Raw genomic sequence first — 72089 nt, forward strand, 5'->3', positions numbered from 1 at the left:
GGCATAAGTGCATTTATGTGGCACCAACATGAGTGCATTTTACATGGCACCAGCACAAATGCATTGCACATAGCAATGGCCTGAGTGCATTTTATGCAACACCAGTATAAGTGCATTTACATGGTATCAGCACAAGAAGATTCCATGTGGCACCAGCACAAGTGCATTTTACATGGCACTGGCACAAGTGTATATTATATGGCACTGGTGCCTGCAATACAAAAACCTCTGGGCCGGTAGAGGGAATAGGGACATGGCCTTAAAGGACATGCCTGTATGTATGGATGACTGTGATTTTACTAAGCTTGACATGTCTTCTAAAGTACAGCAAATCAACAGAAGTCCCTTGTCATCTCAGTAAGGCCCAACATCCAAATATATATATATATATATATATATATACAGAGAGAGAGAGAGAGAGAGAGAGAGAGAGGCAGAAACACATAGTCATAACTGTTTTCTATTTTCCAGATAATCAGTGTCTTTTCATTAATAAGGATGTTAGTTTTGAAGGAATCTTGATTCATGAGATTATTTCTTCTTCCCAATTTGTCATTGTTGTACATGTCTCCCCCTTCCCTCTCCCTCTCTTTCTCTCTCTCTCTCTCTCTCTCTCTCTCTATTTATATATATATATATATATATTTCTCTTTATATTGGTTAAATCCACTGTTGTGCTATATATATATATTTCTTAAACGTAAGGACTGGCAGTGGGAGTATAGTTAATAAGCTGAACTAAATCTTTAAATTCAGTGCTTCAGCATGGCCACACCCTAATGAACTGCAAACCAGAAATATCTAGTCACAGTGAAGCATTTCCATATCTGCATATCCATCCGTAAGGACGTTGTGAGTGATATTTTAATAATTATTTAAAAACTGTATGTATCTAAAGTTATTTATTAGATTTTTGGAATTTATTAGCAAGGTATATTTAAAGTCAATACAGATGGTATTTTTAAAGCTGATATAATTTAATGAATGTTCAGTAAAAGGCATTCTACAGTACACACGCTCTCTTATTTAACTATTGCTTCTATTAGGGCTATTTTTCTTTTTTACTGTGTGTGTGTGTGTGTGTGTGTGTGTTTGTTTGTTATTTTGATTTCCTTAGTTTATACACACATTTGTTAATATAATATTTAGAGAGAATGTAATAAAGATCATTAATTATATAGCCAGCCACACACACACACATTGTATATGGGGTGGTGAATGTGTGTGTTCATATTTGTTTACACAGGTTGTATATAAATAAATATGTATGTGTATATTCATGTGCATAATCTATCTATATATAAAAATGAGAATGTCTGTCTGTCTGTCTGTCTGTCTGTCTGTCTGTGTGAATCCCTAAAACTCGAGAACTACGCAACCAATTTCATTCAAATTTTACACATGCCTTACTTAGGGTTCCAGTTGTGTTTTAGTCAACTTCTTGCAGAGTTCGAGCACACGGCAACATAATATCTCCTCCACTATTTAAGTATTACGTGTCAAAAGTGAAACAAAAACACTCATGTCAAATACTTTCACTTTAAAAATGAAACTATTCCACTAACTGAAACAATCACATTTCGATACTGTAATGACAGATACTTTCAGAGAGAGAGAGAGAAAGAAAGTGATAGACAGAGAGATGAATATGTATACATATAGATGTATATGTACACCATTTCGATACTGTAATGACAGATACTTTCAGAGAGAGAGAGAGAGAGAGAGAGAGAGAGAGAGAGAAAGAGAGAGAGAGAGAGAGAAAGAGAGAGAGAGAGAGAGATGTATATGTATACATATAGATGTATATGTACACGTATATGTATAGAGAGAGAGAGAAAGAAAGAGAGAGAGAGAGAGAGAGAGAGAGAGAGATGTATATGTATACATAGATGTATATGTACACGTATATGTATAGATATATATATAGAGAGAGATCTATATGCATACATGTATATGTATACATATGTGTAGATGTATATATATATAGATGTACATGTAATATGTACACATATATACATATATATATGCATACAGATATCTATACATATATACACCCATCACACACATACACATGCACACAAACACACACATTAGTCATTTGTTTTCTTATCCAAAACTACGTCAAAAGTACGGAATGGATCTTTATGAAATTTGGAAATTATATTCTTTGCATAACGGCCATAACTCCCATGAAAATTCATATATTTTTGATGTTGATGAAATTTTAACCCGAACATAACAGATGAGCATTATTTGTAATTCAACGGTACAACAGTGTAAGACTACCCTTTCAGATATACTTACATTGTGATTTCTGCAATGTGGTGCATAAATTGTCAAGTAAATGAGACGCATCTTTGCCTCCACTGATTCACTTGCAAAGTGTTGAGTAAAATTATTTCGTTGCAGACCTCCTTTCAGTCTTTCTATTATCACTGCGACACACATAGTCCCTAGTTGGTAACATTGAGTTCAAGGCCTTCCCAGATGAGTGACTGGTTGTTCTAAGACATTTATCGATTGTAAATTTTGTTTGCACAGTTACCTATCAGTATAGTGGTCATTTGCAAACTCCAGAGGCGACACTTTCATTTCCCTTTACTCCAAACGTCACACGTTGTTATTTCAATTGGGTCATGTTCTTCCAATTGCTATAGATCCGTAATGCATCTTACAGCTGTGCCTGTTACCTGTATGGTGAGGAATCCTACATGTATTGAGAATGTGTGTGTGTGTGTGTGTGTGTGTGTGTGTGTGTGTGTGTGTGTGTGTGTCTGTCTGTCTGTCTGTGTGAATCCCTAAAACTCGAGAACTACACAACCAATTTCATTCAAATTTTACACATGCCTTACTTAGCGTCCCGGTTGTGTTTTAATCAAAAACAATTTCTAACTTATGGCAAACTTCCAGTCCACAGAAACATTATATCTCTTCCACTATTTAAGTATTACGTGTCAAAAATGAAACAAAAACACTGATGTCAATTCGAACCGGAATCTCCAAAACATTGTCCCCTTACATCTCATTCTCATTTAAGTACCACGGCAGGTAAATACAAATTAATTCTCACGAGGATATAATGGAAGATGGTAAAAGACATTAACCACATGCTACCCTGTCAAGTCAAATATATTGTAATCCAATTCAACTCTAACCTTCCTACCCTAACGACAGTTCTAAGGACCCCACACGACTATGGCACCACTTCACTACTATCTCTAAAATTTTGTCCACTTACATCTCATTCTCATTTCTCTAGCACCACAGTGAAATACAACTTACTTATCAATACGGGGCAATGGAACATGGTAACAGATATTAAACAGATAATAACATTCTCAAGCGAAATCTATTGTCAGCCTCTTCACCTCTGACCTTCCCAGAGAGAGATGTATATGTATACATATAGATGTACATGTACACGTATATGTATAGATATATATATAGAGAGAGATCTATATGCATACATGTATATGTATACATATGTGTAGATGTATATATAGATGTACATGTAATATGTACACATATATACATATATATATGCATACAGATATCTATACATATATACACCCATCAGACACACATACACATGCACACAAACACACACATTAGTCATTTGTTTTCTTATCCAAAACTACGTCAAAAGTACGGAATGGATCTTTATGAAATTTGGAAATTATATTCTTTGCATAACGGCCATAACTCCCATGAAAATTCATATATTTTTGATGTTGATGAAATTTTAACCCGAACATAACAGATGAGCATTATTTGTAATTCAACGGTACAACAGTGTAAGACTACCCTTTCAGATATACTTACATTGTGATTTCTGCAATGTGGTGCATAAATTGTCAAGTAAATGAGACGCATCTTTGCCTCCACTGATTCACTTGCAAAGTGTTGAGTAAAATTATTTCGTTGCAGACCTCCTTTCAGTCTTTCTATTATCACTGCGACACACATAGTCCCTAGTTGGTAACATTGAGTTCAAGGCCTTCCCAGATGAGTGACTGGTTGTTCTAAGACATTTATCGATTGTAAATTTTGTTTGCACAGTTACCTATCAGCATAGTGGTCATTTTCAAACTCCAGAGGCGACACTTTCATTTCCCTTTACTCCAAACGTCACACGTTGTTATTTCAATTCGGTCATGTTCTTCCAATTGCTATAGATCCATAATGCATCTTACAGCTGTGCCTGTTACCTGTATGGTGAGGAATCCTACCTGTATTGAGAATGTGTGTGTGTGTGTGTGTGTGTGTGTGTCTGTCTGTCTGTCTGTGTGAATCCCTAAAACTCGAGAACTACACAACCAATTTCATTCAAATTTTACACATGCCTTACTTAGCGTCCCGGTTGTGTTTTAATCAAAAACAATTTCTAACTTATGGCATACTTCCAGTCCACAGAAACATTATATCTCTTCCACTATTTAAGTATTACGTGTCAAAAAATGAAACAAAAACACTGATGTCAATTCGAACCGGAATCTCCAAAACATTGTCCCCTTACATCTCATTCTCATTTAAGTACCACGGCAGGTAAATACAAATTAATTCTCACGAGGATATAATGGAAGATGGTAACAGACATTAACCACATGCTACCCTGTCAAGTCAAATATATTGTTATCCAATTCAACTCTAACCTTCCTACCCTAACGACAGTTCTAAGGACCCCACACGACTATGGCACCACTTCACTGCTATCTCTAAAATTTTGTCCACTTACATCTCATTCTCATTTCTCTAGCACCACAGTGAAATACAACTTACTTATCAATACGGGGCAATGGAGCATGGTAACAGATATTAAACAGATAATAACATTCTCAAGCGAAATCTATTGTCAACCTCTTCACCTCCGACCTTCCCAGAGAGAGATGTATATGTATACATATAGATGTATATGTACACGTATATGTATAGATATATATATAGAGAGAGATCTATATGCATACATGTATATGTATACATATGTGTAGATGTATATATAGATGTACATGTAATACGTACACATATATACATGCATACAGATATCTATACATACATACACCCATCACACACACATACACATGCACACAAACACACACATTAGTCATTTGTTTTCTTATCCAAAACTACGTCAAAAGTACGGAATGGATCCTTATGAAATTTGGAAATTATATTCTTTGCATAACGGCCATAACTCCCATGAAAATTCATATATTTTTGATGTTGATGAAATTTTAACCCGAACATAACAGATGAGCATTATTTGTAATTCAACGGTACAACAGTGTAAGACTACCCTTTCAGATATACTTACATTGTGATTTCTGCAATGTGGTGCATAAATTGTCAAGTAAATGAGACGCATCTTTGCCTCCACTGATTCACTTGCAAAGTGTTGAGTAAAATTATTTCGTTGCAGACCTCCTTTCAGTCTTTCTATTATCACTGCGACACACATAGTCCCTAGTTGGTAACATTGAGTTCAAGGCCTTCCCAGATGAGTGACTGGTTGTTCTAAGACATTTATCGATTGTAAATTTTGTTTGCACTGTTACCTATCAGTATAGTGGTCATTTGCAAACTCCAGAGGCGACACTTTCATTTCCCTTTACTCCAAACGTCACACGTTGTTATTTCAATTGGGTCATGTTCTTCCAATTGCTATAGATCCGTAATGCATCTTACAGCTGTGCCTGTTACCTGTATGGTGAGGAATCCTACATGTATTGAGAATGTGTGTGTGTGTGTGTGTGTCTGTGTCTGTGTGTGTGTGTGTGTGTGTGTGTGTGTGTGTGTGTGTGTGTGTGTGTGTCTGTCTGTCTGTCTGTGAATCCCTAAAACTCGAGAACTACAAAACCAATATCATTCAAATTTTACACATGCCTTACTTAAGCTGTTAAAGTCACTCTACGATGGCACAAATACAGAGTCGAAACATTTCCTAAATAACATCCGCAAGTACAACTGTGCATTCCAAATGACATCTTTCGGCGCTAATGTTGTTCAAGAAGGTGGGTTTATGCCAACTTTCAAAGTGCAGGGACAGGTTTACCATAGGATAGGATCGCTCGAACCTGCTGAAAATCAACATCCTCAATTCCTTCAACTGTACTTTGTAGGTAATTTACATGAACAAGCCACCCGATGAAACTCCATTTCCAATGGCACTAAATTTCAATTGATAATGCAACTTCAAGACCTGCTGCACCAGACAAACAGCTACGTACGCAGCTTCAAGTATGCCTTAGAAACAGAAGCTTCTTCTAATTTCAATGTTGTCATAGATGCTCAGAAAAGACCATCTACAGAACATGCAGGCCGTTACAATGCACCCACATGCAATGAAATAGCTGTACTCCTTCACGGTGAACAGCACAATCCCAGAGACATTGTCCTTAGGCGACGTGACACCACCGTCCAACGAATTACCGAAACACACAGATCATACGACACACTTCAGTATCCACTTCTGTTTGTTTACGGTGAGGATGGCTACCACATCGGTATACAACAGCAACATCCACAAGATCGTCATGAATATCTGAATAAGCAAGTATCCTGCATGGACTTCTACGCATACCGATTTATGACACGAAACGACTCCTGTAATCACCTCCACCAGTCTCGAGATCTGTTTCATCAAATTGCAGTTGATATGTGTGCAAAAATGGAATCAGAGAGATTGTGTTTCATCAGATCACATCAACAAAAATTGCGCTCTGACAGCTACATCCATCTCCGAGATGCTATCAACAATGATGCTGCTCCAACAAGCATAGGAAAACTTTGCATCTTGCCTTCCACATTCACTGGAAGTCCCCGATATATGCATGAAAGAACACAGGATGCAATGACCTTTGTCCGCCATTACGGCAGGCCTGACTTATTCATCACTTTCACATGCAATCCCAAGTGGAAGGAGATTCAGGCCGAACTCTTCTTCGGTCAAAAGCCTAAAGACAGGCATGACATCCTCGCCCGAGTTTTCCATCTGAAATTAATTACTCTCATGGACCTCATCAAAAAAGGGCAAATCTTCGGACCCACACAGTGTGACATGTACACAATCGAATGGCAAAAAAGGGGCCTTCCACATGCTCATATCCTGCTTTGGTTCTCAACGAAGATCAAATCAACTGACATCGACAAGATAATCTCTGCAGAACTTCCTGATCCAGCTTTAGACAAGGTACTATACGACATAGTTAAAGCAAACATGATACATGGTCCATGTGGGCGTGGATTCAACATTAACTCACCATGTTTGAAAGATGGCGTATGTTCAAAAAAGTTTCCAAGGAAGTTCCTACAAGCAACTCAGACAGGTGCTAATGGGTATCCCTCATACAGACGGAGAAAACCACAAAACGGCGGTTTCACAGCAAATATAGGACAGCACGAGGTTGATAACAGATGGATTGTTCCCTACTGCCCACTCCTGTCAAAGATTTTCAATGCCCACATCAACGTTGAGTTTTGCAACTCCGTTAAGTCCATCGAGTATGTTTGCAAGTATATCAACAAGGGTTCTGACGCTGCAATGTTTGGACTTCAACAACAATACTGCCATGATGAGGTAACACACTATCAGGTGGGACGCTACATAAGTAGCAACGAGGCTTTCTGGCGCATCTTTGGCTTTCCACTTCACCAACGACACCCCGCCATTCAACAGCTTGCAGTGCACCTAGTAAACGGTCAAAGAGTCTACTTCACCGATGCTAATGCTTCTCTGTTGGCAGAGCAACCAAGGGATAGCACACTCACTGCATTCTTCAAGCTCTGTCAACTGGATCCATTCGCTCAAACCTTACTGTATCCACAGATTCCATCATACTACACTTGGAATGAAAAAAAATGGAGACCAAGGAAAGCAGGTCAAAATGTTTGTGGATACCCTGGCATTAAGTTTGATACTTGCCTTGGACGAGTATACACAGTGCATCCCACTCAACAAGAGTGCTTCTACCTCCGCCTACTGCTGCATGAGGTCTGAGGCCCCAAGTCTTTCCAGGACCAAAAAACCGTTCATGGACATGTCTGCACAACATACAGAGAAGCCTGCTATCGACAAGGACTGTTGGAAGATGGTGCACAATGGGATGCAACTTTGGGAGAGGCTGCTTTATCAGAATCACCTAAAAGTCTCAGGGCACTGTTTGCAGTATTACTTCAGACATGCGAACTGTGTGACCCTGCAAATCTATGGCTCAAGTACAGGGACAACCTGGCTGAAGACTTTCACCGGCAAGCTCAACGGCTCTATCCTGACATGGAGGGTATCAGCAATGAAGTTTACAATAAAACTCTCATTGACATTGAAGACAGAATTGCTGCACTGGGTGGTAATGAATTGTCCACATATGGCCTGCCACAGACATTCAGGTCAGGGCCAAATAGCCTTCCCACTGCTGTCATTCGTGAAACATCTTACGACACTCAAGCGCTTTCAAACTACATTGCTGAAAACAAGCATAAATTACTTCCGGACCAGCTGCAGGCCTACACAACTATTATTAACAGTGTACGCCAACGTGATGGACGAATCTTCTTCCTCTGTGTTCCTGGAGGGACAGGGAAAACATTTATAACAAAGCTTCTCCTTGCAGAAGTTAGGCAGCATCAGGACATCGCAGTAGCTGTGGCTTCCTCTGGGATTGCAGCTACTTTGTTACCCGGTGGCAGGACAGCACACTCGACTTTTAAACTCCCTTTAAATTTAGCAGCATCCGAGATGCCTTCATGCAACATCACCAAAAGCTCAGATCAAGGGCAGGTACTTAAAAGGTGTCATCTAATTGTCTGGGATGAATGCACCATGGCTCACAAGAGAGCTTTGGAAGCATTAGATAGAGCCCTGAAAGACATCCGAGACTGTCACGCTCCAATGGGAGGTGTTACGCTTCTGTTGTCAGGTGATTTCAGGCAAACTCTTCCTGTCATTCCAAAAGGCACTAGAGCAGATGAGGTCCAAGCATGCCTAAAGTCCTCTACCCTGTGGCATCATGTTACTATCCTCACTCTTAACACTAACATGAGAGCTCAGCTACACGGCGACCAAATGTCAAAAAAATTTGCACAGGACATTTTGACAATTGGTGATGGCAAGGTGCCTCTCGATGCTGCAGAAGAAATAGAAGTATGGCCATTTTGTTCTGTTGTTAATTCTGTAGATGACCTCAAACACAAAGTCTTTCCCAACTTTAAACAAAACTACCAAAATCACAATTGGCTATGTGAAAGAGCAATATTAGCTCCAAAAAACGTAGCTGTTACAAAAATTAATCAACACCTGATGCATTCTCTTCCCGGCAATCTTCAAACTTACAAGTTTGTTGATACAGTTCCAGATACAAATGAAGTGGTGAACTATCCTCCTGAATTTCTCAATTCGTTGGAGCCTCCAGGACTACCTCCCCACATATCACTTAAAGTTGGAACGCCTGTTATGCTGCTCCGCAATCTGGAACCACCAAGACTTTGCAATGGAACACGACTCGTGATAAAGAAAATGATGTCACACGTTATCGAGGCTACCATTCTTTCTGGATGTGCAAAAGGGGATGACGTCTTTATTCCAAGAATTCCTCTTACTCCATCAGGAGCAGACATTCCTTTTACATTCAGAAGACTACAATTCCCCCTTCGTGTGACTTTTGCCATGTCCATAAACAAATCTCAGGGTCAAACACTGTCTGTAGCTGGTCTTCTCTTGGAAGAGCCCTGCTTCTCACATGGACAACTGTATGTTGGCTGCTCAAGAGTGGGCAGCAAAAAAGACCTATTTGTATATTTGTATATTTTAACTCCTTCCAGAGTTCGAGCCCACAGCAACATAATATCTCCTCCACTATTTAAGTATTACGTGTCAAAAGTGAAACAAAAACACTCATGTCAAATACTTTCACTTTAAAAATGAAACTATTCTACTAACTGAAACAATCACATTTCGATACTGTAATGACAGGTACTTTCAGAGAGAGAGAGAAAGAGAGAAAGAGAGAGAGAGAGAGAGAGAGAGAGAGAGAGAGAGAGAGAGAGAGAGAGATGTATATGTATACATATAGATGTATATGTACACGTTATTCCACTAACTGAAACAATCACATTTCGATACTTTCAGAGAGAGAGAAAGAGAGAGAAAGAGAGAAAGAGAGAGAAAGAGATGGATATGTATACATATACATGTATGTGTACGTATATGCATAGATATATATATATATAGATATAGATATAGATCTATATGCATACATGTATATGTATACACATGTGTAGATGTATATATATATAGATGTACATGTAATATGTACACATATATACATATATATACATGCATACAGATATCTATACATATATACACCCATCACACACAAACACATGCACACAAACACACACATTAGTCATTTGTTTTCTTATCCAAAACTACGTCAAAAGTACTGAACGGATCTTTATGAAATTTGGAAATTATATTCTATGCATAACGGCCATAACTCCCATGAAAATTCATATATTTTTGATGTTGATGAAATTTTAACCCGAACATAACAGATGAGCATTATTTGTAATTCAACGGTACAACAGTGTAAGACTACCCTTTCAGATATACTTTCATTGTGATTTCTGCAATGTGGTGCATAAATTGTCAAGTAAATGAGACGCATCTTTGCCTCCACTGATTCACTTGCAAAGTGTTGAGTAAAATTATTTCGTTGCAGACCTCCTTTGGGTCTTTTTATTATCACTACGACACACATAGTCCCCAGTTGGTAACATTGATTTCAAGGCCCTCCTAGATGAGAGACTGGCATTCCACTTAATGTCTATGTTCCATGCTGGCATGGATTGGAGAGTTATTAATGTAGAAATATGGTATCATAGCTACTAACAGTTGAGGGTTGCGTAGTCTAGACGGCGTTTTTAGATTTCATTATTCTCTTTAACCCGGGCAAAGCCGGGTATTTCTGCTAGTATGTTATAAAGTTTCAATTATCAGATTGCTCTTCATATTGCATTTAAGGTAATGCTCACATTACTTAAATAAATTGAAGTAGCATGAAACGTGCGTACTGCAACCACTTTTGAAATCCGTGTTGCTTATTGTTTGATTTTAATCACCCATCCTTTTGGGATGCGATATTCGGGTGCCTTCGCATAAGTACCATATTCAAGCCTTGAATCTATATCTAAACCGTCTACGAAACTTACCTCTCAAATCTGAGTGGGTTTTTCTGGTACTTAATTTTGTTCAACAGGATGGAAAAGGTTAATGTAGAATTTTCATTGAAAGACATTCCCTTACATAGTAAGGATACTTATATGTGGCTGTTAATCCACAGAACTAATGATTTTATTAGGAGGATGAAGTGGATTGCCTTCCACCATGATAGAAAAATGAAATACCCATCAACTGAAACACAAGATAGGACCTATTTTAAGAAGATTTTTAAGAGTAGAAAAAATCCACCTCCTAACCCACTACTAGAAAACTTTGAAAAAGATCTTTTTGATCTTATAGCTAATGTAAAATATAAGGAACATCCACTTAGAAAAAACTTTCATCTAAGAAAGCTTAAGGAATTCATCAAGTCAATACAGAACAAACCGGGCATTCTAGTCCCTGCTGACAAAACTGGAAACTTGTACCGACTGGATTATACTACTTATAAAAAACTGATCATGAAGGAGCTTAACTCCAAATACAAAATAACCTCTAAAAGAAATCTATCTGAGATCAACTTAAAAATCAAGAAAATTATGCAGGACTACGACCTAACAGATAGGACTGAACCACTGGTTCCATCTGAACCCAGGATTAATTTAAAAGATCACAAAAAGAATTTCAAAGATAACCCATCAGTGAGACTCATTTGCACATCTAAGTCTGACATTGGCAGACTCAGTAAGCTTATACTTGACAGGATTCTACCTCAAATAGTTCCTAATTTATCCTTAAAGTTATGGATCAATACAGAAGAAGCACTAGACTGGTTTAAATCTATTGACAATACTAAAAACTTCTCGTTTATTCAGTTTGATATAAATAATTATTACTCTAGCATATCCCCTATTCTCCTAAATAAAGCCCTCATTTTTACTATGAATCGCTCCCTCATTACTAGGGATAAGATAGACATTATTTTATTAGCTAGAAAAACCATTATAGAATTTGATAACAAGCTCTGGACGAGAGCCGATGCCCCAGAAAATTTTGATATACCAATGGGATCGAGCGATTCGGCTGAGGTTACAAACCTAGTAGGGACTTACCTCTTATATTGCTTAAACAAAGAAATCCCTGAACTATTCATCATCCCTAGTAATAGCAAATCATTCATTGAGAGAATAAGAAAGAAAATCAGAAAATTTTTTAAAAGTTTTAACTTAGACATTACTTATGAATATGGTAATAAAATTGTAAATTTCTTAGATACCACTCTCAACATAGAAACTAGATTATACCACCCATATAGAAAAGAAAATGAAACTACTAGATATGTAAGTAGATTATCCAATCATCCACCTAATGTATTAAATTCTTTAGTTAATAATATTTCTGAAAGAATTACTAAATTATCTTCCAACATTGATATATTTAATTCTAATTCTAGCTACTATAATATAGCCTTGTCTAAAGCTGGATATGCTAAAAAAATTGCTTTCCTTAACCCTGGTAGAACATCTCTTCTTGATACAGATAATAATAATAATAATAATAATAATAATAATAATAATAATAATAATAATAATAATAATAATAATAATAATAATAGTGATAGTAGTGCACATGGCAACAATAACAACAATAATAATGATAATAATAATAATAATAATCATAGGTGTTATAACAGACCTAATAACTTAAATAGTAACAACAATGGACCAAATAAAAAACAACCCTATTTACCTAAAAATCTAATTAATAAGAAAAGTAATAAAGTGCATTTTAATAGTAAACTTAATAGTAAACTATATACTAACACTAATAATAAACCTATGTTAGTAGACAGTAATGTTGAATCAAATAACAAAAATAGTAAACATCCCACAACTAAAAGAACTACTAATCACAATAATAATATTGTACTGGAAAATAATAGTAATCATAGCACACCCCATACCCACCCACGCAATAAATTTAAGAGAAAAAATAAAAACTCTCTCTGGTTAAATATACCCTTCAACTGCGCTATATCCACAAATATTTATAAAAAATTCATGAATATTTTACAAAAAAATTTCCCTTCTTCCCACAGATATAGTAAAATCTTCTCTTGTCATAAAATCAGAATTTCTTACTCTACCCTTCCTAATGTAGGTACAATCATAGCTAGGTTAAACAAAAAAAACATCAAGTCAGCTAGAATTAATGAAATTACAAATAGTGGCCATATGAATGCAAATAATAATCCATCTAATACCAATAATGATGCTACCAATAATTATACAAATAGAAGTGAAAATAACAATAGCGAAAGAAATTATGAAGATAGTAGCAATATACTTATTCCTATAAACCATAATTTCAACCAACAATTAGAATATATCAGTAATGACGTTACAGTTTTAACTGAAGTTGATGATAGGCCCAACTCCAACAGAAGTAATAGTGATCAAAGACATAATTCATATAATATCAATATGCCAAATGTGGAAAGAATAAGTCCAACTAATAGCACATCAAGATATGAATTAAATAATGATGGTAATAGCCAATATATACCTAATAGTAGAACTGAAGAATTGATAAATGATATTAGTGTAAATAATTGTAGTAATAATAATAATAGAGATATTAGGAATAATATAAGTGGAGTTGATAACCCCACCATGTGCAACTGTAGAAAAAAGTCCCATTGTCCTTTATTTGGATTTTGTTGTACCCGCAACGTAGTGTACAGATGCATCATTAGTACTAGAACAGAGAATTATATTTATATAGGATGTAGTATTAACCTGAAACAGAGAATATATAACCATAAATCTTCATTTAGACTTAGACATAAGGCAAATAGTACGACTTTGGCAAGTAAAATTTGGGAGTTAAAAGATAATAGTATTAATTTTAGCCTTAAATGGGAAATTATAAGAAAAGCTCAACCTTATAGAAATAATAGATATGGATGTGAATTGTGTTCTATGGAAATATATGAAATTTTTAAACTTAGGAACAATCCTAATCATCATCATCATCATCATCATCGTTTAACGTCCGCTTTCCATGCTAGCATGGGTTGGACGATTTGACTGAGGACTGGTGAAACCGGATGGCAACACCAGGCTCCAGTCTGATTTGGCAGAGTTTCTACAGCTGGATGCCCTTCCTAACGCCAACCACTCAGAGAGTGTAGTGGGTGCTTTTACGTGTCACCCGCACGAAAACGGCCACGCTCGAAATGGTGTCTTTTATGTGCCACCCGCACAAGCCAGTCCAGGGGCACTGGCAACGATCTCGCTCGAAAATCCTACAGGAGCCAGTCAGGCGGTACTGGCAACGGCCACGCTCAAAATGGTGCATCTCATGTGCCACCCGCACAAGAACCAGTCCAGGGGCACTGGCAATGATCTTACTTGGCTTGCCGGGTCTTCTCACGCACAGCACATTTCCAAAGGTCTCGGTCCGTAGTCATCGCTAATTTAATTAATAATAGATTAGACCTTAGGGTATCATGTGTGCATTGCTCTACTCGCACTTTTAAATTTTTTAAAAAATAGGACTTTTATTTAAATAACTAAAGTTATCAAAATTTATAGTACTTTACTTCTATTATGGTCATCTAGAACTATCAATTAACACATATTTATATTGATAATTGAAACTTTATAACATATATTCCTGATCTCTATCCTTAACATCTAATCTACTTAAATCAATCAACAGATTCCTGTATTGATTATCCTTGTTATTTCCTAACATCCTTTCTTTTCTCAGTCCCTTAAACATTAGTAAACACATTATTATAAACTAATATAAATCCGATAATAATTTTTATCTTTTATTCACATTATATAAATAAAGCTTACCTATGTGTCTCCTAAATAGTATCATTATTTTATCGTCAGCTAATAAGTTTTTTTAAAGATAATTCAAAATAGTGTTCATGATAACTATATACTTAATATCCTTAAATTTTACACCCTACCCAGAGCCCCTGAATTCAATATTGACATTATTTCATGATTTTTGTGGAAGATAATTACATCTCATTTTATTTTATTAACATACCTCTTATTGTGTAAACATTAGTTAAAGTGCTGTTGTTGTCTGTACCACTATACTGTTACCCTATTCAGACTAAAAGTAAAAAACCTATTTGACCCATATACCTAGGGCTATAATTCCTCAACATTAATTCCTCAACATTTTGATAGTAATAAAATGACCTGATACTACTATAACCAGTGAAACCTCTAGATTCTAATACTTTTATAGCCTTGTCCATGCATACTGCTTACACCTTCCCTCTCTTTAGAAGTAATTGTCCCTTTGCTATCACCACTAGATAAGAAACAATAGAATTCTGAGACAGTTAAAACTTTTGTCTAGAATCAATTACTAGCCTGATAGGCCCCCCTCCACCCGCTATGTCAAGATGGACTTATATATTCTTCCTCACATTTGGATTTTATGTATGCTCTCTCCCACTTGGATTTAATATGTTGCCACATTTATAATGTCTTTTTTCTACATTTTCGTGCAGCTGAAGATTGCTCTTCATATTGCATTTAAGGTAATGCTCACATTACTTAAATAAATTGAAGTAGCATGAAACGTGCGTACTGCAATCACTTTTGAAATCCGTGTTGCTTATTGTTTGATATATATATATATATATATGGTTTATTTCACATATTTTCCATCTATCAAGAGAGGCAGATAGCTTAGTGGTTGGGTGATCAGCTCACAATCCTAAGGTTGTAATTTTAATTCCCAGCAGCATATTGTGTCCTTGAGCAAGACACTTTATTTCATGCAGGTCCAATCAACTCAGCTGGCAAAAATGAGGAGTACCTGTATTTCGAAGGTCACAAGTGTCTATGGAGTGCTCAGTTATTTGCATGTTAATTTCAGGAGCAGGCTGTTCTATTGATTGGATCAACTGGAATGCTTGTCGTCCTAACTGACAGAGTGCCAGTTTTGTTGTGGTTTTTCTCTCTCTGTCAAATTCCACTTGCAAATTATTGGTCAACATGAGGTAGAGTAGATGACATTGCTTAAAGTGTCAAGCAGTTGGACCAATCTTAAAACCATGCATTTGAGATGTGACTTTATTAAACAGAAAACACTAGCACTATTTTGTTGTGTCTAAGGAGAGTCATTATGCCAATATTAACACATGCACTGATTCAATTCTACTTCTTTATTATCAATTAATTAAATATCCAATTAACTAATCGATTGTTTATTTAATTTGGTTAAGCAGTAAGTTATTTGCATTGTTTTTGTTTGTCATCATAAAGATTACAAGTAGCAACAAAAGAGCTTTGATTGTGTGGTAAGAAGCTTGCTTCCTAACCACATGGTTCTGGGTTCAGTCCCACTGCGTGGCACCTTGGGTAAGTGTCTTCTACTATAACCTCAGACCAACCAAAGCCTAGTGAGTGGATTTTGTAGACAGAAACTGATAGAAGCCTATTGTGCGTGTGTGTGTGTGTGTGTGTGTGTGTGTGTGTGTTTGCTCCCTGCTATCACTTAACAACCAATGCTGGTGTGTTTATGACCCCATAACTTTAGTGGTTTGCCAAAAGAGACCAATAGAATAAGACCTGTAGTCGATTTCTTCAACTGAAACCCTTTAAAGCAGTATTCCAGTATTGCTGCAGTCAAATGACTGAAACAAGTGAAAGAATAAAAAAATAAACCATTGATTAGTTAGTTGGATATTCAACCAATTGGTGAATAATAAAAAAAGTGGAATTCAATCAGTGCATATGTTAATAATATTGGCATAATGACTCTCCCTAGACACAACAAAATTTGTTACAACACACAAATTCACATAAAGAATCTTGCAAACCAGATACAAAAACACTGTAGCATTAGTTAAACTAATAAGATACAAGGATGGAAAGAAGAAAGACAAAAATCTAGTAAATATTCTTTGACGTGATTAATTTCTACATCATGTTGACACAATCAAAACAGCTTAAGTATGGCTAATCTCATTTATCCTTGCATGGGACAGTTCCACCTTTTCTAATTTTCTAATTATAAAATAGATACCAGTGATATACAAACACTGATTAAATTGAGGGCAGCATTCCCACGGCCAATCAAACCCTCACCAAAAATATCACATTTTTTTCATCTTTAATACACTTTTGCTTGTTTTTTTTTTCAATCAATACTTACCTGCATTGATTGAAGAAAAAAAAACATACTTGCAGTGAAGGCACATAGCTCAGTGGTTAGTGCATCAGCCTCACAATCATGAAGTAGTGAGTTCAATTCCCAGATAGGGATGTGTGTTGTGTTTATGAGCAAAACACTTTATTTCACATTACTCCAGTTCACTCAGCTGTAGAAATGAGTTACAACATCACTGGTGCCAAGTTGTATCAGCCTTTGTCTTTCTCTTGGACAACATCAGTGGAATGGAGAGTGGGGTGGCTGGTATGCAAGAGCAACTGCTAGTCTTCCAGCCTTGCTCAGACTTGTGCCGCAGAGGGGATCTTTCTAGGTGCATCCCATGGTCATTCATGACTGAAGGGGGTCTTTACCCTTTTTACTTACTTGCACTAAGTTAAGATGGTGAGCTGGTAGAATCATTAGCATGCTGGTCAAAATGCTTAGTGGCATTTCATCTGACTTGACATTCTGAGTTCAAATTCCACCAGGGTCAACTTTGCCTCTCCTCCTTTCAGGGTCAATAAAATTAATACCAGTTTAGACCCTCCCCACAAAACTTTGCTGACCTTGTGCCAAAACTTGAAATCAATAATTACTTGCAGTAAGCACAATATGGTAAGAAATAAACTTACTGACAACATTTCTTTTACTCTATTGTATACAGGGAAAAATGTTTGGATGGAAAAGGAATTGGAAAAGGAAATGAAAACTTATGCAGAAGAACTGGGTTGAAATTTCAATGCAAGTATTTTCTTGTGTAATTCTTTTATTCTTTTATCCTTTTACTTGTTTCAGTCTTTGACTGCAGCCATACTGGAGCAGTGCCTTAAAGGGTATTTTAGTCGAAGAAATTGACTTCAGGACTTATTCCTTGTAAGGCTAATACTTATTCTATCAGTCTCTTTTGCCAAACGGCTATGTTACAGGTGTGTAAACATACTGATATCAGTTGTCAAGTGATAGTGGGGACAAACACAGATACAAAAACACACATACATAAATATATATATACATATATATATATAAATATATTTATATGACAGGCTTCTTTCAGCTTCTCTCTACCAAATCCACTCACAGGGCTTTGGTCAGCCCAAGGCTATAAGAGAAGACACTTGCCCAAGGTGTCATACAATGAGACTGAACCTGAAACCATATGGTTGGGAATCAAGCTTTTCACCACACAACTACGCTTGCACCTGGGGAAAAAAATCCTGAATTCTTTAATGTCCCAGTTCAATTAGCTGTTAGGAATTAGAACCAGATCCTCTGGTGGTGTTATTTTTGGATGAAGTGTTGTCTTAACCAGGAGAGTCTATTTTTTCCCTATCCATTTAATATAACAAAGCAGTTTATTGGCAGAAACAATAGAACTATGAATAAAATGCCTTCTGATATTTAGTTAAATATATTCTATGTTCAAATCCTGTCATGGGCAGCAAGAATAGTGAAGTTTATGTTTTACTGATGAGATATGAAACATGTCCAGTATTATCTCCCATGCTTCCTAACAAAAATGTGCAGATGTGGTTGTGTGGTAAGAAGCTTGATTCCCATCCACATGGTTTCAGATTCAGTTTCACTGCATAGCACCTTGGGCAAAAGTTCTCTACTATAGCCTTGGGCTAACCAAAGCCTTGTAAATGGATTAGGCAGATGGAAACTGAAAGAAGTCCATTGTATACATGTGTGTGTGTGTGTGTGTGTGTGTGTGGGTTTGTCCCCCCACCCACCAATGCTTGACAGCTGGTGCTGGTGTGTTTATGTCCCTGTAACTTAGCAATTCAGCAAAAGTAACCAATAGAATAAGTACCAGGCTTGTAAAAATAACTTCTGGGGTCAATACATTCGACTAAAAATTCTTCAAGGCAGTGCCCCAGCATGGCCGCAGTCTAATGACTGAAACAAGAAAAGATTAAAAAATTTGAGTAGGGAAAAGGCTGAGAGGTTGCGTTGTTAAAAAGTTTGTTTCCCAACCAGGGGATCTCCAGTTGTGTTCTACCACTCAGCATCTAGAAAAGTGGTTTTAAACTGTGGTCCATGAAAGTAAAACAGTAAACTGGGGATCCATAATAGTATATTAAGGGTCCATGAAAAAAATTTTCAATTAGGTTTATTCATTGCAAGAAACAGCTAGGTTTCTTTCTCTAATGTTCTACATGGTTCAAGCTACACATGTGAATGTGTGAAAAAACAAAATGGGAATTTTGAAAGAAGTATCTAATAAAACTAGCTTTTGAAAATCGAACGGCTACAGGGATCCACCAGAGTAAAATGGTAATCAAACATAGATTTTTTTAAATGTTTCAGAACCACTGATCTAGAATGAGTAGCTTCTACAACAGCGCCAGTTCAACCAAAGCCTTGTGATGGAATTTGTTAGAAGGCAAAAGAAGCCTATTTTATTTGTGTGTGAAAAAGAGTATGTTGATGAGTTTCATTATATCTGCATTCTTTGTTAAGTTGCTCCAAGGGGTACATTGTCTCTACTTCTTCAACAAATCGTTTGTTCATTTTATACCTTGAAAGTCAAGTAAAACAAGAGATCCTTTACTTGAAAAATAGAAAAGGGTAAACGACAGAAAGAGCTTCTATCCATAAAACAAGACCTCAATAATATATTTGTCAAACCCATGATAGCAAGTAAATTGAATGAACATATATGTGTATTATGTATGTGTGTGTTTGTGCATGTTTGAGTTTGCATATATGTATATGAGTATGTGAAGAGACACGTACATGTAAATTTATAATGTATACAGATACACACATATATAAATACACACATATACACAGACATACAACACACACAAATACATAAACACATACACACAACACACATACATGTACATATATAAGCACATACAACACACACAAGTACATATATAAACACATACACACAACACACATACATGTACATATATAAGCATATACACACAACAGACACAAGTACATATATAAACACATATACACAACATACACACACACATGTACATATATAAACATATACACACATACATATATAAATACATACAACACACACACATGTACAAATATAAATACACACAAAACACACATCTACATATCCTCAAGTGCTTCTAACTAAACACATGATCAAAGACGAAACATAGACTTCCCTCCTGTACATTCTACACGATCTCTTTAGTCTTTTGTTTCTAATCCAAAGTAAAACCAAACATTTCCTTGCACCCAGTAAACGAAGAAGACATACATGAGTAAAGAAACAAAAGAGTAAAAGAATAAGAATCATAAAAACAACTGCTAACACACTTTATTTGGATCTCATGACAAAATACACAAAATGCTGAAGCAAACTTGAAATGTCCCTTTGACAGAAATAAGCTGTAGATATTTACCCCACGCTCAAAAATTATCATTCTTGGTATTTATCCTTGACAAATGCCATCACACACTTAACACAAAGTTTACTTTACTTACCAAAAATGCCATTTTTTCTTGTCTTTTATTTTAAATATATTCTTGCTTGTATTTTTGTTTTTTTTTTCTTTCAATCAATATCTACTTGTAGCAAGCACCAAAGAGCAAGAGATAAGTTTACTGACAACATTCCTCTCACTCTAAGACTCCTTCTTGTACACAGGAGAGGGGAAAAAAAAGAAAAAAAAAGAAAAGAGAAAAAAAAATGGCTGAGCGGATAAGGTTCTGAACTGCTTATTTAGAGAAAATGAGTTGAAATTTTACAGGGAAAAATGTTCTCATGTGATATGAAGTTAGAAGTAAACTGATTTCTGCAGTACTGTTAGGAACTAGGAATTGGAATAAAATTTATTTGTAATAAACTGATGACATAAAGAAGAGGTAATTCTTTTTCGAAATGCTGGATCTCAAAGCAGCAAAGATATAAATAATCCTTTCTACTATAGACACAAGGTTTTAAATTTTGGAGGGAGGGGGCTAGTCAGTTATATCAAGCCCAGTGTATAACTGGTACTTATTTCATCAACCCTGAAAGGATGAAAGGTAAAGTCAAGCTCGGCAGAATTTGAACTCAGGCCATAAGGACGGACAAAATGCCGCTAAGCATTTTACATGGTGTGCTAATGATTCTGCCAGCTTGCAGCCTTTCAAAGATATAAATAATGGTTTTAAATTCTAGCACAAAGCCAGCAATTTCAGGGGAAGAAGTAAGTTGACTACATTGACTCCAGTATGTAACTGGTACTTATTTTATCAATTCCAAAAGGACAAAAGGAAAAAAATCGACTTTGTGGGCTTCTTTTAGTTTCTGTCAACCAAATACACTCACAAGGCTTTGGTCATCCCAAGGTAATAGTAGAAGACACTTGCCCAAGGTTCCACACAGTGGGACAGAACCCAAGACCATGTGGTTGGGAAGCAAGCTTCTTACTACAAAACCATGCCTGTGCCTATATATATATCTTTTACCTGTTTCAGTTATTAAACTGCAACCAGGCTGAGGCACAGTCAGGAAGTGTTTAGACTTCATTGTTGAATGACAGAGATTCAATAGATGTCATCATCATTTAATTTACTCTACAACTGGATGCTCTTCCTGTCTCCACCCCTCAACATGAAAGATAATATTTCCTCTACTTCTTCAAGCAGACATAGCACAATGGCTACACATGATATCACAGCAGACTGCAAATAAGTGATACTGTTTGTATGACAGTGGCATTAATTTATGATCAGTTTATAATGACACAAGCACACATACACACTTTCTCTCTCTGTCTTACACACATGCATATTTGCTGAGTTTCTTTTTGTTTCTGTCTACTGAATCCATACACAAGGCTTTCATTGACCCGAGATGCATACATATATTATATATAGAACATGTGTTTGTGGCTGTACATCTGTGTGAGTTTTTCAAGTGCATGCACATGTGTATATATACATATATATTTTCTCCTTTTTCTACTAGAAATTCTAATTGCCTTTTGGACAGACACTTTTGTATATGCATCATTAATGATTTTCTCACAGGAAATGCCTTCCCTGTATATTGCACAAATGTATGAGGTAGTATCAAAACATTCCTGGACTAGTTCTGTAGTGCATCAACAGATGGTAGCACATTGTTGTGTGCAGAGTGAGAGCTAGCAGTGATCTTCATGAGGCAACGTGCCAAGTGACATTGCAGCTGTGTTTACTTCACAAGTTATGTAATTTGTGTTTTTGTGATCACATGTATGTTATAGTCTGCGATTTTGTCATGGACAGGAACAAAAGCCATGAAATTGTGCATTAAACTTGGGAAGTCTGCTATAAGGACATTGAGCATGCTTTGGCAAGCTTATGGTGACAAGGTAATGGGTTGTATGCAATGTTTCAAGTGGCATGGGCACTTCAAAAGTGGAAGAATGTCCTTGGAAGATGATGAGCAATCTGGAAGACCTGCTGTGAGCATCACCACCAGAAATGTGGTATTATGCATCGAGAATTTGTCCCCCCAGGGCCAAGCAATCAATCAAGTGTTCTACTGTGATATTTTGAAACATTTGAGGGAGGACATCTGGCAAAAGCGACTGGATCTGTGGAGCACGAAAAATTGGATTCTTCACGACAATGCACTGTCACCGATCTCTCCTCACTCATGTGTTTCTTGCCAAAAACATGGTATCACCTCCACAACCACCCTATTTGCCAGATTTAGCACCTGTGGACTTCCATCACTTCTCCAAGGTGAAAATGAAGTCCTAAGGTTGCTGTTTAAAGACTATTGTTCTGATCCAGAGTGAACCGCCGAAGGTCCTCGACTTGCTTACAGAAAACAACTTCCAGGTCATAGTCCAAAAGTGGCAGGAATGCTGGAACCAGTGTATTGCTACACAAGGTTACTATTTCGAAGGAGATGATGTTAAAAATTAGGCGAATAAGATTTGTTTTTTATTACACATTACTTTTCATACTCCCTTGAGAACCTTTTGATACCACCTCATAATTCTTTTTTCCCACATAAATTGCACTTCATATTCAAGACTGCGATGCAGCTACAGCGTGTTATTCAGGCACTCAACTATGAGTCTACTGCACCTTATCGTAGAAACAGCTGTAAGCAAATGAAACTCATAACATCACTATTGTTTTTCCAGTGTCATCTCTTTCTTTTATTGTATATAGACATTCACATATACATTACACACATACATATCAATGTGTGACTCTGTGTGTAAAGTGTCAACAACTGAATGGCATTGTATGAAAGAAGTGTAGCATTGGTTCCAAAATAATTATAATATTATTTTTAGTGGTAGTAGTATTGTTGTTTACTATTATTATTATTATTATTATTATTATTATTATTATTATTATTATTATTATTATTATTATTATTATTTCTCATCATCATCATCATTATTATTATTGTCATTGTAGGAATCTACTTCTTGTAGCTGTTGTTTTTTATGTGACAAATTGTTTAGAGATAAGATTTTTATCCTTCAGACAAGTTATAAATAGCCCAGCAATGACAAATGGAACATTGATTTGATGGAGTTGCTGTTTCACTTTTGTTAGAATTCCATTGTTGTGGCATTGTTGAAAACCGAAATGAAACTTCTGAATGCCATATTGGAATAAACTGAATGAAAACGCCCAGTCTCTCCATGGCAGTTTAAGTAAAATAAATAATGCCTGCATGTAAATAATATGTACATATTGCTTGCCAGTCGGAGCAGCAGAGCTGAAGAAATAAACATATGAAAAACAAACAACTTTGGAACATTGAAAATCTATTTGCACGTATATTCACATACGTACATGAATATATACACAAACACACACACACACACACGCACACACAGAGAAATGAAAAACTGCAAAAAAAAATATTGTTTAATTTGAATTTAAACAATTCAATTCCAAACATTGGAAATTTCTTTTTAATAATAATAATAATAATAATGATAAATATTATTATTACAATCCTAGACATAAAAACAAAGTTATATATATATATATATATATATATATATATATATATATATATATATATATATATATATATATACATACATATACATATTATTAAACATATATATATATATATTATTAAATAAACTCACACATATCTATCTATCTATCTATCTATATATCTATATATATATATATATATATATATTCATATATATATATATATATATATATATATATATATATATATATTATTAAATAAACACACACACACACACACATATTTGCGTCTATGTAATATATATATATATATATATATATATATTATTAAATAAACACACACACACACACATATTTGTGTCTATGTAATATATATATATATATATATATATATATATATACACACACATAAAACACTTCTGAAATTTATTCAAGTTACTAGCCTATTGAAGCTTTAATCTTTTGAATATTTTCCAAAGTTAGAACCCATAATATGAATAGCATTTCACACACTTGTTTACTTTATCGTCTTTGATAATCCATATATTATAAAGAAAACTACAACATGAATTACATACACCAACTGCAATATAATATTTTGCACTACAGATTATATATTCCAACTTCAAGAGTATTATGACATGTGTTATATTACAATATACAGTGTATTACATCATACAATAAATATTTTGCAATTCTTGAAATTTATGTGGCTTGGTGATTAGGGATGATGGGCCAATAGTCATAAGATTGATTCCTGGACCAAATTGCTCAAAATTCATATTGTCCAATTTACTTAAATAAGGAAAAAAGTAAAAAAGCAATACCAGCTGAGAACTAGTACAGCTCTCCTCCCTCTATGTATGTATGTATGTATGTATGTATGTATGTATCTGTCTGTCTGTCTGTCTGTCTATTTGTCTGTCTGACTGTGGCTGTCATAGCCAACATTTCCTGCTTTGCTGGGGGTTAAGGAGGTGTCAATGCCTGCTCATGACTAAACAGTATTTTCATATAATTAGCAAATGTGTAGTACACGCTACTAGATCATATATATATATATATATATATATATATATATATATATATATATATATATTTGTGTGTGTGTATAAATAGTAGAAAATGAATTAAGCAGCATTCTTCATTGCATAACATTACAATTGTTTCAACATTGATTCACCAGTAAGAACATTGCTGAAGTGGCATTTCACCTGTGTTTGCATTCTGAGTTCAAATTCTGTGAAGGTCAACTTTGTTTCTCATCTTTTTAGAGTCAATAAATAAGTGCCAGTGAAACACTGGGTCGATGTAATCGACTATCCTATTCCCCTAAATTTCATGCCTTGTGCCTAGAGTAGAAAGGATTATTATTATTATTGGGGCGGTGAACTGGCAGAATCGTTTGCATGCCAGGCAAAATGCTTGGCAGCATTTCATCCATCTTCACTTTTTTAGTTCAAAACCTGCCGAGGTCAACTTTGCTTTCTATCCTTTTGGGGTTGATAAAATTAGTACCAGTTGAACACTGAGCTGAATGTAATCAACTTACCCTTCTCATGTAACTGCTGGCCTTGTGCCAAAACTTGAAACCATTATTATTATCATCATTATTATTATTATTATTATTATTATTATTATTATTATTATTATTATTCCAGCAACACTGGTGAATTTCGTCTCTTCAGCTTGGCATATTGTGTTATGTGATAAAGCAATGCTACTCAATCCATTCATTGTTATTTATATTTTTGTATCAACTCAATGGATTACAGAATCACAGGTGCATATCCAGTGATATGATCAATCCCACTGTATGACAGTATTTGTTAGCTGATACCTGTAGATGAGATGTGTAAAGCAAACAAGGTTTATACCCAAATATAATTTGCACACATGCACGCACATACCTATTACTTACTTTCAGGTATTTTTAACATCAGACATATTGAGAATATTCTCTTACGCGTAAAACACAGCCGACCCATGAACTAACAACACACACACCTTGTATAAGTGTGTTCAATTTATATATATATATATATATATATATATATATGCACACAGGTGCAGGTATGGCTGTGTGGTAAGAATCTTGTTTTCCAACCATATGTTTCCAGGTGCAGTCCCACTGGGCAAGTGTCTTCTACTAAAGCCTCAAGCCTACCAAAACCTTGTGAGTGAGTTTGGTAGATGGAAGCGGACAAGAAGCTCATTATGTGTGTGTGTGTGTGTGTGTGTGTGTGTGTGTGTGTGTGTGTGTGTGTGTGTGTGTGTGTGTGTGTGTGTGTGTGTGTGTGTGTGTGTGTGTGTGTGTGTGTCATTGTGACTGTGTTTGTCCCCTACCTCCCTGCCACCATCTGTTGACCAGTGTTGGTTTGTTTACACCCCATTATTCTGCCCTGACTTTATGATTAGGATTTCAACAATCCAACCACTAGGTCTTGTGCTGCATGTATGCATATGAATGAATCTTATTTAACTATATTACACATGTGCTTGAAAAGCTGTAAACAGTGAAAGCACTTAACACAATATGAAAACTTCCTTCCAAAACGTTTGTCATTGTGCTTTTGTTTTTTTAAGATTATTTCAAATAATTAATAAATTTTAAGAAAATCTTTCTTCAAATATTGCGACTGTATCAAGAAATCTTTCTAAAAATATTCTTTTAAATACACACACAAATATATAAATGCACACATACAAATATATAAACACACAAATATATAAATGCACACAAATATATAAACAAACACAAGCACATATTATTTAGGTTATTAAGAAGAAATCTGATATGTATTTATTTACATTAAATGTTTACATTTCGGGTGCCAAGCACAAGATAAGTAAAAGATGATAAAGAAGAGCATAAATCAATATTCTTATTCTATTTCAATCATTTTATATTTTATATATATATATGTCATGGATATATAATATAAACAGATGCGCACATGTAAATACTACAAATATATGTTTGTGTGTGTATACCTATGTATGCATATACATTTCTCACACACACACAGTGTCTGTATATATATATACATATATGTATGTATATATATACATATATATATATGTATGTATATATATAGATATACACATATATACGTATGCTTATATATATGTGTGTGCGAGTGTGTGTGTAGGTAAGTAGGTAGGTATGTAAACATATTCATATGTTTAAATAAACAACTTAGATCATTTAATAAACGGGATTATATGTTTATGTAGGGAGGAGTATATATATATGTATGTGTGTGTGTGTGTGAGTATATCATATATACATGCATACATGTATGTACTGAAGGGGAGAGAAAGATAAAGATAGATAGAAATATAGATACATGTACATCATATGTATAATATATATTTATGTATTATAAATTTATATATACATACATATATGCGCATGCTTGTATACAAACACACACATGCACAAAGACTGTACATCATTAAATGTTGATACGTTTGTTTGTGTGTGTGTATGCATATATATATATATATATATATATATATATATATATATTTCGTTTAATTGTATATATATATATATATATATATATATATATATACACACACACACACATATACATACAGATACCTATCTCAATATAAACATTCAGAATGTGTTTAATTAACCTTTTTTTGTCTCACATACCCTCTCTCCCATTGTCTGTCTGTCTCTCTACCTCTCTCTCACACACACATATATATATGTGTGTGTGTGTGTACGGCCATATAAACACTCACGCACTGGTCTAAATACTTTTATCTACATATGATTATATAGGTTTTATATAGACAGATACTTATATCGATACACAGATATTGAGTTCAGCTTTTATTACATACATGCATACAGACATATGCATGTACTCACACACACACACACTGATGCACATGATTTTTTTCAACCATAAACCGTTAATGAATGATAAATGGTAAGTTTCTAATAATTTTAACATATTTTTAACAAACATTTTATTGAGATTATTTGACAGGAACAGTTTGATGATGGAGTGTTATATGAAAGTAATATTAGACAAATATTTTCATAAACTAAGTTTGCAGCATTGTAAATATATCTACTTTAAAATATATGATATTTACACAGTGTAGTCTTTAAGCCCATTATTATTCTTACTGGTTTTGTATACACACACACACACACACACACACACACACACACACACATATATATATATATATCTATACAGTCAGTTAATAAAAATATCAGAAAGAAGCACACTCTAAAAAGTAGAGCAGTAATTATTGCAACAAAATTTTATATAGAGTTACCCAAGGTTTTGCATCCACAAAGCCAAAGCCTTGTGGACAGCTCATCAGACTCTGTGTGTGTGTGTGTGTGTGTGTGTGTGTGTGTGTGTGTGTGTGTGTGTGTGTGTGTGTGTGTGTATATATATATATATATATATATATATACACACATTCATTATATAAAACTAAGTGTGGCAAATTAGTTGATTTACTACAGACTCAGAGTTGCTGGCAATAGTTTTTTTCAGCTCTCTGCCTTTTAACCCCTTTGCATTTAAATAAGTCATATCCAGCCAAAATATAGTACTTGTTTTATGCCCAAAGTGGCCTAGATCTGGCCTCTCACACCTACCCCATGACATCATTCTAAAAATATACAATCACATCTTCAAAGTTTCAAAGCTATGAGATAGTGCATGATTAATTTTAAAACAACATGAATAATTAAGCATTATTTTTGACAGAGTAATGTGAATGCTAAAGGGTTAAGTGCAAATATAACCAAGGTTGGTTTAGCTTTTCATCATTTGGGGGTCAATAATTTATGCACCAGCCCTATACTAGGATGATTCTCTTTCTCTCTCTCTCTTTCTCTCTCTCATTGAGTCTGTCTCTTCCTCAAACTGCAAGAAATTGGCTGTGAATTAAAAAAATGGTGTTAGTGCTGAATCATGTCCTAAGATGTCACCCTATGACTCCAGCATGAGTTGAGGGACCAAGGCAACATATATGTGATGCTGTAATGGATAGAATATTTCTTTTTCCTGATCATGATATTTGTCTGCTGTCATCATGCTAATTGCAGTGATGACAGTGTTCTGTGTCAGTGTTTCCAAGAGTATATTATCCAATAAGCTTTCATTATTTTAAGACAGCCTGGTATGATTTCGCAACTGATTATTTCTAATTAGTCAATCAATGATGCAGAGGCTCCTTCATTTGTTTTGGAATTTGTTGAACCTGCTGTCAACAAGGTGGAGTCAATGAAGCAGACTTATGTATGTACCTTACATAGAGGTACAATTCAATGGCTATAGAAACAAAGTTTAAACTTGTGATTGTATGGCCATTAGTTCAGTAGTTTAATTCCTTGGCAAATATAATTTTGTACTGAATAAGTGAAAGATTGTCCATCTGTCTCCTCTTGGATTGAACAGTGCCTTGGGCCAGTGCTTATCTTCATATCTAGTTCCTATTGCATTAAACAAATGAGAGATAAATCTTCCTTTGGGATAGGATTCCAGCCAACTGTAAGTAATTTTGCCTGTAGCATGAAGAATGGAAGTAAATACAGTAAATAAATGGAATGTTGCTCAATTTTATAGTACTGCATCTAATACAGAAATGAGTTTTACTACAGATTCCACTTAGAGTCAGTTAGCCTTATCAACTGAAAATGATATGGCTTAGCCATTCACATAAAAATAGTATTATTGACATATTGAATGGCACTCTATAAAATCAGTTGTCTGTATTCTCAGATTCAGGAGTATATTAATTGGGTGCAGGTTTAGCTGGATGGTTAAAAAGTTCGCTTCAAATCAGGTAGTTCCAGGTTTGGTTCTTCTGAACAGCACTTCGGAAATGTCTCATTTCGATTGATCTATAGCATGTGAACACAGAAGCTAATAAATGGCAAGTGCGCAGACACACACACAGATATATGCATACATGCTTATAGTAGGTAAAGGGTAAAGACATCCTTTGACCATGAATGATCATGGGATTGCCCCCTAGAAAGTTCCCCTCTGCAGCACAAGTCTAGGCAAGGTTGTTTATGGAAGAGCAGTAACCCATGCATACCAGCTTCCTCTCTCCACACCACTAATGTTATCCAAGGGAAAGACAAAGGCCAATACAGCTTGGCACCAGTGACATCGCAACTCAGTTCTACAACTGAGTGAACTGGAACAATGTAAAATAAAGTGTCTTGCTCAAGAACATAACACACAGCCCAGTCCAGGAATTGAACTCACTACCTCATGAGTGCGAACCTGATGCTCTAATCACTGAGTCATGTAACTTCATACACATGTAAATATATATATATATATATATATATATATATATATATATATACATATATATATATATATATATATATATATATATATACATATATATATATATATATATATATATATATATATATATATATATATATATGTATGTATGTATGTATGTATGTATATGCGTGTGTGTGTCTATAGTTGTCCTCTCACCTTTGACCACTTGCTTTGGTCTGTTTATGTCCCTGTAACCAGGTAGTAAGGCAAGAGAGACCAACAGAATAAGTACAGGGGTCAATCTGTTCAACTAAACCTTTCCTGGTTGTAACCCAGCAGAAACAAATAAAAGAATTTTATGTATATATAAATGTGTGTGTGTGTGTGTGTGTGTGTGTGTGTGTGTGTGTGTGTGCACACACACAAGAGAAAAAAAAAACACAATTCTTGAATTCATCCATAGTCACATATAGAAAAATTTAATAAGTAAATACACTAAAAAGACCTATAATAAAAATACAAAGTAATAAATATTAAAATAATAAAATAATAAGTCTGTCTCTTCCTCAAACTGCAAGAAATTGGCTGTGAACTAAAAAATGAGGTCTTTTTAGTGTATTTACTTATTAAATTTTTCTATGTGTGACTGTGGATTTTCATGGATGAATTCAAGGCTATTATTATGAATGTGCATTTTACCTGAGTAACATACTACACATGAATAAACCCAACAAATACTACAAAGTAATGACAAATAGAGTATTGACTTGCCAGAGTTGCTCTGATCAGCACCAAGCAACCTAAAAGTAATGATAATGACCATTTCTACCATGAGCATAAAATATATAATTTAGAAGAATTCGATTTAACCTTTTAGCATTCAGATTACTCTGTCAAATGCAAAGCTTATTTATTCACACTATTTTGAATGAATCATGCATTCATTCAAAACAGTGTGAATAAAGCTTTGAGATTTCGATGATGTGATTGTTTCTTTTTAGAATGACCTTGTAGGCTAGGTGTGAGAAGATGGATTTGGCCAGTTTTAACATAAAGCAGGTAGAATATTTTGGCCAGATATGGTTTGTTTAAGTACTAATGGGCTAAACAACCGTTATACTTGACAAGCACTTGCTTTCACAACTCTCAGACAGATGAAGAGCCTAAGTCAATGCCAGCAAAATGAGAACTCAGAGTGTCGAAGGGATGCAAAGGAATTCAGCAAGACATTTTTGTTCTTTTGACGCTCTACTAATTCTGCCAGTTCACCAATAATGGTTTCTAATTTAGGCACGATGCCTGCAGTTTTGAGGGGAGCGACTTAATCAATTAGGTTGACCCCTTCCCCATCCAATGCTTGACTTATACTTTATTTTAATGAAACCAGAAGAAAATGAAAAGTAAAGGTGACCTCTGCAGGATTTGAACTCAGAATGTAAAAAAAAAGTGGGAGCTCATACAGCAAATCCGCTTTTCTGATACTTGAATGAATCAGACAATCTACCACCATAACAGAAGAAGAAGACGAGGAAAGAAGAAGAAGAAGAAGAAAAAGAAGAAGAAGTGGAATAAAATAGAAGTTGTCGCAGTAGTAGAGGTGGAAAAGTAGGAGAGGAGGCAGAAGATGAGTAGGAGATGAAGAGAAAGAAAGAAAGAAAAAAAGAAAGAAAGAAAGAAAAGAAAAGAAACAGCAGTAATTTTTTGGCTCGTATTTCTGTTTCCTGTTTTATAATTTTCCGAGGATATAAAAAGTCCCCAGATATTTTCTCACATTCCATAAAGAATGCAAGCATTATAGATATATTTGCTTCATGTTTGCTATAGTCCCTAGCTAGCAGGGAAAGAAATTTGATTAGAACACAAACTAACTAATTTACGGGCTAATAGATACAGCGTTTGATTCACTGGAACAGTAGAACAGTAACAGAAAGCAATTAGCATCAATCGCGTTAAAATCTCTAATGTAATAAGGAAAGCTTTGCAATCAGTAATTGATAGATACATACATACATTTGTGGCAGCTATATACATATTCATAGATATCTACATATATCCCATTAGTTTTACATGTGTTTGTAAATGTATAAATGTGAAAAGTATATATATATATATATATATATATATATATATATATATATATATATACATATGCAGACACACGTATATATACATACATACATATATATATATATATATATATATATATATATATATATATATATATACACAAACATATATACACATGTACATATATATATGTGCATATATATATGTATATACATAGATATACATATATATGTATGTGCATATATATGTATATACATATATACGTGCATATATATATTCTTTTATTTGTTTCAGTCATTTGACTATGGCCATGCTGGAGTACCACCAAATATATAAACATGTGTGTGAGTATACTTATGTGTATGTTTATATGTATGTGTGTGTGTGTGTATATATATATATATATATATATATATATATATATATACATATATATATATATATATATATATATATATATATATACATATATATATATATACATATATATATATATATATATATATATATATATATATATATATATATATATTTACACACACACATAAGATAAATGAATATATATATATAAATACTAATATATCAAATGAATGATGTTGAGTCTTATATCTATTTATTTATCATCAAATATACATACATATACAAATACAAATACATACATGTATATATGTATGTGTGAATGTATGTGTACACACAAACACACATATACATAAGAAAAGAAAAGAAAGCAGACAACAGAGACACAAATTTATATCAATGTTTATACAGATGTGTGAATTTTTGATGACAAACAGTGAAAAACAGGCTAAGATTTCTGCCAGATGAAATTACAATCAACTCTTATTTCCTGGTCAGTTGTAGCTATTCCACTTCATGCAATTTATACTCTTGGGGAAAGACCTACATGATACTATCTGCATTTCACCTCTCACCCAAAACTAACATGGTTAATAACCTATTGGTAGATTCTGATGATTAACAATAATCAAAATAATCAAGCAGAAGATATCCATTTTCACAAGAGTTTCAAAAAAGATTAGCTAATTAGTATCTACCTAATTACATATATCATCAATATATATGTATGTGTGAATGTGTGTGTGTGTTTATGTGTGTGTGTATGCATGTATGTGTATACATATTAGTCTCTGTGTGTATATATATATATATATACACACACACATATATAGTAAGTATACACACATGAACTTCAAAAGGAAATCATCTTAATTCATCTAATTAGGGCATTTACTCACACACAGAGTACTTTATAATGACTAATTAAAAATTGGTTGGAGCCTATGATCAATGTCTAAGTGAAATAAATATAAGAATAAATCTCAAATATACCCACACAAAGAAAATAGTCTATCTCCAAGTAAACTTCCTGGAACTTTCAGATATTTCTCAGACCACATACTTCTTCAAAGTGGTGTTTGGTGAAACATCCACCTGTGAACCCTAGCTATAAGAAAGCAGTTAGCCATGAAGAAAGGTAGAATCTGATAAAGCTGGAGCATACAACAAGAAAGAAATGCATTTATGTACAAACTGGCCAACGAAACACACATATCTTATCAGGATGATGAAAAGACCCATAGAAAACTCTAGTAGGAAAGATATAAAGTTGGAAGTCTTCAAATACCTAAATATGATAATATGTGTGTGTGTGTGTGTGTGTGTGTGTGTGTGTGTGTGTGTGTGTGTGTGTGTGTATTTCTATGAGAGTTAGAAGTTGGGAAGCCAACCAACTAAGGGATAGTACCTATCCAATATGCTGCTGGTAGTGTACCCAATTATTCATACCCAAATGCTGATTACTGCGTGGCAATCTTGCAATTGGGAGTCATATATGGGCAGGGTTAAAAAGTGGTTTACCCCTAATTTATATGGCAAATAAGAGAAAATGGAGAGGATACAAAATGACACACATCAGCTGGTAGACATTCCAGTATGTCTATTAATTCGAAAGTATTAGAAAGTATTATAAGAGTACATACACATGTAGTAACTATGTGTTACACATACATGTATTAATTAATATTATAGGAAAGAGTTTAAGATCTTAAACTCTTTCCTATAATATTGATTAATACATGTATGTGTAAAACATAGTTACTACATGTGTATATACTCTTATAATACTTTCTAATACTTTTGAATTAATAGACATACTGGAATGTCTACCAGGTGATGTGTGTCGTTTTGTATCCTCTCCATTTTCTCTCATTTGCTCTATATATATATATATATATATATATATATATATATATATATATGGGACCCGTCAGAGTGTAAGTATCTTGAGAGAAAAGCTGAACATTAGAAGCATCAGTTGTGGTGTGCAAGAGAGACGATTGCGCTGGTATGGACATGTGGTGAGAATGGATGAGGATAGCTGCGTGAAAAAGTGCCACACCCTAACAGTTGAGGGAACCCGTGGAAGAGGTAGGCCCAGGAAGACCTGGGCTGAGGTGGTGAGGCAAGACCTTCGTACATTGGGCCTCACCGAGGCGATGACTACTGACCAAGACCTTTGGAAATGTGCTGTGCGTGAGAAGACCCGGCAAGCCAAGTAAGATCGTTGCCAGTGCCCCTGGACTGGTTCTTGTGCGGGTGGCATGTGAGATGCACCATTTTGAGCGTAGCCATTGCCAGTACCGCCTGACTGGCTCCCGTAGGATTTTCGAGCGAGATCGTTGCCAGTGCCCCTGGACTGGCTTGTGCGGCTGGCACATAAAAGACACCATTTCGAGCGTGGCCGTTTTCGTGCGGGTGACACGTAAAAGCACCCACTACACTCTCTGAGTGGTTGGCGTTAGGAAGGGCATCCAGCTGTAGAAACTCTGCCAAATTAGACTGGAGCCTGGTGTTGCCATCCGGTTTCACCAGTCCTCAGTCAAATTGTCCAATCCATGCTAGCATGGAAAGCGGACGTTAAACGATGATGATGATGATGATGATGATGGGAGAATTTACGAAAAAAACAACAACAGACAAGGACAGGTGGTGTAAACAACAAAAGAATGTATTAGTTTGACGCTCGGGAATACAGAAAGTCTTTAACGTTTTGCGCTACGCTCTTCAACAGAAAGAATACGGAGAAAACAAGGAGAAAAACATGGAGAAAAAAAAAAATTGAATGGTGTTTGGTCAGCGATTAATCATGATATATTTATGAATTAATTGCTTAACCAGTGTCAGTGCATTAAACAAATGATTAATTAGTTGGATAGATATTTAACCAATTGACTAACAATAAAGAAGTGGAACTGAACCTGTGCAGTATTATTCTTTTCTACTCTAGGCACAAGGCCTGAAATTTTGTGGGAGGGGGCCAGTCGATTAGATTGACCCCAGTATGCAACTGGTATTTAATTTATCGACCCTGAAAGGATGAGATAGCAAAGTCGATCTTGGCGGAATTTGAACTCACAATGTAAAGACAGAAGAAATACTGCTAAGCATTTCGCCCGGCATGCTAATGTTTCTGCCAGCTGCCTGTGTTGTTATTGGCATAATGACTGTCCTTAGACACAACAAAATACATATGCATACATATGTAATAATTCTCGATTATGAAGTGTATTCACAGTTGTCTGTCCATTTTCTTCCCTTCCAAAGTTTTGGCTTTTAACCAATGTAACTATTATTGATAACATTTGCATTGAAGATAATTTATAAACTACAAGCAGATTCACATTTTCTTATATGCAAACATGGAAAAATGGACTATTAAAACAACGAAAATGATAATGAAGATGACTGTTACAACCAATGTCTACAGCAATGAAAGGAGACATGCACCAATATTGAGATTTTGAATCTTGCCGCCTGTCCTTTGTTAAAAGCAACATCACATTTAATAAAGCAGATATGTAAGTTAAATAGTTTATGAACACAAACAGACAAGAGAAAGAGATGACTGGTGGAACTAAAAAATATTCCTTCAAAGGCAAAAATACCTGAAAAACTTAGTGAATCATGACATGAAAAGCCAAAAGAGGTTTCAGTGTTTGTGTTATGGAGAAACCCTCAGAATGAAAGCAAAGACAAAAGTAAAATAAAAACATGAATATTTTATTCAAAGTCACTTGTAATCCTAGAAACCATAACATTTTATATTCAGCCAAATGTTGCCTTTCAATCCTACACCAATAATCAAATCTCAGAAATATAATTAAAGAATCCCAAATTAACCAACAGCTGCAAAAACAACCTCCAAATCTTGAAAACTCTTAACAAAGGCAAAATTCACATCAGAAGAAGCAACACAGGTAGTGAAATGCAGAGCTCTTTGATGAAATAATTGAACAGCGCAAAATCAAATATTTCAAGAATTAGAAGGAATTGAAAGGTTAATGCAAATATGAATTGCAAAACAAAAAATCTCATTTACTGCATCATATGCCCACAATGCAATGAAAATTATATCAGCCAAATGGAATCAAAATTAATACATAAAAAAATTATACTGCTGTTTCCTTATTTTGACACATTTGACAAGCATTAATAGATATGCAGATTTACAGAATCATCCAGTGTGCTTTGTGACATTGACACATTTGACAGTTATTGACAGATATATAGTCATACAAAATTATATTGTTTTAAATTGACATATTTGACAACTATTATCACAAATATACAGAACCATATTATTATTTTTTTTAGACCGTCATGTTTGACAACTATTATCAAACATTTGGATATACAGAGCCATACATTAATGAAGATAAATACATAGTCATACTGGCCCATTTAACAATGATTAAAACATACAGAATCATATTGTTTCTGTAAATTGAAACAAAGCTACAAATTTGCAAGAGTGGAAGAAGATGGTGTGCAGTCTATAGCACTGGCCTCAGCATATAACTGGTACCTGTTATACAGGTGCAACTCCAACTTCCCAGAAACTGATGGTCCAGAACCTCTTATAATCAATACTAATTCATGGGCAGGGACTTCAAATTCCTGCAGCCATCAGACTAATTTACTGGTACCTTGCACAGTACAGTGTTTATGAACATGTATCAGTTATACTTACGTATAGGTCCCTGTATTTCATTCAGTTGTTTAAGTAATTTTAAATATTTGCTTAACTTAGGGAGTGTTAAACAAGGTGACCACTAATCTGGAAAAACTTTTGAACCAAGGGTTCTGGAAAATTGATGCATATGGAAATAATTCTAATTATAACAAGGAACAGTAAGAAAAAACTGTTTGAAAATTTTCAATATGGAAATAGATTTGAATTTTATCTATTCCTGACAATGGCACAATTCTGCAAGAAAAGAAGGTGGATAACTAATTGCACTCCATTCCCTCATCCCAATTCACTCCAAAGTTTAGTTTATCCTTGAAGAGAGGAAAGGCAAAGTCTACCACTCAACAATACTAAAATACAGAATCATAACAAACCAGAGTTTATGTTTAAGCTGGATTATTTTTTTGAAAAAAATTACCATTGTGTATGAAGTGGCTCTCTTCATATAAGCAGTCATGCAACTAAACAGAGAATAAACCTTGGGACTAGGGTTACACTTGAAGATCCAAAACTATGAAAAGTTTTGCACTGCATTGAGGAATAAATCTCTGGATTCAATCTCAGGATTTATGCTCAAGAAAGACATAACAAGAAATGAAACAGAATGTTATGAATAAAATTACAAAATAAATGCATCATTTGATTAACCACCTCTCTAACAAGAGTCAGCTTAACTCAGCCAACAAGGGAGACTCTAAGTCAGGGGTGTTAAATAGGTTTTCAGCCTTCAGTTCAATTTTGTAAGAAAAATATTATCAATTTTAAAATATTCTGCAAAATATATAATTCTAAAATGTGTTCAGGGTGCAGTTAGAGCTATAATGAATGTCAGTTCTGGTTAATGAAATCAGTGCATTGTAGGTAAATTTCCATCTCAACTACTGAAAATATTCAATCCATATATGAACAGATGTGACCCATTTCTCTTTCACTTTGTCTATATAAGCCAAAGCCATAGAGAAAACCATTAAAAAAAAATTCATACACATTAGTCCAAATACATTCTATTGATAGCAATAATAATCTAAGGTTCTGCAACAGAAACAGTGCAAGCTTTCTATCCAGCATTGGTTTGTTCAAAAATTATATGCATTCATTTGATCAGCTTCAATCTCCATTCTCACTCTAAGGATTCTTACTAAATAGGACTGTACATATACATATACCATGTGGGAGAGAATTTTATCGCACATTTCTGTATAGAACCTTTGTTAACACCTCCTATACTTTGCTTTCGTTATTGTTATAGTGTATATTGACTTCTTTATCCATATACTTTGGCCTACAATATGAATAGGGCTTTTAGAAATAATTTTCTGTATACAGCCTCAGATATCTAGTTTATACTGCACTGCAGCACACAAAATCCGATGAGTTTGACACCTTGCTCTATATGGTTGCTGAATCAGCAGTTAAATCTCCTGCAAATCTTACTCCACCAATTTTAAAAAGAACATTTTAGATAATATCAACTAGTCCTGAATATACCGTCTTTAAAAAAAAAAATTGAAATAGCCATGTCTGGAAAGTCCCTGAGGCTGCTGGCCTGGGTCAAAACAACAACCAATCAGATTAATCTGAACAACATGCTCAACAACAGTTTTCAATAGTGAACCACATATCAGCTCTCTGCTAGGATCATAATTTCATGTATGTTAGAATGGAACAAATATAACAGTAATAGAAAACAACGCCTACAAAAATGATAACAAACACTTGTGACCCCGAAGTCATCGATCTGATACTTTATCTACTACTGCTGGTGGCCATTTCACTTCTGTCACACATGCATGCTGTCCTAGTTGACTACTTTTGTTAACTTTTCTTTCTGCATGACAGTGAATTAATAAAGGTATCACATATTATCAGAATAGTCTATGAGAGAACATATATTATTGTTTAATCAAACTGCTCCATCATCTATCACTTGTTACTGAATAAAGATATTGTTTGAATGATGTGGCTTTACACAGATATTAGCAGCAAGCATATGCTCGCTATACCAAACTTACCTATTGGTGACAATATGTATATGAAAATACACATACACACGTATTTACACAGGTATGCATTCAGATATACATACCTGAATGTGTGCATGTGTAAATTCACATATGCATGCATGAATATATATGTGGACACAGAGATATAGAAGTGTACATAGATATATATTTACAAATATATATACATGTGTGTGTGTGTACATGTGTATATATATATATGCATATATATGTATGTGTGTGGAGGGGGTGAGCATGTGTTATTATATGAATACTGATAGATACAAGCAAATACATTTATGATTGTATGTATGTGTGTGTGCGTGTGTATGTGTCACCGTGTGTCTAGACACACATACACACTCATATATGTATATTTCAGAGTCTGTTTGCACACCCATCGTCGTCTTTTGTTTTTTTATAAATTCTCATATGTATATATGTATCTACATGTAGATAAAATAAATATTTTTCACTATCTACAAACAGATGCTTTCATTCTGCTGTATATTGAACAATTTTTATCAATATTTGTTAATATTGCTGTTGTGCAACAACACACCTTGGAGCATATGTCAATTATTTCTGTTGCATAAATTTAATATATTCTTATTATTATTGATCTGGTGGAATTCGTAGCAAGCCAGATAAAATTCTTTGTGGCATTTCTTCTAGCTCATTAATTTCTGGGTTCAAATTCTGTCAATTTCAACTAGACATTTTACCTTTTTTTCTTTTTTTGTCCTTTCAAGGTTAATAAAATAAGTACCTGCTGAACAATGGGAAACGATGTATTCAACTTACCCCTGCTCTTAAAATTGCTGGCTTTTTCTTTGCCATAAATTAGAAACCATCATCATCATTTTTATAATTGCTATTATTGTTATTCTTATTATTAAAGCAGAATTGTTAGCACACCAGAGAAAATGGTTAGAGCCATTTCATCCATCCTTACTTTCAGAGTTCAAATTCCGTTATGGTCAACTTTGTCTTTTATCCTTTCAAGGTCAATGAAGTAAGTTCCAGTTATGCACTGGGGTTGATGTAACTGACTAATGCACTCCCCCAACATTTCAGGCCTTGTGGCTATAGTAGAAAGGATTGTTATTACTATTAAGGTGGTGAGTTAGTAAAATCATTAGTATGCCGGGCAAAATGATTAGCAGTATTTTGTCTGTCTTCACGTTCTGAATTCAAATTCCGTTGGGATGGACTTTGCTTTTCATCCTTTCAGGGTCGATATAATAAATACCAGTTGAGTACTGGGGTTGATGTAATCAACTGTCCCCCTCCCTCAAATTTCAGGCCTTGTGCCTATAGTAGAAAGAATTATTATTATTATCATTATGATCATTATTATTATTATTAAAAAGATGGCAAGCCAGCAGAATCTTTCAGTGTACTGGAGAAAATGCTTAACTGTTTGTCTGTCTTTACATTCTGACTTCAAATTCTGCCAAGGTTGACTGTGCTTTCCATCCTTTTAACACTAGGGTCAATGTAATTGATTTGCCTTTCCAACCCAAAATTTCAGACCTTGTGCCTATAACAGAAAGGATTAGTATTGCTGTTGTTCTTCTTACGACTACTACTACTACTACAATGGCAAACTGACAGAATCTTTAGCATGCCAGAAAAAAATGCTTAGCAGCATTTTGTTCTGGCTTTACATTCTGAGTTCAAATTCTGCCAAAGCTGATTTTTTTCTTTTCAGCCTTTTGGGGGTTGATAAAATGAGTACCAGTTAAGCATTAGGGTCAATGTAATCAACTAGCCCCATTCCAACCAAAATTTCAGGTACCTACAGTAGAAAGTATTATTATTATTATTATTATCATTTATCTATTTTGAATTTTCTTCTCTACTCCCAATGTGCCACCATCCTCAACAAAGCATTGCCAGGGCCTTCACGACAACAAAGATCTGTACTCCTTTTTTAAAAGTATAAATACAAAGGAAAACAACTAGCTTTGTTGCTAGCTTTATCATAATACCTAGGATTATACCTTTGGTTCCCTTTACACTGGATTGCTGGTAATATTATGTACAAAATTACTCTAGTTTTTTTTTGTTTTTTTTCATTATCTTGAATACTAAAGGTATGTGTCCCACTTCTGCAGGACTTATAGTATGCTGAGAATCACTACGGCCAGAAGGCAGAAAGCTGTATATTAGTATCACAGAGTGGCAGAAATGATTGGCAGTCAGTTATGTACCCTAACTTTGCTTTCCTTCCTTCAAGAATAAACCAAACTTTGGAGTGGGATGGGTTGTAGGATTGGGATGCAATTAGAAGATGGCAATAGATTCAGCCCCACTACATGGTACCATGAGCAAGTGTCTTCTATTATAGCCCCTGGCCAACTAAGGCCTTGTGAGTAGACTTGGAAGATGGAAATTGGACGATGCTCACTTTATGCATGTGCCTGTCCTTGTCTTGACATTGTGTGGTAGTTGTAAATGTATGTCACACAAGTGGTGTTGTTTATTGTGTGGAAACAAGTCTGACCATGGACAAAAAATATTTTGATTGGAAATAGCAGAATCCACTCACAAGGCTTTGGTCGGCCTGAGGCTATAGTAGAATACACTTGCCCAAGGTGCCACGCAGTGGGACTGAACCCAGAACCATGTGGTTGGCAAGCAAGCTATTTACCACACAGCCACTCCTGCACCTATACCCACATACAGATAACAAAAGTACAGTCTCTTCCAGATTTATATAAAATATATAAAATTTTCTGTAAAAATATATCTGATGAGTCTTGGAAACAAACAAGATGAAAGTGTTAATAAATAATTATCCAAAAATTCTGACTACCTCTTTTCCTTAATATGTAAAAACTGTACACAACTACAAACAATCTATGCGTACATACACACACACATACACATATATAGGCACAGGAGTGGATGTGTGGTAAGAAGTTTGCTTTCCATCCACATGGTTCTGAGTTCAATCCCACTGTGTGGAACCTTGGGCAAGTGTCTTCTGCTATAGCTTCAGGCCAACCAAAGCTTTGTGAGTGGATTTGGTAGACAGAAACTGAAAGAAGCCTATCATATGTATATGTATATATATATATATATATATATATATTATTTTGTTTAAAAGAGTTCCAAACAAAATAATATATTCCTCTATACACAATCATACAAAAACCCCCTTTTTTTGTATTTATTTTTACTCGCATATATATATATATATGCATATATATCTATGTGTGTGTGTCTGTGTTTGTCTCCCACCCATCACCATTTAATGTTGGTGTGTGTTTACATCCCCATAACTTAGCAGTCCTGCAAAAGAGACCGATAAAATAAGTACCAGGCTTAAAAAATAAGCACTGGGGTTGATTCATTCAACTAAAAATTCAAGGTGGTGCCCCAGCATGGCCACAGTCTAATGACTGAAACTGGTAAAAGATCAAAGATATATGCATATATGACGGACTTCCATACAGTTTATGTCTGGCAACTCCACTCATAAGGCATTGGTCAGACTGAATCTATAGTAGAAAACACTTGCCCAGAGTATCATGCAGTCAAATAGAATTTGAAACAGTATGCCTAAAAGTGAACTCTCAACCCAAACAACCAAGTAATTGGAAATTACAAATCCAGTATTTAGAGCAAAAACTATTGTCTAAATTTGACCAGTATACTGAAACAGTCATACATAGCCTCTTTATCAGAAGGATCAGGAGAAACAGGATGGTTAATATTGAAATGGGGGGATTGACTGTTGTACAAGAACTAATTCTCTTCCTGGTGTATATCTCCAAGTCAGCAATTAGTCAAAGGTATTCCAACCATAACTATTGTGTCTTGTTTTTTCGCTGCCATTATGTTGCTGAATGTATTCTTACATTTTTTAAGACCATAGGATGTGAGTTGAAGGAAATTTGGGATGAAATTTCTAGCCAGGCCTCATTAAGTACAGGTAAAACAAGGACATCATAATTTTATAATTTACAATATCTTGTAGAGATTCTTATTAAATACAGGTAAAGTTACCTTAGCTTCATAATTTACAATATCTAGTTCAGTTTCTCATTAAATATTGGTAAAACAAATTGAGCTAAATATACAATTTAAAATATCTAATACAGTTTCTCATTAAATACAGGTAAAATACAGTTAGTTCAACTTTATAATTTAGTATATCCACTTCAGTTTCTCATTAGATACAGGTAAAATGAAGTGACCTTAACTTCATACACTATGCTCAGTTTCTGGCCTTTTTGTGAGCTAGTTTAGCTGAAGTGCAATCAAACATGTCACTTCAATAATAAGTAATTCTTGTCACCATCTACAATCATGCTTGAGATGGAAATTTATCTCTATTTTCTCTATTGTTACATACATGAAATGCAGACCTTTCTTAAGAAATAACGTTTGCCTATCATTAGTTAAATTTCCAGTTAGATTGATGGATGCTCTCTAATAGATAAACTGTTGTAAATAGAATTATGTGAGTAAACATAATTATGTAAGTAGAATTATGAACTTGGCTCAAGTACAGAACAGTCAAACTTTTGTAATAAACACTGTTTCATTTTCCAAATATCAGTACAGCTTTTATTGCAAAGTGAGTATGAATGACTTAACTGACTGCACAGAACAGCTATGAGGGTAAACTCATAACATACATATATTAATGCTTGTTTTTATGCTATAATAGAAGCAATTCTACATTGTAGGGTTACTCTATACTTAAGCTAAAGTACAAAGTTATTATTCTTCAACAAGAGTAGAATTGACAGTAACTTCGATGCTTTGGCTAGCTAAGCCATCATCAAAGTGTGTGTGTGTGTGTGTGTTGGATTACTATGCTGTCTGTTAGCAGAGTCCATTGGAGTAGCTTTCTGTGATAGCTACATGATTCTCTGAATCCATACGTTATATTACAAATTTTATATATATATATATATATATATATATATATATATATATATATATACGTGTGTGTGTGTGTGTGTGTGTGTGTGTGTGTGTGTGTGTGTGTGTGTGTGCATGTGTGTCAGTTTTCCTAGAATTTTTATCTACCAAATCCACTAATAAAGCATTGGTCACCCTGAGGCTACAGCAGGAAATGCTTGTCCAAGGAACTGCAAAGTTTGATAACAACTCATGACAACTCATATCTATGTAGCCATACTTGTGTGGTGTATAATTCTGAAAAAAAAAAAAAAAATCAGTAAAGAAAACCAAAGATTCAGTTTGCACTCAACCCAATGGGAGGTGGCCAGAAAGCAGAACTCAAAAGATGTTAAAGAGCCGCATAGATTTCAATAGACAAGAAAGAAAACAATTTGGGATATAAACCAGGAATTTCAGTATCAATTCCAAAATTATTAACCATAGGAACTTGAACAAAAACAAATAAATCTAATTGTTGATAACTAAACAAAAATAAACAATAACAGATCGAGAGCAGTATACTAAACATGAAATGGATTAGATTATAATTATTTTCAAAGGCTTTGTTTTGTTTTTCCTTTTTATTTTTGATGAATTTATTTTTGGCACCATTTATATATGAATATTATTTTTTGTTTCAGGTCTCTGTTATTATTGGTATATATCTATATATTCTTTATTTTTTTGAAGGGGGCTAGTATTAAATCATGCTAAACTAATTTGTAGACTAGTTAGGACTTGTCATCAACAATCTTTTGTCAAGCATTAAAAAAATATATATGATATATATAAAAAAAGAGCATAAGAATGAAAATATAGTACAGACAAAAACAAAATGATTAAAATGAAGATGATGATCCAGTCTAAAAGAGTGTTTATAATGTAAAGAAGATAATATTTTGATTGGAAACTTTAGTGAAATACATAAGAACCATATTTTTATATCCTGATTCAAACACCTGGAAAGTAAAAGAATGAAAGAAAAAAAAAGGTTAATACAAACCAAAATAAACTCCAATGAGATCTTAAAAAAATATATATATAATAAAAATAAATAAATCTACTGATTTGTCTAGTCTTGTTTTGTTGATGATGTTTAAAGAAAATTGAGTAGAACATGATACAACATAGACTTACTTAAGTGGGAAGGAGAACAGACTAAAAATGACAGGCCAGAAAAATAAATATATAAATATATGTATATACAATACAAGAGTGAAGTTTTTACAGAAAGATACTAGAAACTTCTATCATAACTTGTCCAATCTTGTTCTGGATTATCTTTTACTAATCCTCAATACATAAGCTTCTGTGACTGAAAGTTTATTTTTAAGTAAAATAATAAAATAATATATGTATTATGTGTGCGCATGTGGACATGTGTGAATGCAACTAAGCACAGTGCATAATATATATATATATATATATATATATAGTGTAGTGAAAAAGCGAGAAAGAGAAAGAGATACCAGCGTGGAAGATGGACATTAAAAGATTATATATATACACATATGTTGGGGTGGGACATGTATGTCTGTATGTGTATGTTTGTGTATATATGTTTTTTTACTCATTTCATCCATGACCCTCACCACTATCCACACTGCCCTTGTCAGAGCACGTTCTGTGGACCGTGCATCTGCTCTTTCCACCTGCAACCACCCCACCATCACCCATGTCCCCACAACCCTACCTCTCTAACGCACCATAGTCCGAGCCTTCTGGCGACTCCAGTCTGATCCCTCCATTTCACACATCTTCCCTAACTGACCCCTCCCCTCCTTCAAACAAGCCCACAACCTACACCACCTCTTGGCCCACAGCTTCTTCCCTAACCCAACCTCCCAACCAGACTCATTCCCTACTCCTGCCCATGCTGCCACACTTGCCCTTACCTCTCCAACACCACCCTCCTCACAGGCAACCATCATTGACTTTATCATATCACTGACTCCTTCATCTGCACTTTTAGCAACGTCATCTACTACATTTCCTGCTCTCTCTGTCCTCTGTACATCAGTCAAATGGAATGCCGCTTGGCTGACTGGTTTGCAGAACACCTCCAAGACTCGACAATGACACCCTGGTCTCATGCCATTTCCACTCTACTGATCACTCTTTACAACACTTGTCTGTATTCAGATTGTCCTTGAACAGGGGCCATCCAGACTCCTGTCTTTGCCGTGAGCAGGAATTTATTCTCTCTCTTCGCTCCTTTGCACCACATGGGCTCAACTCTCATTCCCTCTTCATCTAACCCTCCTCCTCTTTCCTCTCACACCTACTTCCTCTCACCTCTCCTCCCTTGCTCTGGCACCTACTTCCTCTCTTCACTCCTACTCAACTTCTCCCTTCCACCCTCTCCCTTCATCATCACCCCTCCCTCATTACCCTACCCCTATACATTCAGCCCCACCATCCCACCCATCCATTAGACCCCACTCTTGCTTCTCCCACTCTGGACTCCCCCATGCCCTATCACCACCATACTACACCCCCCACACACACACAACACCATACCACTCCACACCACATCACACCACTCCATTCACACTAGCACTGACCGCTTCTCAGTACCCACACCAGCATACACACTAGCACTGACCACTTCCCAGCATCTACACTGTCATCCACACACCTACACATGCACACACACACACACATCAAGGTCACCAGCTCCCTTCCACACTCACATACACATGCATGCGCACCTTCATTTTGGGATCACCACTACTTTATTATCTCTCCTTCTTCTTAGCTCTCTTGTGTGACCCCTCTGTCCAGCATTCACCATTATAGAGTTCTAGCCACTAAACCTTTTTCTATTTTCTCTCCCTATTTATTTCTGTGTTCCTTTCTGTCAAAGTGCGTAGGCTCAAAACGTAAAAGACTTTCTCACTTTCTGAGCATTAAACTAATACATCTGTTTATTGTTTACACACTCTTCTTCGTTCTTTGTTATTTTGTAAATTCTCACTATATATATATATATATCAGGTTGGTGCAAATGTAATGGCTGATATTTTTAGAAAACAGTTTTAGATAGTATTTTTTTAAATTGTACCTCTTACGACATTTTGAGAATGTCACAATGAGTAATATATACATTTTTCTTTCAGATTCTGATTGTATTGGCCATAATCTTCTGCTATATTCACACCCATATTTGTCCCATCTAAAGATCACATTAGATATGTCTTATTCTATGAGTTTCATAAATGTGTCAATGCAAGCACAGCGGAAAAGCCTCTTCAGAGGATTTATGGGGAAGATGTAGTGAGTGAAAGAAGTTGCAGGTGATAGTTTTCTCACTTCAGAAGTGGGGATTTGAGTTTGAAATATGAGCCAAAATAAGGTCGTTCAAAACAACTTGATTCAAAGAGTTGGAAGCTGTTGTCACAGAAAATCCAACTGCTACTTGTAGAGAACTTGCAGAACAGTTTAAAGTAGCCCGCACCAACTGAAAGGGATCAGGAAGATTTCAGTGGTTGGAAAATGGGTCCTACACGACCTGTCACCAGAGAACCTGCAACAGCACGTTGTTTGTTGTCAGTCATTGCTTTCACAACACCTTGAGGAACCATTTTTAGGAAGGCCTGTTACAGGTGATGGGAAGTGGATCCTTTGCCATATGTTAAATGTTGCCGATCGTGGATCAGTCGAGGAGGAAAACCTGTTCAACAACCAAGAGGAGGATTTCATCCAAGGAAGATCATGTTGAGTGTATGGTGGAATATTGAAGGAATTGTCCATTATGAACTTTTAGACAACAATCAAAAATTACTGCTAATCTCTACTGTGATCAACTTCATCATTTGAAAGCTGCCTTGAACAGAAAGTGACCCTGCTTAGTCAACAGAAAGGGAATCATCTTCCATCATGATACTGCTCATCCTCACACAGCGTGACTGACCAAAGATCTCTTTGAAGAGCTTGGATGGGAAATATTGATTCATCCTCCATATTCTCCAGACCTTGCTCCTTCTGATTATCACTTGTTTGGGAGACTACATAACCGTTTGAATGATCTTAGGTTGACATCAAGAGAAGAGATTGAAAATGAGTTAGTTTCCTATTTCACATCAAAACCTAAACAATTTTACAAGTATGGCATTTATAAGCTTGTTGACAGATGGAATAAAGTTCTAGAAAGCAATGAAAATTATGTTAATGAATAAATATTGTCTTAATCATGGACTTTTTTATTCTTAATAGAGACCTTAAAATTAGCCATTACCTTTGCATATATATATATACACACACACACACACACACACACACACACACACACACACACACACACACACACATATATATATGGTGGGGGTGCGCTGAAAGTGTAGCTGCTAGAATAAGAATAGCCTGGGCAAAGTTTAGAGAGCTCTTACCCCTGCTGGCGACAAAGGGACTCTCACTCAGAGTAAAAGGCAGACTGTATGACGCATGTGTATGAACAGCCATGCTACATGGCAGTGAAACATGGGCTGTGACTGCTGAGGACATGCGTAAGCTCACAAGGAATGAAGCCAGTATGCTCCGCTGGATGTGTAATATCAGTGTGCATACCCGTCAGAGTGTAAGTATCTTGAGAGAAAAGCTGAACATAAGAAGCATCAGTTGTGGTGTGCAAGAGAGACGATTGCGCTGGTATGGACATGTGGTGAGAATGGATGAGGATAGCTGTGTGAAAAAGTGCCACACCCTAACAGTTGAGGGAACCCGTGGAAGAGGTAGGCCCAGGAAGACCTGGGCTGAGGTGATGAGGCAAGACTTTCGAACATTGGGCCTCTCCGAGGCGATGACTACTGACCGAGACCTTTGGAAATGTGCTGTGCGTGAGAAGACCCGGCAAGCCAAGTGAGATCGTTGCCAGTGCCCCTGGACTGGCTCTTGTGCGGGTGGCACATGGGATGCACCATTTTGAGCATGGCCATTGCCAGTACCGCCTGACTGGCCTTCATAGGATTTTCGAGCGAGATCGTTGCCAGTACCGCTGGACTGGCTCTTGTGCGGGTGGCACATAAAAGACACCATTTTGAGCGTGGCCGTTGCCAGTACCGCCTGACTGGCCCTCGTGCAGGTGACACGTAAAAGCTCCCACTACACTCTCGGAGTGGTTGGCGTTAGGAAGGGCATCCAGCTGTAGAAACTCTGCCAAATTAGATTGGAGCCTGGTGTTGCCATCCGGTTTCACCAGTCCTCAGTCAAATCGTCCAACCCATGCCAGCATGGAAAGCGGACGTTAAACGATGATGATGATGATGATGATGATGATCATGATATAGGATCATGTGCCCAAAGCCTAAAGATTACTTGGAGACACTAGGTGTGTTTTAAAACCTGCCTAAATATCTTCAATGTATGAAACTATTAGCAGCTCATAACCAACTGTGTACATTAAACTATATATATATATATATATATATGAATAAAGTATAAGAGTAATATTGGATAATAAAGCCAATTATACTTACGTTATACTTACAAAAAATAAAGATTTAAATAATTTAGAAAATACCTTTTCCCTTATTTCAATTTATTTCTTTTCTATGAAATATATACATATAAATATTACTAAAACAAACTGAGCTAAATATACAATTCAAAATATCTAATACAGTTTCTCGTTAAATACTAATTTATATCTCACAAGATGGAGCACTTTGTTGAATTTTCTATCATGGAAAGTAAATTATATATATATATACATATATATATATATATATATATATATATATATATATATATATATCTATATATATATTCTCCTTACAAGGAATACATCTAAAACATATATAAATAGCTGCAGACACACACAACAGCAAAAAAAAACAATACAAAAATTTTATCTCAACAGATGACAACAATGATAACTACCACAGCCATTATCATCGACACAACCATCATCATCATCATCATTATTATTATTATTATTATTATTATTATTATTATTATTATTATTATTATTATTATTATTGTTGTTGTTATTGCTATTATTAGTCTTTTCTGACTTTCACATCATCAACCTTAATCAACATTGCTACAAATGTCATATCATTACCATCATTATCATCATCAACAACATCTTGATTGCCATTATCAGTTCAATCGTCAGCCTCAATAATAGTATCATAGGTGTAATTCTTTCCATTTTTTCTTTGCATTTTACTGTTTCTCAAATTAGAAAAGAAAAAAATGAAATACGATGCAAAGATAAAAGAAAATGAATCCCTAGTAGTACTTGAAATATTTTAAAACTATCTAAACTCTAATACATACATACATACATACATACATACATACATACATACATATATATACATATATATATATACACACACATAAGCACACACGTATAAATACAAAGATATACACATATGTAAATATACATACATATATTTGTATGTATATATACATATATACACACACATAAGCACACACATGTATAAATACAAAGATATACACAATATGTATATATATATATATATATATATATATATATACACACACATAAGCTCACACATGTATAAATACAAGGATATATGCATAATGTATGTATGTGTATTCACATATATATATATGTTTGTTTATATATACACATACACAGATATACAAATATATTTATATATACATATATATATACAGTAAATACACATACATATATATATACATATATGTATATATAAGCCTACACAAGTGATATATTGGTTTCTTTATAAAAGGAAAGAAAAAAACCCTTCAAGTGAAGCAATGAGAAAATTCAAACTTCTTGCATCTTATTTATTTTCTTCATTGTTTGCTTATTTGTGTTTGAGTAGTAAGAAAATAAAATTAACAACAATAATTTGAAGTTACAACAATATACAACAATAAAAAATGAAACTAAGTAACTATAGAAACCTAAAGAAATTTTAATGAGAATTTTAAAAATTTGCTACAGTGAGAGGAAGCATGGAACATAAGAGAATTTACATTTTTTTTTTTTGTTAAGCTTATATATATGCTATTCAGATTATTAAAATAGCTGAAAGACTGTAAGAAAGTGGGGTGGGTCACATATGTTTTAGAGAAATTAGTCATGGTTTTAGAGTAGAAGACGATTAGGAAAATAAATATGTAAATAAATAGAGAAAAAAAATAGCAGGGTTCCAATTTAGGAAAAAAATAGCAAACTTAGAATTTTCTTTTTGGAATCAATTTGCTATGAAATGTGTGTGTGTGTGTGTGTGTGTGTGTGTGTGTGTGTGTGTGTGTGTGTGTGTGTGTGTGTGTGTGTGTGTGTGTGTGCACATATATGTATATATATATATATATATATATATATATATATATATATACATACACATTAAAATATATATGTGTGCATGTGTATGTATTTCTATGTATATGTATTTATTTATATATATATATTTATGTATTTATGTATATATGTATATATTTATATGTATATGTATTTATATATATATATGTATATATGTATATATATGTGTGTATCTGTATATATATATATATTTATATGTATGTATGTGTGTGTGTATATATATATATATATATATATATATATATATATATATATATATATATATATATATATATACACAATGTGTGTGTATATCTATATATATATACATGTATGTGTGCGTATGTACATGATAAACTAAGCCATATTTCTCCAATGCAAGCATTGATGAAAATGACTCCAAAGTTTCATTAATTGCTTGTTTTCATTAAAAAATATATCAACTTGAAATCTTTATAATTTCATGATATAAGTTTTCTATTTCTGGTTGTTCTTGTTTTAAGAAATTTTATTTAGCTTTGTTGTTAGTTAATGAGAATGTTATTTCTTTTGGTTTTGTTTTTTTTTTGCTGGAGTATTTCTTATGGTGTATGGACTTCTTGATTTCAAGTATATATAATGAATTTTTAATAAGAGCAATTTAAGCAGTTTGTAGATCACTTAAGCTTGTAATTTTTGCTATTATTGTTGCTATTGTAAATGTCTATGCAGAAGTAATCATTATATCAAAGTGTTGAAACTGCTAAGCAGCTAAAGTATAACATTACTAAAGTATAGATTACTGTATCATCTGTTTCAATGCAGTCAAATATCAGTTAATATCAAGAATAAATCATCAGGTAGTTTTAGAGTTAGCAATTAATGTAATAATTACAAATTATCCACACATAATAATTAGTTTTTGTCTATATATTCGTTATCATAGTAAGGATATAATGTGGAAATTGCAGAATGAGTAAATAAAGATTGAGTGACAGAGATTAGAAGTAAAACGAAAGGTAGTGGAAGGACGAAGTCTTTATCTATCACACTTGACTAAAACATCGCATGGTTATTGATTTTGAGAAGGGATTAGTTAATACCAATGATAAGTACTAGATTGATAGTGGTATTTTATGAACCCGGGATAGATGAAAGTTAAAGTTGGACTTGTGGGATTTGAACTAAGAATTTGAAGCCCAAGAACAAATACTGAAAGGTGTTTTGTTTGATTTTCTAATGATTCTGCAAGTGTGCAAATCTATTGATTTTGAGAGAAGGGAGTTGGTTTCTTACATTGACCTTAGTATTTGACTGGTACTTTATTTTATCAACCCTGGAGGGGTGAAAGACAAAGTTTTCCAATGCTCCAACAATTTTGCCAGCTCACTGCCCTTTTACTACTACTACTACTACTACTACTACTAATAATAATAATAATAATAATAATGATAATAATAATAATAATAATAATAATAATAATAATAATATTTTAAAAAGGATTGGCATAACTCTTCACAAATGTAAACAGTCAAGACGAAGAGCATGATTCGATTGTAACATATTTTATTAGTTGAACGAACAATATTTCAACAGTATGTCTGTTTTAGTCAAGTTCAAAATAAGAAGTGATAAAAATTTCAAAATTGCAGAAATTTAAATGTAAAGTATGAACGAGAGCAACCAGCGTCCACACGTTGATAGAATGACATCAGTTTTTAAGTTATAATTTTATAACAACTTTATAACTGTCTTTTTCTTTTCACCTGTTATAAAATTGTAACTTAAAAACTGATGATGTCATTCCATCAACATGTGGACACTGGTTGCTCTCGTTCATACTTTACGTTTAAATTTCTGTAATTTTGAATTTTTATCACTTCTTATTTTGAACTTGACAAAGACAGACGTACTGTTGAAATATCGTTCAACTAATAAAATATCTTACAATCGAATCATGCTCTTCATCTTTACTGTTTAATAATAATAATAATAATAATAATAATAATAATAATAATAATAATAATAATAGGCATAACACCTACATGCACTTCTAACCTGTTGTCTCTTGAGGTCTCTGGGTGAGACTTGGAGCCAACTTGTACAAATGCAAAACAAGAGTCAAACATAAAATAATAATAATTATGGTAATCCGTTCTACTGAAATTTCAGGGGAGGGGACTAGTCCATTACATTGACCACAGTGTTCAACTGGTACTTATTTTATCGACCCGAAAAGGATGGAAAGTTGACCTTGATGGAATTTGAACTCAGAACATAACAGACAGAGTACCACTAAGCATTTTGTCCAGCATGCTAATGATTCTGCCAGCTTGCTACCTTAATAATGATAATAATAATAATAATAATAATAATAATAATAATAATAATAATAATAATAATAATAATAATAATAATAATGGTTTCAAATTTTGCCACAAGGGCAGCAATTTTGCAGTAGGGGATGAGTCAATTACATCAACCCCAGTGTTCAACCGGTACTTCTCTTATCAACCCCAAAAGGATGAAAGGCAAAGTTAACCTCAGCAGAATTTGAACTCAGAATGTAAAGCCAGAAGAAAAGCTGCCAAACATTTTGTCTAGCCTGCTATTGATTCTTCTGCCTCACTGCCGATGGAAATCCCCTGCCCTTGGGCCCAAATTTGTAACCATTATTATTATTCGGTTTGATTCAGATCTGGATTCAGTTTGATTCAGGTTATTATTATTCAGTTTGATTCAGGTTTGGACTTATTCCTGGTAGAATTTATGTGGGTAACCTTAGATATCAGCAAGCTTTCAATATTCCTTCAAGTGCTCAAGACCTTTCCGATAATTTTTCTTGTTTCTAAGAGGCAAACTTTCTGGAGAAGTTCTACAGGACATTCCATTCCAATCGCCTTCAACCATTTGTCCATAACATTACTCACAGTTCCCATTACATACCCTTACAGTTTGCATATTCTAACTTCATACAATTTAAAATTCTAAGGGACTATATTTTTTAAAATTTTTAAATTTTCTTTCTTCACAATCCTGGAATCAAACAAACACGATTGATAAATTAGTAAGCAACTTTGCCTTTCCTTGTCAATTATTGTTATATCTGGATTATCATTTTCTATCTTCTTATCCGTTTGAACAGGAAAATCCTATAAAATCTTGCATGTTTCCAACTCAAACACTCTTTCAAGTACTTCCAACTTCAAATCCACATTTCTAACAAAGCTTCCATTGCAAAACTTTCACAACTTGGTTATGTCTCCATTTCTTATATTCTCTTTGAACCAACTTGCGATATTCTGCAACTATGTGTGCCACAAAGACACAAGCATATAGACAGATAGATAGATAGATAGATAGATAGATACATACATACATACATACATGCATAAATACACACACACATACATACATACACACGCACACATACATACATACATACATACATACATACATACATACATACATACATACATACGTACATACATATGGATGGATGGACGGATGGATGGATAGATAAATAGATAGATATGTTAGTGCCTGTATATCTTTGTATCTGTGTTTGTCCCCCACCATCGCATGACAACTGGTGATGGTTTGTTTACATCCCTATAACTTAACAGTTCAGCAAAAGTGACCAATAAAATGTTTGCCAGGCTTAAAAATAAGTATCGGGATTGATTCATTTGACTAAAAATTCTTCAAGGTGCTGCCCTCATGTGGTCGCTGTCTAATGATTCAGACAAGTAAAAAGTAAAAGTTCTAGGAAGAATGTTAGTGATTTCATCATAAAATTTGTTTCAATTTACTCTGGACACTTTGTAAAAAATGTGGATGCAACACTTCAGACAAGTGATACAATCATGTACCAGAAATGACTCTGTACAAAACTGGTAAACCAAGTTCTATAAGATTTTGACATCCAGATAGACAGAAGTGCTGAATATTGCAGACTATATACCATTAGGCATGACATAAATATAAAAGAAAAAACTATCTCATAATAAATGCACAGGCGTGGCTTTGTGGTAAGAAGCTTGTTTCCCAACTACATGGTTCCACATTCAGTCCCACTGTGTGGCACCTTGGGCAAGTGTCTCCTACTATAGCCTCAGGTTAACCAAGGCCTTGTGAATGAATTTGTTATACAGAAACTGAAAGAAGTACATCGCATATATATATATATATATGTATATATATATCATCATCATCATCATCATCGTTTAACGTCCGCTTTCCATGCTAGCATGGGTTGGACGATTTGACTGAGGACTGGTGAAACCGGATGGCAACACCAGGCTCCAATCTAATTTGGCAGAGTTTCTACAGCTGGATGCCCTTCCTAACGCCAACCACTCAGAGAGTGTAGTGGGTGCTTTTACGTGTCACCCGCACGAAAACGGCCACGCTCGAAATGGTGTCTTTTATGTGCCACCTGCACAAGCCAGTCCAGGGGCACTGGCAACGATCTCACTCGAAAATCCTACGGGAGCCAGTCAGGCGGTACTGGCAACGGCCACGCTCAAAATGGTGCATCTCATGTGCCACCCGCACAAGAGCCAGTCCAGGGGCACTGGTAACGATCTTACTTGGCTTGCCGGGTCTTCTCAAGCACAGCACATTTCTAAAGGTCTCGGTCAGTAGTCATCGCCTCGGTGAGGTCCAATGTACGAAGGTCTTGCCTCACCACCTCAGCCCAGGTCTTCCTGGGCCTACCTCTTCCACGGGTTCCCTCAACTGTTAGGGTGTGATAACAAGAAATAATTTTCGTTTCTTTTTATGGAAACAAAAAAATATATATATATATAGGACTGCAAAAAAGAAGTGCTCAAGTGAAATTGAGACAGAGACAAAAAAAAATCATTGATTAGAGAACATCATCAAATTAGGGCCAACGATTTTATATAACTCCATACTTCTATACATTTCATCATATACAAATAATACCATGACCTTCAACATATAAAAGAAATACATATATAAGCACAGAAAGTAAAAAATATATACGAACATATAAAAATACAAAATATATAGAAAGGCCTGTCCGGAAAAAGTATATACAAATCGACTAAAATAGGTGATCAAAAGGAAATTTGTTTGTCAATTGATATGTTTTAGTAATTCATTTTGATCACCTATTTAGTCGATTTGTATATACTTTTTCCAAACAGGTCCTTCTATATATTTTTGTAATTTTCTATGTGTGTATATATTTTTTACCTTTGGTGTTTATATATTTATTTCTTTTATATGTTGAAGGTGATGGTATTATTTTTATATTATGAAATGTATAGAAGCATAGAGTTATATAAAGCCGTTGACCTGAATTTTATGTTTGTTCTCTAATCAGTGATTTATATATATATATATATATATATATATATATATATATATATATATATATATATATACTTCGTTTTTGAATTTGAGTAACGACAATTGAAAAGGTTGCAAGATGCAATGAAAATTTTAGGAAAAATAAGTAAATGAGTGGAAACTTTACCAGTGAATGTTTTAGATAATAAGGCATTAAAAGAGAATGACTCTCCCCAGGCACAACAATATATATACATATATATATATATATCCATATACATATATGTATATATATATATATATATATATATATATATATAAACAAAAAGTAAATGAGTATATGCATATATACGTACAGGTATGTGCATACCGACATCCACCTGTATGTATAGGCGCATATCTGGGTACAGGACATTGCAAACAAACGTAGACGAGAACACACGAGCCACATAGAGAACATTCTCCTTCATCAGCCACCCACGTTTTAACACCGGCGTTTCGACGAGCTTGGGCAGGACGCATCGCTAAAACGGCTCGTCCCATGGATCGCAGATTAAATTTGTATACGCAAATTAAATCTAGCCATGGAGGAATGTAGTGGCGGACAAAAAACAAGACAGGAAAACAAACAGAAAAGGCTTTACGGCCAGACGAGAAAAATTATGTGTGTATGAACGCGATGAGGCACGGAACCGAGAGGGACAAAGTGGTGCGTGCGTTGCTTGGCGAAAGCCAAGGAAGGAAAGAATATCCATATACATATATGTATGCATGTATGTATGTGTGTATGTATATATATGTGTCTGTGTGTGTCTTTGTGTCTGAGTTTTCCCCCTCACCATCACTTGACAACCCAACTGATGTTGGTGTGTTTCTGTCCCAGTAACTTACAGGTTCAGCAAAGGAAACTGAATGAATAAGTATCAGGTTCACAAAGAATAAGTAATGGGGTTGATTTCTTTGACTAAAACACTTTAAGGCAGTGCTCCAGCATGGCCATAGTCAAATGACTGAAACAAGTAAAAGAGTAAAGAGTATACACATACACACACACACACACACACACACACATATATATCATCATCATCATCATCGTTTAACGTCTGCTTTCTATGCTAGCATGGGTTAGGGCTTCTTTCAGTTTCCATCTTTCAAATCCACTCATAATACTTGGGTAGGCCTGAGGCTACAGTAGAAGACACTTGCCCAAGGTGCCATGCAGTGGGACTGAACCCAGAATCATGTGGTTGGGAATCAAGATTCTTACCATACAGCCATGCCTGCACCTATTTAATGCCTGATTTAAAAGTAAAGGATGTCACAAATATTGGGATGACCAGCAAGAAATGTGCATGTAGTACAAGTTATTATCAGAGGATAGGGTTTTATCCAAAGTGAGAAAAAAATTTGTCATGCTACCTAGTACAGCTGGATATGAAGACATGCATGTGCTCCAAAAGTTTACCTCCATTGGAACATCTTATATTCTTGGAAATGTATTTTCTGTCTTCAAACCTTTTGACAAACAATAATGCAATAATAAAAATGTGTATTTCATACTGATACTGTGCAATGAAATGTAGTAGTAGTAGTAGTAGTAGTAGTAGTAGTAGTAGTAGTAGTAGTAGTAATCATCATCATCATCATCATCGTTTAACGTCCGCTTTCCATGCTAGCATGGGTTGGACGATTTGACTGAGGACTGGTGAAACCGGATGGCAACACCAGGCTCCAGTCTGATTTGGCAGAGTTTCTACAGCTGGATGCCCTTCCTAACGCCAACCACTCAGTTTCATTTATTAGCCACAAGGGCATAGATGAAGGGAACATCACAAGGACAGTCCACAATTTACGTGGGGCTTTACATAAATGATAAAGAGAAAGGAATGGAAGAGATGACAAAATGCAATAAAAGTATAGAAGTATGTAACACGAATGACACAGCCTTGATGGTAATGGTGATGACAATGATGATGACAATGATGATCATGATGATGACGACGACAATGATGATGATAATGATGATGATGACACCGATGATGATGATAATGATGACAATAATGATGATGTTGATTACCACAACCACTACTACTTTTACTTTGCCTTTTTTTTTTATTTTATGTACTCCTAAATATTGCCCCTGAAATTCAAACTAGATACTATCATATCTCTAGGATTTAACTGGTTTCAGATTGTTAAAGGTAGACTAAACCATGAATGAATAAACCGGAAAAACCACACCTCACACATCTGCCAGCAAACACATGCTCACATACACACACATACAACTACTTCTCCATATAGACATAAGCGCATGAATATACATGCACACACGCATATATACATATATATGCAAAATGCGAATGAATGTAATTAGAAGAGAATTATGAATAATTAATGAAGCCTAAAAGCATTAAGAATATGCAAAATGCTATCCTCATTAAATTTGCTTCATTAATCACATATTAGCAGAAAGTAGGTCAAGCGAGATGCGATATAGATCAACGATGGGTGACTATCATTTCGAAATCAATTGTTCACAGCTTGGATTTCTGTTAATTTTCTCTTTAGTTTGTATCCACAAATTTGTTACATATATACATATATATCTATATCTATCTATCTATATATGTATGTGTGTGTGTGTGTGTATATATATATATATATATATATATATGTGTGTGTGTGTGTGTTTGTGTGTGTATGTATATATATGTATGTATATATATATACATACATATATATATATATATACACACACATATATATTCATGTATGTGTATGTATATATGTATGTGTATGCATGTATATATATATATGTATATATGTATGTGTGTGTATATATATATATATATATACATGTTTGTGCCTATGTATATATGTATGTATGTGTGAATATATATATATATATTTATATATGTACATGCATATAAGCATATGTGTGCATATATGCATACATATATATGTATGTATGTAGGATGTGGACAGATATTATTTGAATTTGTTTACATGGCTATCATTAAATTTTGCCTGCCACTAAGAAAAAGAAATTCATGTTCAAAATTCATCAATGAAACCGAACAAGATACAAACAAACAGAATGGTTAATTTCAAAAGAAAGTTCAATGGTTTCAACAATTTTCAGAGTTTTAATTACTTCCAAACAGAGCAGATGCTTAACCAATTCATGATTCTCCATCTTATATTCAGATTTATTAATATAATGAGAAAATTCTCCCCATTTTTATTGGTGTTCTGAATGGACACAAGAATTCTTTAAATCTATTAGAAATTTCCTTCATATGGAATAGTTTTTACTTTTAGTTATTTAATTATTTATATTTATTTATTAATTTGTAACATTTTTCAAATAAAAAAAAAAAAATGTTACTGTAATTTCTTTCCTATTTGTTTTAAGAATACCATATCTTTACTTCAATAACCAATAATTTTAGTGTGAAGTGTCTCCAGAGACTCTTTCAGGAACAAAAACCAAAAAAGAAGAAAGCCCAAAACAAAAACAAAAAAACAAACAAACAAACAAACAAAAAAAAACTGAATGTGTGAATAATGAAGATATGCAGACAAAGAAAAATCTAAATATCATTAGAATATGCCACGTCTGTATCTTTGCTGCAGTGTATAAGGGGGGTGGGTGGAAAATATGATTTTCAGATTTAATTAATAAAACGATACAAAGACTTTATGTACCACTGTACATGTGTGTGTATGTCTATATACATACAGTACCTACATGAAAATATATACACACACGTACATGCATTCATTTGAGTGTATATACGAGGGCAACAGAGAATTTGATACATGTGGTGGACCATTTAAAATATGGTGCAATTTCCATTCAGTCTGAATTGTATGTGTGTGTGTGTGTTTGTCACTCCAACTCTATAAATAGCACACAACTTATAAATGTCATCATCATCCAAACAGTGTTGTTTGTTTTGCAATCTTCTGAGAAAATATATCCAGCCATTGAGCTGCTCATGCTTAAAGGACTAGCGGAAATATTATATCCTCAGAAACAAACGATGGTTGGTGACAGAAAGAGCATGCAGCCATAGAAAATATTCTATTTTTGTAGGAGTCAATGAAGTTTGTCTGACCAATGCAATCATGGAAATGTAGAAGTTAAAATGAATGAATGAATATATGTATGTATGATTTTTCTTTTGAGTTCTATTTAAGTTCTTCTTGAGAGAGTTCAAGCTGGTTGCAAACAAAACAACAAGACTTTTTGAGTTAAGAGAGTTCCTGGTGTTTGTAAATATGTGGTTGTGTTAGTGTGTTGGTTAAACTGTTGATGCATACACCCAAATGTGTGTATCTATTCATGAAAGAATCGCAGATGGAGAATTTCTGGAATGTTTTACAAATCTTCACTGTGCCACTAATAGATTGGATTTGGAGAATCTGCATCAGTTTCTTTTGCTCTTCCTCCAAGTATTTCTAGGTTTCTGATAGTATGCTCTAACACCTCTTCACCACCATCTTCCTTTATTTTTCCAATGGGACAACCACTACTGAAAAACAACTATCTCTGTCACTCTAATATACTTTAACTGCTCATCAAGGAGCATAAAGTCACCTCCCTCAATACCATACTCTCCTTAGTTGAGGGGTCTTCCCTTGCAAGTTATTTGGTGACCTCACTAACGCTGGTGCCATATAAAACACACTCAGTACATTCTTTGAAGTTGTTGGCATCCATGAATGACATCCAGATATAGAAACCATCACTGGATCTTGGTGCAGTCCTTTGGTTTGTCAGCTCCTGTGAAACAATCTAACCATGTGAGCATGGAAAACAGGCATTAAATGATGATGATGACAATGAAGATGATGACAGAACTGGTGGACAGCTTTCAGTTTCAATGTACTAAATCAGCTCATAAGGCTTTAGTTGGTAATGGATTATCATAGAAGACGCTTGCCCAAAGTGCTGTGCTGTAGGACTGAACCCAAAACCATGTGGTTGACAAGTAAACTTCTTAACCACACAACCATACTTGTATCTATACACACACGCACACACGTGTAAATATATATATATATATATATATATATATATATATATATATATATATACTCACATACATATATATATTCACAGATACATATATAAGCACAGGAGTGGCTGTGTGATAAGCAACTTGCTTACCAACCACATGGTTCTGGGTTCAGTCCCACTGCGTGACACATTGGGCAAGTGTCTTCTACTATAGCCTCGGGCCGACCAAAGCCTTGTGATTGGATTTGGTAGACGGAAACTGAAAGAAACCCATCGTATATATGTATATATATATGTGTGTGTGTGTGTGTGTGTGTGTGTGTGTGTGTGTGTGTGTTTGTGTGTCTGTGTTTGTCCCCCAACATCGCTTGACAACTGATGCTGGTGTGTTTACATCCCTGTAACTTAGCGGTTTAGCAAAAGAGACCGGTAGAATAAGTACTAGGCTTACAAAAAAAGAATAAGTCCTGGGGTCAATTTCTTCAACTAAAGGTGGTGCTCCAGCATGGCCACAGTCAAATGACTGAAACAAGTGAAAGAGTATATAGATACATATATATACATTGATATATATATCATAAATATAAGGGATTAGCAATTGAGTTGCTTCTCCAACATACTGAAAATTTAGAAATAGCAGTCAAAGAACTACTGATTCTAAACTACAAATTTTTCTCTAAAACGGATGGCGATATTTATGGCACACATAGAACAAAAAACAAGCCTTTAGTTAATTGGGTACGAATCGTTTCATGGTTAAGCGAATGAAAATTTCACTATTCCAATCTTCAGCCCAAATATTCTGATAAATTTGAAAGTGTCTCTAAAAAAATTCACGGTAATCCTTGGCCATGCGACACCAAAAATCAACGATAAGAAAGGCACTTACAAATTCATCGGCTAGCGAGTTCAGGCATCCCACCCCAAAGAAATCCATTCCATGTGCGTCACAAATAGTCCCGTATGAAAAGAAGTCCCGTGTGGAGGGATTACGGTTTAACCATCTAACTTAGAGATATCAAATATAAAATATACAAGAAATGAGGGCAGGGAATCGTCAATTAATAATAGAATTAATAATTAACAATTTTGCCAAGTAGTTCAGTATGAAAAAAACCTTTATCGGTAAGACCATTTATCATCATAAATATAAGTGATTAGCAATTGAGTTGCTTCTCCAACATACTGAAAATTTAGAAATAGCAGTCAAAGAACTACTGATTCTAAACTACAAATTTTTCTCTAAAACGGATGGCGATATTTATGGCACACATAGAACAAATTTGTAGTTTAGAATCAGTAGTTCTTTGACTGCTATTTCTAAATTTTCAGTATGTTGGAGAAGCAACTCAATTGCTAATCCCTTATATTTATGATGATAAATGGTCTTACCGATAAAGGTTTTTTTCATACTGAACTACTTGGCAAAATTGTTAATTATTAATTCTATTATTAATTGACGATTCCCTGCCCTCATTTCTTGTACATTCATATATATATATATATATATATATATATATATATATATATATATATATATATATGCATTCAAGCACACAAACATGTGCATGTGTGTGTATGAGAAAAAGAGAAAGCAAGAGAAGACAGTCAAACAGACAGATATGGACAAACAAGACAATATGCATATCAAGAAATTAAAAATGATTTTTGTCCATATTTTTCTCACTGAAAATTTCTACAATCGCCTTTTAATAAATTTCTAATTTGTAATCCATCTTTAATACTTCTTTCATATGCAAGCAACAAAGCTTTGATATGTTTGAATTACTTCCAGCATACATCTAGATTACTGCCAAAGCACCTTTAAATTCCACTAGTAATAACTTTATTACTATACACCTACATTATTCAACTACTTATATTTTATTTTATATGGTAGTCTCTTTTTCTTTGTGTTCAAAGTTAATACTAGCATTTATTTACTTTTTTGTTATTTCCTTAAATACTTTCAAATATTTATCATGAGAAAAGATGAGAGGAGAGGAGCTAAGTAATAAGTAGAGAAAGAAATTTAACTTTGAACTGCCTACTAAAGGGTCAGCCACATTATGACCCGTTGTAAACATAATTGTGACACATCCAGAAAAGTAAAAATTATAGACTACCGAAAATAATAGATCATGTGATAAGCGGGATCAAAGAAGGTCACAGCAAAAGTAAGATGGTATTACTACAGAAGTAAAGATAGACAACTCCACAGTTTGGGGACTGTGTGGGGCCAAGGGATCACAGATGTTATATTATTACTTATGGAAGAGCTGCATGATGTATACTTAAGTTTCCAGAAACAAATAACCCCTTACTTGACAGGGTCAAGTGTACTGTATGTTGTTATGTTAGTTTGCTAGTGAATGAATCATAAGGGCAGTTTGATTTGTAGAAGAAAAATGTAAGAAACTATATTGGCTTGGTAAGGGAGTGGAGGGTACCCAAAAGTGTTTAATAAGGAATTTTAGATGCTAACAAATATTCTCTGGTGTGGACATATTACTTTTCGGAGTTGATGTCTAACTGTATTATGCTTCATATACTGCCTTCAAATGTTCTAAAGTTCTAGCTAAGCTGTCAGGATAACTTAGTATTTCTTCTAACTTCAAGTTAAAAATAAATAAAAAAAGTAATATTCTAATATAACAGATATAAATTCTTGATTTCAGGAAGGAAGGATGGCAGCCATGGCTTTTCCCAGTCCAGGTTAGTTGGAGGCTACAGCCATAGTAATGAGAGGGAAAGAGTGAAAGGTTGATGTGTGTAGGATGGGGGAGACAGCAGAAAAAGGCTCTTGCTGGTAATGGAGCAAGAGATAGTAATCAAGCTGGATGCCAGGAGGAAATAGTGAGCAGTGATTCGGCCACCACTGCTGACTTACCAACATGAGGATGTTACAGATCAGGGTCAAAACACCCGATGACTGTTGGGTACCATCAATTCCTACTGGCCAATGTTCCATTCATTTTAGTAAATGGAAAAGTATCATCTTCTTTTTGGACATTATCAATAACTAATATAATAGACATATATTCTTGACTTCCTAAGATATTTAGAGAGAATTATGAGAATTAGAGCCTCATTGGTAATTTGCAGTTTTGAAAGAATAAATGCTTACCAAAATACTTCTTATCTAACTCAGAGGTTTACAAGATCTAAATTTGTTGCAATGCTGGAACACTAATGAATATCTATGTTATTAAATAGTGGTTGTAGAAACTAGAGAGAAGTGCTGCTGTGCTAGATATCACACTTGGATGACAGGAATTACCCTTTTAGCTACTATATTTATGTTGAAATTCACTGCGTTTCTTTCAAGCAGAAGTATGTGGCAAAAAGTTTGCTTCCCAACCACTTGGTTCTGTGTTCAGTCCCACTGCATGGCACCTTAGGCAAGTGACTTCTAATATAGCCCCATACCAACCAAAGACTTGTGAGGGAATTTGGTAAACAGAAACTGAAAGATTGTCATATGTGTGTGTGTATGTTATGTGTATGTGTGCATGTTGTATGTGTGATGTGTATGTACATGATATGTGTGTGTGCATAATACATGCATGTGTGTGTATATGTCTTCGTGTTTATGTTTGTTCCCTGCCACTGCTTGATAACTGGGGTTGGTTTAGCAGCAAAAGAAGCAGACAGAATAAGTGCCAGGCATAAAAAATGCAAGTGTTCGGGTCAATTCATAAAAAACTGCCATCCAAGGCAGTGCTCCAGCATGGTTGCATCCACTGACTGACACCAGTAAAAGGTAAACTGTAAGCATTTAAAATAACTCCATCATTGTAAAATTATTGTTTGGAACATAAATTAATGTGAAATTTTGATAGTTTTTATCCTTTAAATTTAAATTACTATAAAACAACAGAAAGTTTATATCATTGAACAAGGAGCGGTCTCAAAAGGTTTGATTTCCAAAGGGTTCGCAGCTGAAAATTGCTCTTCTCATTTATTCATGTGTTATAGTTGTTACTAGTATTGTTTAGCCCCAGGTCATCCTGGATTGAGCATATCTATGATCAAAAGTATTCCAACTATGCAAATCCAGTATGTTGAATGCATAATGAATGTGTAGTCTATTCTTCAATTAGCCATTTTTCTAGTTAATCAAGTATTCTCTTTTTTATGTGAGTAGGTTGTGATTTAAGGGATATTTGGCAGCTATTTCTATCCAACCCAGGAGCTGCATAGAGGTACTCCCACTGGCTTGTGAATTTTTCATAGCTATAAGAATTGGCCTGATAACTGACTAGTTAAGACTGTCAATTAACAAAATCACTAGACATGAGGAGACAGTCCTAATGAATCAAATGAAATCAAAGGAGAACCCATGCTGAGAGAGTGGCCAAGTGAAATGGTCAACACCTCTCAATTACAATGTTTTCTTCATATTTCAGTATAATAATAATAATAATAATAATAATAATAATAATAATGGAAGAAAACAACCTGTTTCCAGAAGAGCAGAAGGGATGCTGCAAGGGCTCATACGGCTGTAAAGATCAATTAATGATCAATAAAGCCATAACTGAAGATAGCCGCAGAAAGAAGAAAGGCCTCAGTATGGCCTGGATTGACTGCCGAAAGGCTTTTGATAGTGTTCCCCACATGTGGATCCTTGAAACACTAGCCATAAACAAGGTAGCACCAAACAAAAGAGGGACTTGTGAAAACCAAAGCCATCCCCATTAGAAGAGGAATATTCCAGGGAGACACGCTCTCTCCACTCCTGTTCTGCTTGGTACTGACACCTTTATCTGATATGCTAAACAGAACTGGATGCGGATACAAATGTTACGGCAAAACAATCAGCCACCTTTTATATATGGATGATCTAAAACTATATGCTAGAAATGATAAACAGCTGGAAACACTACTGCAGACAGTACATGGATTTACAAAAGAAATAGATATGAAATTTAGATGAGAAAAATGTGCCAAAACAACCCTGAAAAGAGGAAAACTAGTTAAGAGTAACAACATCACACTAGATAAAGCCACTGAAATAAGAGAATTAGACCAAAGCCAGACATAAAAATATTTAGGAATCAATGAACTAGATAGGATACAACATACACAAATGAAACAGAAAATAAAGAAAGAATACTATAGATGAGTTAGATCAATACTGAAAACAGCTCAATGCTAAAAACAAGATAATAGGTATTAACACTTTAGCTGTTCCAGTTATAAGTTACAGCTACAATATCCTTAACTGGACACTAAATGAACTAACCAAAATAGACAGGAAAACAAGAAAAATAATGACAGGGTCTAGGATGCACCACCCAAAATCTGACATAGAAAGGTTATATATACAACGTACAGAAGGTAGTAGAAGCCTTATACAGCTGGAAAACTATTATAAAGTAACCACCATAGGACTGCAAAAATACCTACTTCAGAAGCAAGGAAAACTAATACAAATAGACACAAAACACTACCAAAACAAAAAACTGTTTTCAGTATTTAAGAAAGCTAACAAATACAAACAAGAAATCATACTACCTAACAAATATAAAGAAGAAGAAGAAACAACAAAAGCTATAAAATAGATGAAATCCAAATTAAAGCTAGAACAGCAATGGGCCATGATAAAACGATGGCAAGAAAAGCCCCTTCATGGCAAATACTGGGCTAAATTAAATGCAAAAGAAATAGACAGAGAAAAATCCCAGCAATGGTTGAGAAGCTCAGGACTCAAAGCAGAGACTGAAGGATTTTTAATTGCTGCACAAGACCAAAGCCTCCCCACCAGAAATTACCAAAAACAGGTTGTGCGGGTGGCACATAAAAGACACCATTTCGAGCGTAGCCGTTTTCGTGCGGGTGACACGTAAAAGCACCCACTACACTCTCTGAGTGGCTGGCGTTAGGAAGGGCATCCAGCTGTAGAAACTCTGCCAAATTAGATTGGAGCTTGGTGTTGCCATCCGGTTTCACCAGTCCTCAGTCAAATCATCCAACCCATGCTAGCATGGAAGGCGGACGTTAAACGATGATGATGATGATGATGTAATGAAAAGAAATAGGACAAGTAACTGCAGAATATGTGCAGATGGACAAAAAACAATTAATCATATTATCTCTGGCTACCCAGTCCTGGCTAAGAAGGACTATATTCACAGACACGACAGAGCTGGGACCTATATACACTGGAAGCTATGCCAACACTATGGAATAACAAAAGAAAACATGGTATAGGCACACACCAGAAAAGGTAACAGAAAACGAGAAAGCAACCATAGTCTGGGATATACCAATACACACAGATAGAGAAATTAAGGCCAATAAGCCAGATATAGTTATCAGAGATCATGAAGAAAAAAAAGCTTTCTAATTGATGTATCAATACAAGCAGATGACAACGTTTCCCTAAAAGAAATGGAGAAACTTTCAAAATACAAAGACCTGGAAATAGCAGTAACTTGAATGTGGAATCTAAAAACAGAAACAATTCCTATCATAGTAGGCGCCTTAGGTATAATAAAAAAATATTCAGACAAATACATAACAAAAACACCAGGACTTACAAGTATATATAACATACAGAAAATTGCACTACTGGGCACTGCACACATCCTACGCAAAACACTTTCAATATAGTAACCATAAGAGCATCACAGCAAACCACAGCACATACCCAAGGCACACAGAGCTGCGCTCGGTAGTGAAGTGAAAGCATGCTATAAAAATAAAACTACTGAATAATAATAATAATGATAATAATCCTTTCTACTATAGGCACTGAAATTTTGGAGTAGGGGTTAAGTCAATTACCTCAACCCCCAGTACTCAACTGGTACTCATTTTATTGACCCTGAAAGAATGAATGACAAAGCTGACCATGGCAGAATTGAATTCAGAACGTGAAAATGGGCGAAATGCTGCTAAGCATTTTGTTCCATGTGCTAATGATTCTGCCTGCTACTGCTTTAATAAAATTAATAATATTAATAATCTCAGAGCCAAGTCAAAGACAATTTTTGCACTCTTCCCTTAATTAACAAGTATGATAATTACAAGGCTTATTTTCCACCTCTTCACACTTCTGCCCTGGAGGACTGTCCATGTTCCTCCTCACCTGCACTCTTTTGTTATGCCTCTGATAACTCCATATAACTTTAGAATATATGTGGTGTTAACAAGTGAATTGGTTAGGGATAAACACACACACACATGTATGTATGTATACAGGTGATGATTTTGCTCTCATAGTAGAATCCATAACAAAACTAGAAAAGAAATTCCAGGTATAGAAGCAATATCTGGAATTGAAGAGCCTTAAGGTTAATGTAGCAAAGAACAAGGTGCAAGTAAGCAACAAAACCCACAGGACCCTATCCACTTCAGGTAAATAGTCCTATTCAAAAGATAGGAAAGGTGTAAGCAGGGATTCCATATCATGTTCCTGGTATGAACTATGAACACACAAGAGGTGCAGTGGAATAATAGGAAGGTTAACAGAGGAAGTAGTGTTTATATGTGGAAGATGCACAAGAGTATAAAGTGTACAGATACATGGGAAATTGATTTTCTCAACAATTCCAGAGGCTCTCGAGAGATAGTGGATAATTTTTGTTACTTAGGGGACCTAATTAGCAGTGTAGAAGGATGTACAGAAAGTCTAATTGCTAGAATAAGAATAGGATAGTGAAAATTCAGAGAGTGTTTACCATTTTGGCAACCAAACAGCTCTCTCTTCAAATGAAAGGAAGATTGCATGTTGCATGCTGGTGTTACATAAAAGTCACTGAAGCTGGTGCCACGTAAAAAACACCCAGTATAGTCTGTAAAGTGATTGACATTAGGAAGGGCATTTAACTGTAGACACTATGCCAAAACAGACAATGGAGACTGGCGCAGCTCTCCAGCCTTACCAGCTCCTGTCAAACCAACCAACTTATTCCAACATGGAAAACAGACATTAAATGACGATCATGATACACACACACTCCTTATTTGTAGATTAACAAAGCAACCAATGGTTTCATGTAGAAAGAGATCTACAATTATTCAAAAGTTGCTTCTGAATGTTGGTACTCATTTCCATTTTGGATGAGATTCTTATATTCATTCTCACTACTTAATACTAGCATATATCTAAATATCTGTGTGTGTGTGTGTGTGTGTGTGTGTGTGTGTGTGTGTGTGTGTGTGTGTGTGTACACACACACTCATATCATCATCAATGTCTCTTACTGTTCAATTTACTCTTTCCTATACTTGTGTATCTCAATCATAAATTCATTGAGGAAGATTTTATTTTTTTGTTATAGCAGATGTCCTTCTTGTTGCCAACAAAAGAAGATAATATTTTTCCATGGCCAGACATGCTGTGGTGGAAGATTAGAAATGATAAACACCACATGTGTGACAGAGTCACTCATTTAAAACATTCACAAAATGTTAAGGAGACACAACATCTCCCACCACACACACATATATATACAATGAGCTTTCAGTTTCTATCTACCAAATCTACTGACAAGGTTTTGGCCATCTGATAGGCTATAGGAGAATACCCATGTACAAGCTCTTGGGCAGTGAGACTGAACCTGGAACCATGTGGTTCAGAAGCAAACTTCTTAACCACACATCCACAAAGTGCATATATACATACATACAGAGAGATATATGTATGTGTATATCATACAAACATGAATGTCAGCACATACACATATATAAAATACAGTGTAAACACACACATATATTATGTATGTATATATGTATGTATATGCATATATACACAAAGCAATATACACTCAAACAGCAGTATACCAATACAGGGTATGCTTCACTGAACACAATATTTCAAGCTATAAATAATGGACTTTCCATGTGCAAGGGTTTCTGACAAAATTTCATTTTATATTCTTGGGGCAATTTTCTGTAAATTACATCAGACTAATGAGAGATACCTTAATTTTAATTGGAGGTCTTTTTCCTGTTGACACAAGTGAAGCATTCAATAAAATACATTTGAAAAATCCCTCAAAGTTTTATGCTTACCAAATTTTTCATTACTGTTCTTGTTATTATCTTCATAAGAATTGTTTTGACTGTTATTTTTGTTGTGTTTCTGTTGTTTTGACTATAACTGTCCATCATTATTATTGATAAGATCATTAATATCAACATTATTAAAATTTTCATTATGATTATAGCTGTCATCAGTAATATTATCATCATTATTATTATTATTATTATCATTATTATTATTATCATGGCAGTGAGCTGGCAGAATCATGCATGCTGGACGAAATGATTAGCAGTATTTTGCCTGTCACTACATTCTGAGTTCAAATTCTGCTGAGGTCGACTTTGCATTTCACCCTTCAGGCTCAATAAATTAAGTACCAGTTGCATACTGGAGTTGATCTAATCAACTGGCCCCTTCTCCCAAAATTTCAGACCTTGTAATTATGGTAAAAAGGATTATTATTATTATTATTATTATTATTATTATTAATATTATTATTATTATTATTATTATTATTATTATTATTATTATTATTATCATGGCAGTGAGCTGGCAGAAGTGTTAGCATGCTGGACAAAATGCTTAGCAGTAGATCGCCTGTCCTTACATACTGAGTTCAAATTCTGTGACGGTCAACTTTGCTTTTCATCCTTTCAGGGTTGATAAATTGAGTTCCAGTGAAACACTGGGGTTGATGTAATCGACTAGCCCCCTCCCCAAAAATTTCAGGCCTTGTGCCTATAGTAGAAAGGATTATTGTTATTATTATTATTATTTGTCTTAAGGTAGAAAACTAGCAGAATTGTTAGCATGCTGAGAAAAATGCCTAGTAGTATTTCATCCATCTTTACATTCTGAGTTCAAATTCC

General features: G+C 34.7%; 1 protein-coding gene across 1 annotated transcript; it reads left to right on the forward strand.

The window, feature by feature from the left end:
* Positions 1–5916: 5916 nt before the first annotated feature.
* Positions 5917–39137, forward strand: LOC106870645 (uncharacterized). The gene is given in 5 exon segments (XM_089351880.1): positions 5917–7908; positions 8056–9139; positions 11263–12255; positions 37736–37836; positions 39002–39137. Coding segments are annotated over 5 exon segments (4245 nt in total). The 5' UTR covers positions 5917–5977.
* Positions 39138–72089: the final 32952 nt, after the last annotated feature.

The sequence above is a fragment of the Octopus bimaculoides genome, chromosome 5, assembly GCF_046866305.1.
Source record: "Octopus bimaculoides isolate indiv1 chromosome 5, ASM4686630v1, whole genome shotgun sequence".
NCBI classification, from domain to species: domain Eukaryota; kingdom Metazoa; phylum Mollusca; class Cephalopoda; order Octopoda; family Octopodidae; genus Octopus; species Octopus bimaculoides.